The 72089-nt window shown below is 33.9% G+C and overlaps 3 protein-coding genes and 1 pseudogene across 3 annotated transcripts; 2 read left to right on the top strand and 2 right to left on the bottom strand.

Moving 5' to 3' along the window:
* The first annotated feature begins 34178 nt into the window (after positions 1-34178).
* LOC107617376 (protein FAR1-RELATED SEQUENCE 5-like) lies at positions 34179-36967 on the top strand. The gene is made up of 2 exons (XM_021111501.2): positions 34179-34449; positions 35853-36967. Exons 1-2 carry the CDS (start codon positions 34179-34181, stop codon positions 36965-36967), a joined length of 1386 nt encoding a protein of 461 aa, XP_020967160.2.
* A 2279-nt stretch (positions 36968-39246) lies between these two features.
* LOC148544252 (uncharacterized) lies at positions 39247-41748 on the bottom strand. Its single transcript, XM_088498904.1, has 8 exons — positions 41669-41748; positions 41337-41580; positions 40937-41034; positions 40754-40838; positions 40564-40638; positions 39894-39983; positions 39678-39812; positions 39247-39291 (listed from the first exon to the last, which is right to left on the bottom strand). Exons 1-8 carry the CDS (start codon positions 41746-41748, stop codon positions 39247-39249), a joined length of 852 nt encoding a protein of 283 aa, XP_088355030.1.
* Positions 41749-43799: 2051 nt separating this feature from the next.
* LOC148544253 (asparagine--tRNA ligase, cytoplasmic 2-like) lies at positions 43800-51978 on the bottom strand (annotated as a pseudogene).
* Positions 51979-53238: 1260 nt separating this feature from the next.
* LOC107619009 (tlg2p-like protein a) lies at positions 53239-58054 on the top strand. Its single transcript, XM_016321214.3, has 8 exons — positions 53239-53706; positions 54315-54597; positions 55472-55561; positions 56637-56714; positions 56906-56983; positions 57067-57132; positions 57216-57296; positions 57422-58054. Exons 1-8 carry the CDS (start codon positions 53495-53497, stop codon positions 57527-57529), a joined length of 996 nt encoding a protein of 331 aa, XP_016176700.1. The 5' UTR covers positions 53239-53494; the 3' UTR covers positions 57530-58054.
* Positions 58055-72089: the final 14035 nt, after the last annotated feature.

A 72089-nucleotide genomic window follows, 5' to 3' on the forward strand; every position in this document is an offset into this window, starting at 1 on the left:
TAGATAAATAATGGCAAGGTATAAAATGACTAGTAATAGACATAATATACTTAAGAAACATATATACCTCGACGTCAACAGCCAATGAAATGTGTCAAACTCAGCGGGCCTGAAAGTAGGGAAACGTCAAAAGATATAGGACTAGGGTAGTAGCAATAGACCGGCCAACTTAACGAAGTTTCAATTGGATACACGATATATGCATCGATACAACCATACAAGAACGACAAACCCCAACTGTATTTGCCCAAGTCGTCTAGCCTAGCTACGTAAGGCAGCCACCGGATTTGAGGACGTGTCCCAAACTTGTTACCAAACAACTAGGTCGATGATAAATCACTATTTTATGGTTTATCTTGTGCTAATTTGAGTGGTTTTTATCAACTCTCTGCTCACTTATTCATATTAATTGCATGATTTTACGTTTTCCTTCCTGATTTTGTGCTATGATTGAAAACATGCTTCTTTGGCCTTAAATTTTACTAATTTTAATCCTCTCTTATTACCATTCAATGTCGTGATATGTGTGTTAAGTGATTTCAGGGATTACAGGGCAGGAATGGCTTAGAGGATGGAAAGGAAGCATGCAAAAGTGGAAGGAATACAAGAAACTGAAGGAACTGCTAAAGCTATCCAGCCTGACCTTCTGGTACTAAATCGACCATAACTTGAGCTACAGAGATCCAAATGATGCGGTTCCAGTTGTGTTGGAAAGCTAACGTCTGCGGCTTCAAAATGATATATAATTTACCATAGTGGCCATACAGCTAGGTGACGCACACGCGTGATTCACGCGGATGCGTCGCAGTGACGAAAAACCAGCGTGGCAGATTTCACAACCAGCGATTTCTGGGCTGTTTCTGACCCAGTTTTCGGCTCAGAACACAGAGATTAGAGGCTATAAAGTGGGAAAATCCATCCATTCAAAAAAAAATCATCATACAACATTCATATTCATAATTTTAGGTTTTAGATGTAGTTTCTAGAGAGAGACTCTCTCTCCTCTCTCTTAGGATTTATGATTAGGATTTCTCTTAGAATTTTAGGATTAGGATTCCTTCGTTTTCTTCAATTCCAGGTTCAATGTTCCTTTAATTTATATTTTCTTCTACTTTTATTCATTCTATTACTTTAGTTTGTTTATTTTCCCAAATTGGTTTATGGATTCCTATGTTTAATTTGATTCAATACAATTTGAGGTATTTCAGATTTATAATTGTTTTATTTTATTTATAATATTTTCAATTTAATTTAAGATTTAATTTCTCCTTTTGAATTTGGTTAAGTAATTGGTAATGCTTAAGATATCAAACTCAGCAGTTGATTGGAAATTAGGATTATTGATTGATTTGGATCCCTCTAAAGCTAGTCTTTCCATAGGAGTTGACTAGGACTGAGGAATCAAGTTAATTAATCCACTTGACTTACCTTTATTTAGTAAGGGTTAACTAAGTTGGAGCAAAATCCAATTCTCATCACACCTGATAAGGATAACTAGGATAGGATTTTCAGTTCTTATACCTTGCCAAGAGTTTTCTTTATAATTATTAATTTATTCTTCTTGCCATTTAAATTACTTGTTCCCTATTTCAAAAATCCAAAAAAAAAAAAATACCTAATTTCGTAATCAATAATAAATCATACTTCCCTGCAATTCCTTCAAAAGATGACCCGAGGTTTAAATACTTCGGTTATAAATTTTATTGGGTTTGCTTAAGTGACAAACAAAACTTTATACGAAAGGATTACTGTTAGTTTAGAAACTATACTTGCAACGCGATTATTTTAATAAAATTCTAAATTAGCAGAAATCAGTTCGTCAAAATGGCGCCGTTGCCAGGGAATTGCAAACGTTTGCCTTATTTTTTGTTATTGTAAATATTTTATTTTGCTTGCTTATTTGTTTTTATTTTTATTAGCTACTATGAGTTCTCACCCCCGTCGCTTTGAGTTTGGTTCTAATGTTGTTGAAAGGAATGGAAGCTATAACATGAACATGTATCAAGGTCAAAACAATCACAGATGGAAGGAGCCACGAAGATCTGATCAACCCTTTCGGCAACAACACCTTCCAAGATACCATGGACAACGACCATCTTACAATGCATGCCAAGACAGTAGTTATGGTGGACCCCTTCGTGACAAACCACTTCCACCAGGTTACTATAGTCAAGAGCCATTCCGAGGTGCATACCAAGATGATAGATATGGTGGACCCCCTTGTAGTTACCAACAAGCCCCATCATATGCTTATGAACCCCCTCCTCAGCATAACTCTGAACCACCATACTCACAAGCCCCTTTTCACCATTCACCTCCATATGACCCTAATCCTTATCCACCCCAATTCCAACTTAATTACTCCCAAGAACCACCACCTCCATATACACCACATCCATATCCATCAATCCAAGAGCCTTATGGTCTTACTTATGATATCCAAGCAGAACAAGAGTCAAGGGATCGTCTTAAGAAAACAGTGGATCAATTTCAAGCAACCCTGCGTCAATTGGATCGAGCGGTAAACCAAATAGCACCTGAAGCTTTCATGGCTAAAGAATCTCAATTTGAGAACAAGGAATTGAAGTGTGCTGTGCAACAAGTGGAAAAAATGGAGAGTGATGAACCACCACATTCTTATTATGATGAACCACCCTCTTATCATGAACCTTTCCTCCCAAGTAATGAGCCCTCATATCCACCTCAACCTTCAATGCATGACACTCTTGGTGTTCTTCTTCAAGGGCAAAGAGAGATGGAACGGAAAGTACTAGAATTCATGACTGCCTTAACCGAGGTAGTAAATAAATTAGCTTCCCAACATCTGAACACTCAAAGTACTCCCATGGCTACATGTGGAGACTCAAAAGAAGAGCGTAGTATGAAAGAGACACTAGAAACTCCGGTGGACAATGAGGAACATGGCTTTTTATTGGAACAAGTGGAGGAAACCATAATAATTATAGAGGAAGAAGTGGTTGAAGATTTAGGAGATGCTGAACTCCCATGGGAATCTAGAGTTGTAGAGTACTCCTCCAATAAGATTGAAATTAATGTCAAGAAGGCCAGTGCACAACCTTCATGGCATATTCTGTATGAAGACTTGGATGGGATAGATCAAGAAGCAAGTTCCCTTGGTGATGAGGATCATGAATCAAGCCCTTCTAGTGAAGAATCTGCATCCACAAATGAGCTCCTTGAATATGAAGACTCTTCTCTGATTGAGTCTATGAATGATGTGGAAGTAGCTAGAAGCCCTTCGAAAAGAGTGGACGGGAGTTGAGTACGCTTTGTCAAGTATGTCAGAGACTTCTCTACCTAGGATGCCATCTACTCATTCACTTGAGTGGGTAAAGCTTATCTCTACTCGCTTTACTGTCCCACTTGAGTATGGTATTCTTAAAACGGATGGTCAACTTAGGAATCTTTGCGGCATTAAGCGTAAGAGAAGAATGTTTAGTGGTTGGAGTTGTAAATCAAGGCTCATCAAGGTTGATATTTCAAGAGCTAGATGTAAGGGCTCAACTGGTGATAATTTGGTTAGATCTAAAAGAAAAGTTTGGTACTCCGTAGTGAATTTAGATTGCTTACCACCCGAATGGAATCATCATGTTCCACTTGAAGACGGGTGTAGAAACAAGATTTGGGATCCAGGCATACATGAGGATCAAATTTGGGAGCTCAAAGCTTGTGAAGAACTCCATCAAAGCTTGAAGAATTTACTTGGTATTGATAGAGCTTATTGGAAGTCCAAGCATTGGTGAAAGTTTCAAGACGAGTTCAAGCACAAGCCACCGTGACAAGGAGCTCACCAAATGTACAACTTAAGGACTATAACTAAAAGTGCTAGGTGGGAGACAACCCACCATGGTATGATCATTCTTTTTCAGTCTTAGTTTTATTTTACTTTATTCTATTTTTATTTTTTTGTTAATGACTCTTCTCATAATCTCTGCATATAGCTGCGTATAGCCTGCATTTGCATTTGCATACTGCATAAAAAAATGCACGTGACGCGTCCGCATCATAGTGCATTAGAACTAAGAAAAAGAGAAGCAGAGAGTCACGCGAAAGCGTGGCTGGAGGCGTGCCTTAGGCACAAATATGCCCACGCGACCGCATCGCTGACGCGCTGGCGTCGTTTGCGAAATAGCCTCCCCACGCGTCCGCGTCACCCACGCGACCGCGTGGCCTGCAAAATCGACGTAAATGGGTGTATGGCAGCAAATTATGGTGTAGTAGGGCTGGAATGATGCTGGAAGCACAAGCCCTACCACGCGACCACGTGCCCCACGCGGCCGCGTCGTTTTCAAAATAGGCCATTCACGCGATCGCGTCACCCACGCGAACGCGTCACCCAAATTTTTGGCACAATGCGTATAAAACAGAGAGTTGCATGAACGCACGGCTGCACTCATGCCAATAGCACAAATCAGGCCACGCGATCCCCTGACCCACACGTCCGCGTCACCTGAAAAATATCACACACCACGTGATCGCGTGATCCACGCATCCGCGTCACATGCGGCGCACAGCTTATCCAGATCAGCCAAATATCTTATCTTTTCTTCCCCAAATCCTAATTTTTTCCCTTCTTATTTATTTCTTCTCCCTTCTTTCTTCTTTATTCTTCCTTACTTTCTTCTTCTTCATTCCTTTAACCTCTCATCCTTCTTCACTTTCATTCTATTTTACTTAATTTATTTGCATACTTTCATTCATTGCATTTTAATTTCGTGCATATTTTTATTTTTTTCTAAATTTATTATTTTTCCATTGGGGTTAAATTTTCTTATTCAACTGTTGTATCTTTTTTGGTATTATTTTTGGCTCTTAGTGACTTGTTTTACAATGTTGGGTGATATTATTTTTTTGTCAATGTCAATCTTTTATGATCCCTGTATTCCTTTTGCATTGACATGAACTTACACTATCTTGCATTACCCACTCTCTCTCCCCCATTGTTGCAACTTTTGCACCAATGGTATGCCATGTGCTTCTACTATTTTTTCACTTGCATATTGTAGCTACCATGTAATTAAGACCCTCATTATTTGGCATTAACCCACCCAGACTTTATTTATTTTCTTATCTTTATTTCTGGGTTACTTTTTCTTCTTTTTCCTCTTCTTTCAGGCTGGCCACTGAGAAAGGGAAAGAGAAACTTCTATATGGGGCAACAGACAAGTCCATCTGCACAATCTCTAGAGAAAAGCATCAGTTGTAGCAGTCCATGCACCTACACATCTCAGCATGCACCGAGGACGGTGCAATCTTTAAGTGTGGGGAGGTCGATACTGATCTCCATGGGTTAGTTATTTCCTTCTCAACACCAATGTTTAAATTTTCTTTTTTAAATGAGTTGTTGTATTTGCATGTTTGTTTGATTTTTGTGCATATCTTACCACTTGGTTGAAATAATATTTTCTTTTTCAAGAAACTTTTTATAACATTTCACTAATTTGATTTAAAATTTTTGATAAACTTGTTTGAAGAAATATTATACTGGAACATGGTTTAGAGCTCGAACATACAAAACCAATGAGATTTTTGAGCCTATTTGATTGGTTACATTTTATCAACCAATATTTTATTTTTGGTGTGTGTTGTTCTCTCTAAAATTGTGATCTTTGTCTTGCTTAATTCTATATTTCCATGGTTTGATGTATGCATGCACTTATATGATTGAGGCCTTTGTTTCACTAAGCTTACATACCCATATGGCCTTAACCTTTCATTATCCTTTGTAAACCAATTTGAGCCTATTTTACCCCTTTTATTCTTTACTTTAGCACATCATTAACTCTAAGTGGAAAATAATAATGTCCTTAATTTGAATCCTTGGTTAGCTTAGACTAGTGAGAGTGCTTATGATTTAAGTGTAGGAAAATTGGGTTTGGAAATATTTGGTTTGAGAATTGAGTATGTTAGAATTTTCTGAAAATGTGAAAGAAATGTTTAGGACATGTTCATGCATTCAATAATTTAATCATACGCATTGAAAAAAAAAAGAAAAAAATATATAGGCATATATATATATAAAGAAAAAAAAGAAAATAAAAAGAGCAATTAAGTAAAAGGGGACCAAATGCCCCAAAGTAAATAGTGAAAGCAATGCATATGTACTGTACTCAAAATTAGGATGCATGAATATGTGGAAAACATGGTTAATGGATAGTTAGGTTTTGTACTTTGATTACATGGATTGTCTTAAGTTAGGTGAGAAAAGTTTAAGTTAATTAAGGATTTAGATTTTAGTCCACTTAACCAAATACAATCCTACCTTGACCCTAACCCCATTACAACCCTTAAAAGACCTCTTGATATGTGTATCTGTGCATTAAATTTTTGTTGATTGTTAGAAGAAAAGCAAGCCTTAGAAAGCAAGGTTAGTAGAGAATTGAGAGAGTCGAACCTTAAACACTTGAGTGATTAGAGTGTATACACTTCCGGTAAGGGTTCGATGCTCGATTCTTTGTTCCGGCCTTTCATGAGCTATCTTCTTCTTGCAAGTCTATTTGTACTTCATTTTGTGATTTGAATTAGTGAAATCCAGTTCATATTTGTTCTTAAAAGATTTGTTTACTTTTAACCAAGTAGGTAGAAGCATTTTGCATGTAGTTGCATTCATATAGATAGGTTGCATTTCATACTTTCTACCATTCCTCTTCACTCTTATAGTTTCTCTTGAGTTTAGCATGGGGACATGCTAATGTTTAAGTGTGGGGAGGTTGATAAACCACTATTTTATGGTTTATCTTGTACTAATTTTAGTAGTTTTTATCAACTCTCTTCTCACTTATTCATATTAATTGCATGGTTTTACGTTTTCCTTCCTGATTTTGTGCTATGATTGAAAACATGCTTCTTTGGCCTTAAATTTTACTAATTTTAATCCTCTCTTATTACAATTCGATGCCGTGATATGTGTGTTAAGTGATTTTAGGGATTACAGGGCAGGAATGACTTAGAGGATGGAAAAGAAGCATGCAAAAGTGGAAGGAATATAAGAAACTGAAGGAATTGCTAAAGCTATCCAGCCTGATCTTCTGGTACTAAATCGACCATAACTTGAGCTACAGAGGTCCAAATGATGCAGTTTCAGTTGCATTGGAAAGCTAATGTCCGCGGCTTCGAAATGATATATAATTTGTCATAGTGGACGTGCAGCTAAGAGATGCACATGCGTGATTCACGCGGATGCATCGCAGTGACGAAAAACCAGCGTGGCAGATTTCGCAACCAGCGATTTCTGGGCTGTTTCTGACCCAGTTTTCGGCCCAGAACACACAGATTAGAGGCTATAAAGTGGGGAAATCTATCCATTCAAAAAACAATCATCATACAACATTCATATTCATAATTTTAGGTTTTAGATGTAGTTTCTAGAGAGAAAGGCTCTCTCCTCTCTCTTAGGATTTAGGATTAGGATTTCTCTTAGATTTTTAGGATTAGGATTCCTTCGTTTTCTTCAATTCCAGGTTCAATGTTCCTTTAATTTATATTTTCTTCTACTTTTATTCATTCTATTACTTTAGTTTGTTTATTTTCCCAAATTGGTTTATGGATTCCTATGTTTAATTTGATTCAATATAATTTGAGGTATTTCAGATTTATGATTGTTTTATTTTATTTATAATGTTTTCAATTTAATTTAAGATTTATTTTCTCCTTTTGACTTTGGTTAAGTAATTGGTAATGCTTGAGATATCAAACTCAGTAGTTGATTGGAAATTAGGATTATTGATTGATTTGGATCCCTCTAAAGCTAGTCTTTCCATAGGAGTTGACTAGGACTGAGGAATCAAGTTAATTAATCCACTTGACTTACCTTTATTTAGTAAGGGTTAACTAAGTGGGAGCAAAATCTAATTCTCATCACACCTGATGAGGATAACTAGGATAGGATTCTCAGTTCTTATACATTGCCAAGAGTTTTCTTTATAATTATTAATTTATTCTTCTTGCCATTTAAATTACTTGTTTCCTATTTCAAAAACCCAAAAAAATACCCAATTTCATAACTAATAATAAATCATACTTCCCTGTAATTCCTTGAGAAGACGACCCGATGTTTAAATACAAATTTTATTGGGTTTGCTTAAGTGACAAACAAAACTTTTGTACGAAAAGATTACTGTTAGTTTAGAAACTATACTTGCAACGCGATTATTTTAATAAAATTCTAAATTAGCAGAAATCAGTTCGTCAGTCGACAATAACATCATAATGTAAGTCCTTGCATATCTCCTCATGGTTTCCTCGTCTACACCTGGAGGAAGCTCACTAAATGTCATTTTTTTCCATCTTCCTTTTCTTCTTCTCCGAAATTCTCCTACAGTTGCCATGTTATTATCACTGTCACCAATATCACTATCTATTTCCACCCTTTTTATATTTTTCTTTCTCCACCAAGAATACTCAAACTCCATTATCTCTCCTTTCTTCTCCTTTTTCTCTGCCACTCTTCCTCCTTTTTTTTCTAAGATATCCAAGTGATTTTTATATAATAAAAATGATATGTTTCTAAATTGCTTTTATCTAATTTACTAAAAAGAATAGGTAGTACTTAAACTAACTTTTATTTGGGTAAACCACTAATTTTGTACCCGAATTTTCAAAATGCTAACAAAAATGACCATTGCTTTTGTTCATGACAAAAATGTTCTCAATATATTTAAAAACGGTAAAAGCTAAAAAATACCAAACCGTAAACAATGTCTTCCTAATTAACGGAAATAACTGAGGTGGCAAATAGAAATGCTGAGTTGGCATCCATAATTGATGATGTAGTACCGTTTTCATTTAATCTCTTATTTAAAAATCCTACTTCTAATTACAAATCCTAATCCCTCTCCCTCCCAATGATCCCTCACCACAACCACCACCACTACAATATCCTTCTCCCTGTCATCAGCGCCACATGCTTCCTCCCTCCTCCTTCTCCTCTTCGTCATTCTTCTTCCTGTTCCCCTATTGTTAAAAGCACTCCCCAGTCCAAAAATATGATAGAAGCAGAATAACACAAAAGGCACATAAGCAAAACCTGGACAGTATGTGGGTGAGGTGGAACTGGTAGTGATTCCAAGTAGCTCTGCTGGTGTTTCTTAGTGGCGCAGAATTTAGAATGTCCACAACTGAACCAGCAAGTGCACCGGGTCGTACCAAGTAATACCTCAGGTGGGTGAGGATCGATCCCATGAGAATTGATGCACTAAGCAATAATGGTCAAATGATTGGTTTAGTTAGGCAGGCAGAAAAGTTGGTTTGGTGATTTGAAATCGCATTAAACAGTAATTCAAGAGTAAAGAAAGCAAATAAGAGAATTGGTGAGAAATCAATAAGAGAAAGTAGTTAAGGTATCGGAGATATTTACTTTTCCGAATTAAGTTTTCTTACCAACTATTTTAATCATGCAGGATTCATTCCATGGCAAACTGTAATTGACTAAACCCTAATGTCTTAGTGATTTAGCCTCCTCTAACCCAAATCAACTACCAATATCTTGGTCACTTAATGTAGATTAGAGGGTTAAGTTCAAATCTAGTTTATGGCCACAAAAAATCCTAATTACCCAAAGCTAAGAGGATTATATGTCACGTATCCTGATTAGTTCAAACAATTAGCAATTTAGGAGGAATTTACTTTCAAGCTGTTGTTCAAGTGAGAGATATCTTCCAAGGATCACAAGAACGCATATAGAATAAGGGTCACACATTCGTTCCACCCAAATTCATAAAATGAAGAGAAAGTAATCCTTGAAACTGAATCAATACATGAATTAAAATAGAAAAGTAATAGTCTTAATCCATAGAAATAAATAGAGCTCCTAACCTTAACCGATGAGGTTTAGTGGTTCATGACTTACAGAGAAAACAAGGGTTTTGAAAAGTATCAAAGTGCGGAAGAGAGAAGCCCCCTTCAAGGGTGAATCTTTTCCCTTTTATATCTAACCTAATTTGATTTGAAACCAAAAATAAAATATTAAATCTTAAAACTAAAAGATATTGTTTGTAAATAAAAATTACAAAGATAAAAGATAAAAGATAAAATACTAATTAAAAGCTAAATCCACTTAAAGATGCTTCATTAATGATGTGGGAATCCGGATTGCCTGGCGCTAAATGCAAGTTGGGTGTTTAGCACCCATAGAGGCAGAAACACTCCTATTTGTTGAGGCTTGCTGGCGCTAAACGCCAGCTTGGCATTTAGTGCCCAAAGAGGCAGCTCCAATTCTTCTCCTTTTTACACAAAACTCTTGCCGAATTACTCTGAAGTTCACCTGAAATAAATAAAAATACTAAAACACTCAAAGTAGCTTCCAAAGAAGATTTTTGCACTAAAATATTATAAAACTTAATAAATTCTAATTGAAAATGACTAGAAAATAAAGTAAAGATGCTCACACATCACTTTGTCCACTTTTCTCTTCCCTTGTCTCGATCCCTACTTTCTCCTTAACATGTGATAATGACGACGATGATGGTGGCATCCATAAAGTCTCCTTTCCATCCTTTTCTCTCTCTCTCTCTCTCTCTCTCTCTCTCCCTCTCTCTCGCTTTGTCGATGCCTCCACAAACACAAACACTCTCCGAAGAAGCGTTGCTACTCCATGGTATGCTTCGAAGATCCACTACTAATCCACAAAGATGAAGTCATGATCGTCGAGGAAAAAGCGCATCTAGGAGGTGTTGAAGGAGACGAGGTTGCACTACAAGAAATTTACTGAAAACCGTTGAAATTACCGTCAGACTTTAGTTGGGACGTTTTCATTGGCTTTATCGTCAAAATTTCTGAGGGATTGTCATAATAATTTATCTGGCCAAAAAATTACCATCGAATTCGGTATCCCTTACCGAATTCGATGGTAATTTTTTGGCTCAAATCTGGATTTTATTGGCGCCAAGTTTACTATTGGATTTTGTGATGAAAAAATTCGATGGTAATGTCAATAAATGAAATGCATCTTTTTTATAATCGTCAGCTGGTTAATGTCGAATTTTTTGGTCACTAAAATCTGACAATAAATTCGGCGTAAATTTGAAATGATTGCTTCTTCCCCCTTACATCTCTCTCTCTCTCTCTCTCTCTCTCTCTCTCTCTCTCTCTCTCTCTCCATTGAAGGTAGCTGCTACAATCCATATTTTATCACCGATGCAACCGCTCCTTCATCGTCACTATTGTGTAGAATATCGCCGACGTTGCTGTGGGAGTCTTGGAGCACAGCTCTCTCGCGTCTCCACTCATTGCCGCCACTATCTCGTCATCATAGGAGTCACCATTGTGCTACTATCATCGCCGAGAGATAAGCAGTTTCTCCATTGATGTTATTTTTTGCAAAAAGAGAAAACCCTAAACCTTAGTATTCACCACCACAAAGAACAATGTTACCGTCATTCATCACCATACCGCCACCATTTCACCGCCATTGTTGTGCCACTAGTCTGCCACTACCAGAAGTTATTTTTCAATGAACATTTTTATTTGCATAATTTTTTGATAAATTTTGGGTTTTATTATGACTTTTATTAAATTTTTTATTATTTTTAATAAAATATGTGATTAGATTTTTAATATGTTGTTTGTTAGATTAATTTAATCTAATTAAAATTAAATAAAATTAGGTTAGTTAAGTTGTTTTTATTTTTTTTTATTAATATAGGTTATGTTTGTTTAAACTTTTATTAAAATTTGTATTAAATTTTGTTATGAAATGTATGATTAGGGTTATATTGTATTGTTTGTTAAATTTATTTTGTCTAACGAGGAATTGAATAAGGATATGTTAGGTAAGTTTTAAATTAAGGTAGTTATTTAGATAAATTGAATTTTTTATAAATTTTTTATTAATTTAGGATTTTGTTAAAACTTTTACTAGACTTTTATTGAATAAGATTGGCTTTACTTTAGGGTTGGAGTTAGAGTAATTTATAGTTGAATTTAGATGAAGTTAGTTAATTTAAGATTATTAGGGTTTTTGGTTTAGCTTAGGTAGTTAATTATATAAATTTACGATTTAGAGTATATTGGATTAATTTAGGGTAATTAGCTTCATTTAATTTTATAATTTTTTTAACAAATTTTATTAATTTTGTTTATTAGTTGTTAGTTTTTATTAATTATATTTCTGTTTTATGATTTTCTTTTCTGTTTGAACGCTATATAGTATTATCATGGGTTGTTCGTGCTGCTTATATACGTGAGTTGTTCATGCAGAATCGATGTTGATTTTTTATTTCTAGACATGTTAAATTATTTTGTTTTTATGACAGACTTACTTTCCTAGGATAGAGTTTTAGGATGGAAGTGAGAGAAAGTTGCCTAGTGACACCTTCTCAAAACCCTTGTTTGTTAAAAATTATGGAGTAATAAGGGGATACACAGTAGAATGGCTAGGATTTTATGTTTGTTTGAATGTTTCTTTGTTTTATTATATGGTTGCAATTGTTTAACCATGAAAATTGAGAAATTTTTTTGGGGAGGTCTCTGAATAAAGAAAAAACTCTGTCAAATTTTTGTTAAATTTGTTTAAAGACATATTTGGTTTGTAAAAGTTGAAAATTACATTTGGTAGAGGTCACTAATAATAGTTGAAACTCTACCAAAATTACTAAAAAAATTAACAAGGATGTGTTGGTTATTTGTTTTAATACATGGTTGCAACTATTTAAACTGTGATAACTGAAAAATTTTTTGGTGGGGGAATCTAAATTAGGAAAAAGCTCTGGGAAAATTTCTAAAAACTTATTTTAATTATTTGTTTCAGGTAGACTTGACCAGCAAAGGTAGTGCCGGGAGTTGCCCTCGTGGTCGAGGTAGATGGCCGGTGACTCATCCCTCATGACTACTCAATCTCCCTCTACATTCGCTATGCCTTCAACTTCGCAGGCACAGACTCTGGGGGACCATCCTTTCCCAAACTCGAATTATTGGGGTCCTGCTACTGTTGCTCAACCTCGATCTGAGCTAGAGTGGACTCCTCCACCGCCTCCACCTCCTCAGTAGACCCTGACATCCACACCACCTCCAGTGGTCGACCCTGCAACAGTGCCAGCTGCCTTGCATGGATCCAAGCCAGATCCCACAACACCGAAGGTCACTAAGATATTGATTTGGTGTGATAGCATGATTGGTTAAACATTAAATTTCTTTATTTCATATATTCTATTTATGTTTGGTTCCTCTTTAATGTATGTTTTTTTAATGCATGTAAATTATCCCATCGTAGGTTTGCACGAGTTACAACAAGGTTATCAAATTGTTTTAATACCGAAGTGTACAAACATTATTACATTGCTGTACGACCACCCTTGGCCTAGTTACAAGAAGATGGTTTGACAAATGGGTAGTATGTTAGTTATGCAACGTTGATTACTTTTCAATTATGGTTTTAATTACTTTTTTCCTAGTTTTTAACCATCTATTATTTTATTGTGCAGAAAAGATTCACATAGGATGAGTCCCAAGACTAGATGATCGAGAAGATCTTCCACCATTAGATGGCGAAGCGTCTTCAACAGAAGTAAGAGGAAATCCAGATAAGGAGGGACCACGTGACTGCAACTTCGACCCGATATTAAGAAGGCTCTGTATATATATTGGGAGATGGATGAGGGCTTTAGACATCATCAGGCCACGAATAAGGTCAACAAGGCATTGGCCAGGGTGTTGAGATACATAAGGGGTTCAGCCACAATTATGAAGATAAAGGCAAGGATGGTATAACTTCTTTGCATATGCTTAGCTTGTTTTATCTTTTCTTCTTCAATTAATTGTCAGCTATTGTAATATATGCTTATCTAATATGTGTAAACATACTCTGTGCAGCATTCTGTTTCGATGCCAGAGCTCTTCAAGCAATCTCACACGCTCATGGAGAATAAGGAGTGGTTTGCTGATCAGTGGTCCACGGACTTTTAGGTAAGATATCGACTTCTATATTGATATTCGCATTGAATGTATTAGAACTTATATACCCAAAACATGGAGGCCACGACACAACAATCTCAACAGACGGCAGATAATGACAACTCCTTGAGCACATCCGTTGTGGATCCTGATGTCATGTGGTGCCAGACCGCATCCGAGCTACAGAAGAACCACATCTTCAGAGTCGGGTCATTCTTCGCTAGAAACTTGTGCATGTCCACCTTTATGGCTTCCTCAACCTTGACCACTAACCCTACAGATTCATAGGATGTGGTTTTTTGTGAGGAGGTCCATAGCAAACCTAGAGCCTACAAGATCAGTCCATTTGGTTGAAGAAAGGTATGAGGAGCTCCTTGCACGGATGGAGGCGAGAGATTCTTGGGATGAAGAGATAGAGTCCCTGAAGAATAAATTCAGACAGGAGCTGGAGCACATACAACAGCAGCAGATGGACATCCACTATGAGTAGATGCGCATATGGGGCTGCGGTACTAGAGATGGCACCTCCTCATCTGCACTTGCACCAGAACAGACTGATGATAGAGGATCACGATGGTTCAAAAATTTAGCAAAACAATTTCTTCATTGGTAGCATAGTCCAAACCAACAAATAATCCTTAATATCAAAGTTAATTTTCAAACAATAATTGAGAGTAATAAAACCTCGGGTCGTTCTCCCTAGGATGCAATCGAAGTGTTACACTTTCGGTTGTAAGGGCAAAAAGGGGTTTTGTAATTAAAAAACAAAAGATTAAAGGAACTAAGAAATCAAAGAACTAAGGGATGAGCAAAATTGGGAATTAATGCAAGTAAAGAGAAAACAAGATCAAAACTAGTGAAAATGCTATGTACGCATAAAAAGCCTTGACTTGGGAATGAGAGTCCAAGGAATCCTATCATCGCCATAACCACAACTATGATAATTATGATGAGTAAATCTCGCCTAGTTAACCCCTAACATCGAGGAGTAAGTAAAGCAAGCATAATTGACCTTAATCCATAAGTCCTAGCTAACTTACCAAACTAGTTGATAAAAAGCTAGCGTCAATGGAAACAAGAGTCAACTAACTACCCAAGAATTACCACTAAATATCAGACATTATGACTCTAGTATCCTAGAAACTCAAATCCCAAGCCAAGGTGTGAAAATCTACTCAAAATCCATAATTCGCATTTTCACAAACACCTTGTGGGCATAAAAGTAAAACATAGAGAATTGTAAAGATAAGTAAAAGCTATAACCAAAATACTCACAATATCAACAATTAACATTCAATCAAACATAAAGGAAGCATAAAACATTAAATTCATCTATCAAAATTCCAAGAAACCAAAATTACGTATATAAACAAAGTAACTTGAACCATAAGAACATAAAAGCAAAAGTAGTGAAATTAAAGAGCAAATTGAGAGTACTTACAAAAGATGAGCAAAATCCAAAATCAAAGCTTGTTATAAAATGCTACGATGAACCCTAATTAAAAACCCTAAGAGAGCTCTCCCTAATCTACACTACTCCTACTCCTACTATATGAAGAAAAATGTGAAAAATAAAGTCTAAGTCCTAATGCCTTCATATGGCTTCATTTCCCCTTCATATAGCACTTCAAAAACCAGCTTCAGCCGTTCAAAACTGGGCCAAAGGTCCCCAAAATCATGGATCACGTGTTTCATTAATGAATCTATGTGCAGGGACCTGTGCATACGCACGGGTGTGTGCATATGCACACATGCTATTTTTCCTCCTGTGCGTACGTACAGAAGTTGTGCATGTGCACACTTGCTAATTTTCATTCTGTGCGTGGGCACAGGTGCTGATTCTGACCCTTGTGCGTGGGCACAGAAGGTGTCCGTGGGCACACTCTGAAATGCTTTTCTCCTTTGTTTTCTTCACGTTTTCTCCCTTTTTGCATGTTTTCTTCCACTTCTATCAAAGGAATAAAAGTGGGATTAAATTGCTCAATTTAAGCACAAAAATGCATGTTTTTTCACATTTAGGTTCAATTTAGGGATAAAACACAAAAGTATGCTATTTTGGTGATTAAGTGTGAGCTTATCTGATGAAATCCATTCAAATCAAGCCAAAATATATCATCAAATATGGACTCATCAATTCCCCCACACTTAAACAATTGCATGTCCTCATGCTAAACCAAACAAAGAAGAATGATCAAGGGGTAACAACTTATTGGATGCAACTATCTATATGCATGCAAGTATACTATATATATATATATATCATATTAATTTGGTGAAAAAATAATCAAATTTCAAGCATGTATATAGACATATAGGGGTAAGCAAAGAAGCAATTCAATGCAATCAAAATCTAAAGAATTGATTCAACTCATCAAAATGAAGCAACTTGCAAGAATACATGATAAGAGGTATGTAATCATAGAATTGAGTGATCGAACCCTCACTAGGTGTGTATACACTCTAATCTCTCGGTGTTTAGGGTTTTAATCACTCAAGTCTCCTCTAATCATGATTTCAAGGATTTGCTTTTCATCTAACAATCAACAACCATCTGATGCATGAATGCAATTATCATGAGGACTTAATAGGATTATAATGGGATAGGGTTAAGGTGGGATAGATATGGCTAAGTGGAATACATTGAATCATTGAGTAGTTTAAGTATCCAACTCAACCTTTATCAATCCAATAACAAACATATGCAATCCTAACCTTCCCATTCTCACTTTTTACACACATTTATGTATGCTCTTTCGTCCACATCACATATGCATTCCTTATTCATTCTTTTCTCCTTGGGGCAACTATTGTCCCCTCTTATTATTTTTTTCATTTCATTCATTTTTTTCTTTTCTATTTCTTTTTATTTTTCTATGACAAATACATATGGTTAAAACAAATTGATACATGAATGTACACCCATTTTCCAAATTTTCAATGAATACCCAAAAATAAACATTTTCTCTACCAATGCTTCCCAAAATTTTCCCACACTTAAATGAAACAAACTTCTCAACCTAAGCTAATCAAGGATACAATTGAAGGTAAATCATGGTTTTTTGCTTAAGGTTGTAATGTGCTAATATAAAAAATAATGGGGTAAATAAAGCTCAAAGGGGTTAACAATGGTAGATGCAAAGGGTAGGCCATATGGGTTAAGTAAGCTTTAATCAAGGAAGGCCTCAATCATGCTCAATGTATTCAAAACATCAATCATTGGAAATAAAAAATCAAGCAAATCTAATATCGTAATCATAGAAGGATAGCACACAATGAACAAAAATAGTGGTTAAAAATTGTAACCACTCAATATAAGCCCAAAAACTCACAAGGTATTTTGTTCTTTCCTCTTCTATGTTCCATAAAAATTATTCAAGCAAGTTTAAAAGTAATTTTTCAAATTAATTCAATAGAAATTTTTGTTGTTTTTCACCGAAATTATTTCCTATATGTATGTATGATGTGATAGATGCAATTTCAAAAAATTTCCTAATTCTCTTCTTAATTTTCAACATCGCAACAATTAACATCAATAATTAGGACCAAAATTGAACTAGGTACTATACTATTCACAACATCCAATCACAACTTCTATCTATAAAATATATACCATGCAAAAGATGCATAATGCAATAACTATGGATGAACTAAGATGATGTATATATATATATATATATATATATATATATATATATATCAACAATAAAAAATACTCCTAATATCTATAAGAAACATAATAGAAAGAAACAAAAATAAAGTGCAAAGTGTTCGAAAAAGAGAGTTTACACCCCAAAATGACAAATTCTCCCTCATACTTAAGCGTTGCACGGTCCTCTATGCACGAACATGATCCGGGGAGAATGTCTCTAAGTTTCTCCACCTTTAGCTAGTGGATACGGGGGCTTGGGTTGTGTAGAATTTCCAAGTCTAAAGCATTTCTGGCATCTCCTTGCCTTCATGTCTCACCCTCAAAAACAATGAATAAAGTAGAATTAGGACTCATAGGGTAAGTAGCACAAAAAGGTAAAGTAAGAAGCAAATAAGTATCTAATTAAGGAAGTTTTCATAGTGGTATGGTATGATAAAAATGATGAGCCATGTGTGTATTCCAAATATTCGCACGGTTAGAATACATACAAAGGCCGGTTAAAATGGCATCCACACAATCAAAAAGTAAGCATGTGTTTCTCAACTAAATGGCCTAAGATGTAAGCAATGAATGAGCATCAATTAAATACAAGCAAACTTAGGCAACTATAACAAGAGTGAATTGAGTGTAGGAATGATTGGATATTGAAGTTGTGCAAGTGAAAGGGCAAAATTGATATAAAATACGCAACAAAAAAACAATAACAATTGCAATGATGAAAGAAAAAATACTTATTCATCCTTAGGAATAATCAAATAATCACATGGTTAAGGTGTTTGTTACAAAAAGTGACAAGTCTTAATAGAGTCAAGTTAAGTCAACTCAAACAAATGCAAGGCATTAACAAAAAACAAGGACCTTGTGATGTGATTATATTGACTTAAAAACTATGATGAACAAGCAATTCAATTCAATTCACTAAATTCAATATGCACTTGTTAAAAATTTCACCAAACAAGAAATTAAATGTCAATGTCCATATCCACTTGGTGTTAGCAACTCAAAGCAACAAACAACAAGTACATTATTGAAAATAAAATCATTCAAAGGTGCACAATTCTTGATTAGAATGCCAAATAAGGATATAGTCCAACACATATAGTAGCTATAACACATGCATTAAATAGAAAGTTCATTCAGGCATTATGTCAAACACATGGAGTGTAGTGTACATTTGCATCAAATTCAAGCAAAAACTCAAACATCAACAACCCATAAATAAAAAATTTGAACACTTGAAATGCAACAAACAAACAATTAAGCAAAACTTAATCTAGATTAACAAAGTTAAATAAGGAAAACAAAAATTAAGCAAGCAACTAAACAAATCAAAGAAGATTAAAATAAGAAAATTGAGAAGTTGAAGGATGGAAAAGAAAAAGATAGGTAACAGTGGCACTTGTGTTAGCCACTGCGAGGCTCACGGCGGCGGAGCTTCGCTGGAGAAGAGAAGAAAGAGAGAAGAAAAAGAAAGAAGGAAGAAGAAATAAAAGAAAGAAGAATGAGAAAAAGAAGAAGAAAAGAGAAGAAATAGAGAAAGAGAGAAACGTGGTGGTGGTGGTGGTTCCGGCGGCTCCGGCGGTGGTCGGACGGCGACGGTGGTGGTCGCTGGAAGAAGGGAGTGATTGGGTTGGGGTTGGGGGAAGAAGGAAGAAAGAAAGGGGTGGGGTGTAAGGTGTAACAGGGCACCCTTCTTGATTAGCGTCCAGAACGCGTCCTGTGCGTACGCACAAGGAGATGTGCGCACGCACAAAAGGGAAAAACCAAGAGGATGCGAGTGCATAGGGTGTGCGAGCGCTCTTGCAGGAAGGGTGTTACGATGTATATGTACGCACAGAGGACTTTTTTCTGTTTTTTTTTTTTAAGAACAGGGTAAAAGGACATGTGTGCGTACGCACAAACATGTGTGCGCATGCACAAGAGCAAAAAAATTTGGGGTCCACGCGCACAGCATGTGCGAATGCTCCCAACAGAAGGGGTTTTGAGACCTGTGCGTACGCACAAGTCTGTGCGTGGGCACAAGTGTCAAAATCTAGGGAAAGTGTGTATGGCCACAGGTGTGTGCATACGCACACTGCCCTATTTCTGCAAAATTTTTAATGCCTCTAAAGCACCAAAATAACTTCCAAAACATTTTTTTCAAGCCCCAAATCATTTTAAAACCCCAAAAACATATTATTCCACTAAGATTACCTAATAAACATAAAAAAATGCAACTAAATTAAGCCTAGAATTCAATCAAACTAAGTTAATTAAAAGGACGAAATTAGAAAAGTTTAAAGAAGAAAAAAGTTAGAAGGATGTTACCATGGTGGGGTGTCTCCCACCTAGCACTTTAGTTTAAAGTCCTCAAGTTGGACTTTTGGGTTGGAGCTCACATCAAGAAGGCTTGTGCTTCCATCCATCCTTGAGTTGCCACCCAAGTTTGCTCTTCCAAAATCCTCCCGGATCCCAAACAAAGTATATTAAGCTCCTAACCAACCTCAAGCTAGTAATTGGGACCGAAAATTGTTGGTTGTAGAGTTGTATGCCTGGATCCCATACTTTAGTTTCTCTATCATCCTCTTGTTGATTTTCACTTGTGCCCATGGATGAACGACCTTCCCAAGCACCTGTGAAGCCCCAAATTGAATGTTGGACTCCTTCTAATTGAACCTTGCACCATTTATGCCTTGAATCCCTTTGACAACCAACACCCATTTCTTCATTGTTGAACACCCTAAGTTGGTGATACATCTCCAAGATAGCAAATTGATGTGGGCCTATGAAGCTCATTGATGATACTGATACCCACTCAATTTGCTCTTGGATTGGAGTCACCCTCTCGGACTCTTGCAGGAAAGCCTCCACTTCTTGGGTGATCGCCTCTTCCTCACCATCCTTTTTAAGCTCTTCCATATCTCTCTCATACTCAAGAGTGGAAGGCTCCTCAAGATCATTGAGGGGGTTGACCAAGGTGGACAAAAAATTATTGATGATGCAATCTACTTCTTGATCAAACTCCTCCAATTCTCCATTCACCTCTTCCGGCTCACTAGCATTACCTTCCTCCTCTTGTGACTCTTGTCCTAGCTCCTCTTCTTTCCCTTGAGACTTCATGTTCTCCTCCTCTCTACACTCCTTACTTGATCTTTCACCTTCTTCAAGGGGAATGTCTTGAGTGGTTGAGCATAGTGAGGCCAAGTGGTTCACCGCTTTGGCTATGGTAGCAATGAACTCCCCTTGCTTCTTTTGGAACCCTTCTTGCTCTTGGAAGGATGCTTGAAGGTCATGTTGTTCTTGGGGCAAGGGTTGGAGAACTTCACAATTAGATAAAGGAGAAGGTTCAAAGGTAGGGAGAAATGTTGTATAATTGGAAGGTGTGTTATGCGGGTGAGGGTATTGAGGTGGTGTATAAGTGGGTGATGGTTCATACGGTTGGTAGCAAGATGCATAGACATTAGGATTCCATGGAGGTGGAGGGTGTGGTACTTGAAGGTTTGGCGGTTGAGGGTTGTGTATGGAGTATCTCTAATATCTTTGGGTTTGGTATTCACATAGGGGAGGGTTTGGCTAGTTGTAATATGAGAGAGGTGTTTGCCATGAGTGTTGCTCATACGCAATTGGTTCCTCCCTAAATTGGTTCTCCCACTCCATGAAGCAATCCCAACTGGAATTCATCATACCTTACAAAATACTCACAATCAAGCTCCAAGAAACAAGGGTAATAGCTCATAGAGAAAGTAGAAAATAAAAGCAAAAGACATCAAGAACAAGAAAAACAAACACCTAAATATTAGCAAAAACAACTAAATAACCAAAAAGTAAGATATTTATATTATTGACATATTTACAACAACCTAAGATATAACACCAATTGCATCCCCGGCAACGACGCTAAAAACCTGACGATAGAGGATCACGATGGTTCGGAAATTTAGCAAAACAATTTTTTCGTTGGTAGCATAGTCCAAACCAACAAATAATCCTCAACATGAAAGTTTAATTTTCAACCAATAATTAACCGAGAGTAATGAAACCTCGGGTTGTTCTCCCTAGGATACAATCGAAGTATTACACTTTCGGTTGTGAGGGCAAAAAGGGATTTTGTAATCAAAGAACAAAAGATTAAAGGAACTAAGAAATCAAAGAACTAAGGGATGAGCAAAATTGGGAATTAATGCAAGTAAAGAGAAAACAAGATCAAAACTAGTGAAAATGCTATGTACGCATAAAAAGCCTTGACTTGGGAATGAGAGTCCAAGGAATCCTATCATCGCCATAACCACAACTATGATAATTATGATGAGTAAATCTCGCCTAGTTAACCCCTAACATCGAGGAGTAAGTAAAGCAAGCATAATTGACCTTAATCCATAAGTCCTAGCTAACTTACCAAACTAGTTGATAAAAAGCTAGCGTCAATAGAAACAATAGTCAACTAACTACCCAAGAATTACCACTAAATATCGGACATTATGACTCTAGTATCCTAGAAACTCAAATCCCAAGCCAAGGTGTGAAAATCTACTCAAAATCCATAATTCGCATTTTCACAAACACCTTGTGGGCATAAAAGTAAAACATAGAGAATTGTAAAGATAAGTAAAAGCTATAACCAAAATATTCACAATATCAACAATTAACATTAAATCAAACATAAAGGAAGCATAAAACATTAAATTCATCTATCAAAATTCTAGGAAACCAAAATTGTATATATAAACAAAGTAACTTGAACCATAAGAACATAAAAGCAAAAGTAGTGAAATTAAAGAGGAAATTGAGAGTACTTACAAAAGATAAGCAAAATCCAAAATCAAAGCTTGCTATAAAACGCTATGATGAATCCTAATTAAAGACCCTAAGAGAGCTCTCCCTAATCTACACTACTCCTACTCCTACTATATGAAGAAAAATATGAAAAATAAAGTCTAAGTCCTAATGCCTTCATATGGCTTCATTTCCCCTTCATATAGCACTTCAAAAACCAGCTTCAGCCTTCCAAAACTGGGCCAAAGGCCCCCCAAAATCGCGAATCACGTGTTTCATTAATGAATCCACGTACAGGGACTTGTGCGTACGCACAGAAGTTATGCATGGGCACACTTGCTGATTTTCATTCTGTGCATGGGCACAGACCTGTGCTTGGGCACAGGTGCTGATTTTGACCCTTGTGCATGGGCACAGAAGATGTGCGTGGGCACACTCTGAAATGCTTTTCTCCTTTGTTTTCTTCACATTTTCTCCCTTTTTGCATGCTTTCTTCCACTTCTACCAAACCATTCTTGCCTCTAGGACCTGAAATCACTCAACAAACATATCACGACATTAAATGGAATAAAAGTGGGATTAAATTGCTAAATTTAAGTACAAAAACGTATGTTTTCACATTTAGGTTCAATTTAGGGATAAAACACAAAAGTATGCTATTTTGGTGATTAAGTGTGAATTTATGTTATGAAATCCATTCAAATCAAGCCAAAATGTATCGTCAAATATGGACTCATCACAAACACCAGGATTCACAGAGCTGCCGCATCAGGACCAACAAGGAGACCATCAAGAGAAGGAGGATAACGATGATTACGAGGGCCTATTGGGTCTAGTGTTTTATTTTGTATAGTTAGACATCACTATCTGTTATTTTATTGGTGAGATTACTTTATTATATTGTAGTTTTTATTTTAATTAAATATTTAGTTTTCATTATTTTTATGTTGTTTTAATCAGGTTATAATTATGATAATTACGGTTAAAAAATTAAATATAAATTATTTTTTATTAAAAAATATTACCGTCAGATTTTACGTGGGATAAATCCAATGGCATATTATATTTTTTTTTAAAAAGTTATTTTATTAAATAATGTTACCATTGAAATTTTTTATGGTAATTAGGGTGGAAAAAAAATTAAAGAGATTGCTAACATCAACGTCAGAAATAATTCGACGGTAACATCACCCTAAATTGGTCGTTCTGCAAACACTTACTCTCAAAACTTTTCAATGGTAATTAGCATCGAAAATTCAAAATTTGTTGGTAAATCATTACCGACAATGTTTATACTGTCAGATTTTATCTAGTAGTAAATTTGACGATAATAAAATAACCGCCAAATTTTTTTGACAATTCTGCTGGTAATTTTGACGGTTTTTGACGTTTTTTGTAGTGTTGAAGGAGGAGAGCTCTGGTAGAGAGTATTTAAGGTAATTATATGGCAGTCATTATGAGAAAGTTGGTGTTATGGCCCAAAATGAGCTATGAGTCGCATGATTGGCACTTAGGATAATCTTTTCCTAGCAAGCCTAAAATATCTGATTCCAAATAAAATAAAAAAATTTTAAATACTTTTAAAAAATTTACAAAGTACTAACATGAATAAATTACACATTATTTTTAACAGAGATATAAAATAAACTAATATTACTAAGTCCTGCATGTCAGTATGGAGCATGACAAGTCTAAAAAGTTTGTACTGACGATTAACCATGGATAATAAGGTTCACATAGTTTATGTGTTCGTAAATTTTTTTTTTTGAAAAATAACATAATGAGTTTTGTAACTCACAATCTACATGAGACCATATAAATATTATTATGAAAAATATATTTTATTTAGAAAATAATAATTCATACTGTTAGAGTATAATTAGATCAATTAGAATCAATTATTATATCTTTGTATTTGTTATAGGATATTATGCTTTTGTTAGTTTGATTCTTCTAGCACATGTATATACCCTTGAAAATTGTATCATTTGGATTCATGACTCAATAAAACATCATCCTTTATTCTATTCAGTCTCTTGTTTCTGACATGGTATCAAGAGCATAGGTTTTTCTTTCCATTGAAAAGTTCATAGTTCTTTGTTTTTCTCCTCCTGTCATTTTTTTGTCCTTGTTTACGATCACCTTCCTGACATTTTTCTTTATCACTAACCTTACTGTCATCTTTGTCTCATTTTTACAAGTCCATAGATCCCATCCCCATCGCTGGAAACAGCTGGATGCGCCGCCATGCACTGCCGCAAGATCACTATCTGCTTCCATCGTTTTCCTTCTCCCAAACGCATCCAGCACTGTTCAATTTTCAGCAACAATCAACGTCCAACATGTCACACGTGTCGAGCATCAACCCCTCCCACCAACTTGTGTCCAACCCGCGTTTCTTCCCGCTCGACCTGCTCATTGACCCGTGCACCAAGTCATCTTCAACGTGGCTTCACCCTCGGCTCAGATGTCACCATGTGTCATCCATCTGCTGACGTGGCTCTAACGTGGCAGACAATAGGACCCGCTCTAAGATTTTTTTGAACTCTTTTCGATTTCGTCCTTTGTTTCTTAGATTTTTGCTCTGATCTTACAGTTTCTTTCCTCTTTTGTCTTTGTAATTACTATTATGAAAAAATTAGATATTTTTCAGCCTATTCCTGTTATTCTTAATGGCTCCAACTATGCTCATTGGGTTGAAGCTATGGGTAGATTTCTTAAAGGTGAAAATTATAGTGCTATGTGATTGGTGATGTTGTTTGTCCTGTTAAGCCAATTGTGACTGAAAAATCAAAAGATAGGACCTCCAAATCCAAGGAGGATGTTGAGAAAGACTTTGCAGAGAAATTAGAAGATTGGGATAGTAAAAATCACCAGATTATCACTTGGTTTCACAACACTTTTACTCCAGGCATTCATCTATAGTTTGGGCATTTTGAAATTGCTAAAGAGTTATGGAATCATTTGGCAAAACATTACACCATTTTTTATCTCTCTTATTAGTACCAACTACTAAAGGAGCTTCATGGTCTTAAGCAAGATGTAGTTAAACAGTTTGTGATTTTCTTGCTCAAATGAAAATTATTTGGGATCAATTCACCTCCTGTGAGATATTGTTAAAGATGCAACTTATGCTAAGGCATATGAGGATTATCGCAACCGAATGCGTTTCATATAGTTTCTTATGGCATTTACTGATGACTATGATCTGGTTAGAGCTTTTTTTTTTTTCATCAGAATCTCTTACCTAGTCTTGAAGATGCCCTTCCTTGCCTTAAGTATGAAGAAATGCACCTAGGGTTGACTCACTCTAAGAGTGAAACTGTCTTTGTAGCCACAGATAGAAAGGGTAAATTTTGTGAAAAATGTAACCATTCTGGACACTTCTTCTAAAGCTGTCCTTCTATTAAATGTCAAAAATGCAAGAAGAAATGTCACATTGGCTCCAATTGTCTAAAATGATTTTGTCATTATTGCAAGCTCTTGGGACACTTGATACTACCTGTCCTACTCGTTGACAATATCTAGATCAGAACAAGTATCATTCTCATGCCTACTCCAAGAATGTGCCTGCTTTTATTGCTACTGCTGCTAATGAATCTACCAACTCTGCTTCTCTCAACCCACCTTCTGTCTCTCCATCCGACATTGAGTCTCTTCTTAAGCAACTTCTCTCCTTTTTTGGTAATACCCTTGCTGCTCTTTTCACTCCTCTAGGTAATTATAAATGATATTTTGATTTGGGTTTCTTTAATTATATGTCTCATTTGTGTCATCTTTTCTCGTCTTTGTCTAGTACTATAATTGCACCTTCTATCAACATTGCTGATGGTTCCCTTTTTCATACAACACATAAGGATTTTATTTCATAGTCAAATCTTAATCTCCTCGATACTTATTTTATTCTCAAATTAAACTTTAATCTTATCTCTATTGGTCAACTTGTTGATCTAGATTTTGATGTCAATTTTTCTATTTCTGGTTGTCGTGTGCAGGATCATCGGACGGGACAGATCATTAGGAGTAGATGTAAGGTTGGAAGATTGTTTAAGCTCGAGAATCTTCATGTTCCTTCTATATCAAATCTCTGTACTATTCTTCTCCATTTACACTTCACATGTGGTATCACCATCTTGCCCACAGCTCCTTAAGAAAATTACGTCCTCTTATGTCTAAGGGCATCTTAGATCAAGTTAATAATGAGTCTTTTGATTGCATTTCTTGTCAAAAACTGCAAAATAACCAACTTTATCTTTTCATAATAATTGATCTCTTGCTTGCTCTCCTTTTGATCTTGTCCACTCTGATGTTTGAAGCCCTGCTTCCGCCGCTTCTATGGGAGGAGCTCGATACTTTGTAGTATTTATTGATGATTATTCACATTTTACTTAGATTTATTTGATGATTAATTGCCATGAGCTACCTCAGATTTATATTAATTTTGCCACTATGATTAAAACTCAATTCTCCATGGTCATTAAAGTTTTTCGATGGGATAATATTATGGAATACCGTGACTCCAAATTTTTAAACTTTTTTGCTGGACAGGATACTTTGTTTGAGTTTTCTTACTCTAGTACGTCTTAACAAAATGGAAAAGTTGAATGCAAACACCGTCATATTCTTGACTTTGTTCATGTAATGCTCATTTTTTCTTTGTGTCTTGAGCGTATTTGGGGTGAAGCTGTTCTTACTGATGTCCATGTTATCAATAAACTTCCTTCTTTTGTCTTTGGTAACATTATTCCCTTTAAGCATCTTTATCATACTTCTCTAGATTACAGCTCTTTTCAAATGAAAAAAAAAAACACTAAAAGGTCATCAAGTTAGAGATTAGGGGTTAAAATTCAAATGGTTAAGAAGGGTTGAAGTGCAACAGAATAGAAGAAAGCAGAACTTTGGCTGGGATAGTGGCATGGTGAAGCTAGCAGTAGTTTTAGGTATCTCCGGTGGCATTTTCTGACAAGCAAAGGCATGAGGACAGTCATAACACCCACACTGGTGGTGGCTTTAACGACCTCAACGGTGGCATGAAAACCTATAGCAGCAATGGCAGTATCCTCCTCTATGACGTCGTTCCTCTATTTAATCTTCTCCCATCGAACTCTCTCTACCTTATCTTCTCTATCTGCCTAGGCTCTCTCCCTCCCTCCCTCCCTCCCCCTCTCTCTCTCTCTCTCTCTCTCTCTCTCTCTCTCTCTCTCTCTCTCTCTCTCTCTCTCTCTCTTCAAATTTATAGTGGAAAAGGTAGCGACCTTATCCACCGCCAACGCCGCCTCCTTCCATTTTCCCTTCTTTCTTTCTTTCTTTATTTTTATGTGTGTGTGCATTTGTCTCTACTAAATGAGGGAGTGTGTGTGATTAGAAATTAAAGAAAGAAGAAAAATATCAAAAAATAGTTCCATCATCTTATTTATTTATTTTGGTTATTATATTCTTCCCTCGTTTAGAAATTCTGCCCCCAAATATCAAACCAATTTGCTATTTGTAATTAGACTTCACCTCATATTTAATACAATTATACCTTAGGACAATAAACTACAATTAGAAGTAAAAAAAAAGAAAACAACATCGAGACAACTTTAATAAAAATAGATACAATCACATTATAACACCTAATACTAAATAATAGGCACCAATATTCAATAAGAATAGAGCCATAGACAAAGTCCCATTACACGGGTCAAGGGCAACAATTATATACATTAAGATAATAAAAAAATTTCTTTCTAAGATAACCATTATACAAAAGAGAGTTGTGACAATCATGAAGTTAAAGGGGTCATCGATGGATACATTAATGACAAAAACAAAGTCATTTCCTTAACAATTATTCTTAGTCCTAACAACTTGTTATTATATCTTTGCTCAATAGTTATGACAATAATTAAGCTAAATATAATATAACCACATAACACGAGATATTTCTTTTAGTAAAAAAATTTATCTAACTATTATAAGACCAAAATCATATCTTTACACTCTTTGAAAATTATATGATAAAGATAAATTTAAAAATATTTATATTTATTTTTCGTTAAAGATCGAAACACTTGTTATTTGTCATGAAAGCTTTCTCATTAAAATATTTTTTATAATTCTTTAAAAATAATTCTCTAATATTAAAGCATAGTAATTAGTTAAAAGATCTAGGTCTAGATAAACAAATACATAGTAACGTGCCAAAGATAGTTTTTATCTATTAATAATTTGGAAAGACACAATCCTTCAAAGTAAAAGAAAAAGAGAGAAATTACAAGGACTAAAGTCTATAATATTTATAAACCAAAATATAAAGTTAAAAGAAAACAATAAGAAGCAGCATAATGATAGACAAAGAAAACTAAATAGCAACAATCATTCAATATAAATAAAATACTCAAAGCAATTGTGAATTAAAACCACAAACAAAAAGATAGAACAACAGTTGCAAAAGCAAACAAATCAAATTGAAGATATAACATCACATTTTAAAATAGATAACTGAATAGTCATAACAATTAAAAATAATAACCGTCATAGAAATTAAATCAACATACTTCATTTTTCTTTATAACCTTTGACTAAGTGCCTTTGAGATTGAGATTATTATTATTATTTATCTTTTTATTGTCTCTTATGCTAAAATTTGTATGTACATTTAACTCATTTTTATTATTATGATAAAATACAACCAAATAATTTTTTATAATTATGCAACTATGACTTAATATAAAGTTACAAATAAATTTACATGTAAAATAATGATAATAACAAAATTACAATTTGAAATACTTGTAATTAACACAAACTAAAATTAGTTATAATAACTACTTTATTTTTTCTCTATAGTCTTAGTCTCCAATCGAAAATTAATTTTTAACATAATCTAATCACGTAGCTAAAATAAAATTTTATGAAATTAGTGTGTGATCATGTTTCTCATAACAACAAAATACTTACAAATAACTAATCTTTAATAAATAATTAATTAAATTTACTGCATATCAACAAAGACTAAAATCAATTCTTTCTTTTTTTTTTATTCCTTTTAACTTATTTATGACTAATACATATAGAAATAAATAGACTTGGACATATAGCTTATTAGGAGTATGATCGGTTCGGTTTGGTTCGGTTCTATAGTGATGTCAACTATTCAATTTGCTATTTTCTGAATAACCGAATCGAATTGAACCAACAGCGATTTGATTCGGTCGATTTTTTTGATTTTTTTAAAACCTAATAATCAGAATTTAAATCACCATAAAATGAAGTTTAAAAACGTCAATAAACTAAAATAACAAGAATATATCACATCCAAATTCAATACAATTTCAACTTGTCCCAACAATTAAACATAAAAACAAATACAATTAAAAATGTCTAGCAAAAAACAAAAACAAGCACACTTTAAAACATACTAAATACCGAAATAGCCACTTTAAAACTAAATAAAAACCAAAACATCCACCATGCTTAATATGAATCCACACCATATTCATCATCATTTTCTTTGATTGGTGCAACTTCTACAAAAATAAAATAAATAAATCAATATAAATTATAAACATAAACAAAATATAGATTATAAATTATAAACATAAACTATAAATTATTCTTTGGACCATGTCTCCCTTATAAATTAAAGCTTATATATGTGTAGCTTTGAGAGTAAAAGAAAGAAAGGGCACAGAAGATATAGAATATTTTTCTTTTCATTTCGTTTCTTTTCTTTTTATTTTTCCCTGAAAACATAAAAACATCTTGGATAATTAGATATTTTAAAGAACACTTTTTGCACTAATAAATCATAGTGAGGCTAAGAATTGAAGCTATATGACTATCCATCTCTTCTCTTCAAAACACAGTAATGACACTAATAATTGATATATTTAAATTGTAGATACTTAGAAACAAAACAAAATCAAAATAGAAAAAAAATATTAATAATAAAGAGTACAATATTGGACCAAAAAACTAGCTAGTCATCATCAATGCCAAACAAGAACTTAAAATCATAATAATTCACCTAATAATAATATATAACTAAAGCTTTCTAGATGGACAAAATCAAAGAAGCAAAAATAGATATATATCTAGATGGTGATGAAGGAAAAAAAGTTGTGAATATACTTTGTTTCCAACAAATTAATCCAGCAACAGCAGCAAAGTTTATTAAACATACTAAGTTATTAAAGCAATAGCAACATATTTTATGAAACAAAATAAATAAGTTGTGAATATACTTTGTTTCCAACAGACCAGCAACAATAACATCTAATAACTTGCAACAGATTGTGAATATACCAAGTTACTAACCACAGAAGAAGATATTGTGAGTTGCAGGAGAGGGCTCGAACTAAGTCTGTTGCTCGGCGACAAAGAGGAACTGTTCGGCGATGGAGATTGCTGCTCGGCGACGGATAAGAACAGCTCAGTTTAGGGTTTGCTGTGACGGTGCAGACTGGATGATGGCACGAACTGGAGAATGACGTAAAGACTGCGGCTAGACAATGGCACTCTCCAGCTCTCTGCAACACTTGTGATGGTGATCGACGACGTCCTTCACGGCGACGATGGACGACTTGTGACTGAAGGACAGCAGCAGCTCTCAGACTCTGGCTCTCTCAGGCATAGAGGAGGAAGTTGGAAGTGAGTTTACTGACTTGTGGCCTTGTGGGGTTGTTGCTACTGAGTGCTGAGTTAGAGTTAGGGATTTGGAGGTTTTATTATTAGGTTAAAGGGCAAACTTGTAAAAAACAAGCATTACTGAACCAATTCTTCGGTTCGGTTTGGTTTGGTTTCTGTCAAGCCAATCGAAAATCAAACCGAACTGATCGGTTTAATTAAAAAATTGATTTTTTCGGTTTTACATTCAGTTGTAAATTTTGGTTCAATTTTGCGGTAAATTTCGGTCCGGTTCAGTAACTTACACCCTATAGCTTATAATATAAATCATAATATTCATGCATGATATGTAAGTTTAATTATGTACAAAATGCTATAGGCATCCTTGTTATGTGTATAATTAAATAAAATAATCAATGCATGAAAAAAATTAATTTGTCAAATCATATCAATCCGTAAAAATATTCATAACAAAATGAATATTTCTGGCCACTATGACTATGATAACAGATTTGATAGGCTTTAGTTTCAATTAAAAAAAAAAAAAGCATCGTATCCTATTCTTTACAAAATTATCAAACGATGCATAACAATTCCGCACTAACATATTTTTGGTGAGAATACTCTAGACAAACTAAGCTTTATACCAATTTTGGTCTGACATAATTTTAAGCGTTGAAGATTTTAATATAAATTTTCAAAGTATTGTCCTATTTTTATCAGAGACCGTCTTTATTCAATAATTCGTACTAAATTCCACAGTTCTTGAAACTACCTAAAATTTTATACCATGACACTAGACACATCCACCCTTCACTATTTTTTAGTCACAATAAATTTTAAGTTGAATTGGATTTTATACACAATTCTCATTGTAGTTGTCATGCACGTTGAATTTAAAAAAAATAGTAGCTACCTCTCAAATTCAAAATTTTATATAAAATCCAATTGAGACCGTATAACTCTCAATTTTAGTGTGGTTCAACTATATGCATCTATGTTTTATTTATAATTACTTGCAGATTGACATCAATCCTGAAGAGAGAATTAGAGTTATACACATTAAAAGTTGATTTTTCTATAGAATTCTATTTTAATAACTAGTAAGTACAACTTCTTCCAAGTTGCATATTTCACTCCTTAAAGTTTTAACTAAATTGAAATTTGTACTAGATATACTAGACACAGAAGGATTGCATTTTCAATTGGTTACATCTCAATATAATTTCAGACTTAGGAGGTCTGCATGTCCAAAAATAATGATATGGAAAATAGGTTTTGGTTTTTCTGCATAAAAGTTCTATTTTTGAAAAATCATAACTCACAAACCACAATTCCAATAAATCTAGAATTTTGAGATAATAAACTAGGTTGTACAATCTTTCATGCAGGTTCCTGTTGAAAATACAATTTGAGATGAGGGTAAAAGCTCAAACAACTTGTTGGTTTAACAAGCAAAATTCTGCAAAAGCTATTTTAGTACAAAACAAAAATCTCACACCAAAGTTAATTTTAACCACCTTCAAAGGTTCAAATCTAGTTTATAGTCCTTTTCTACCAATTAAAATTGCCTCAAAGGCTAAATTATCTGAATTGGCGAAATACCTATTTTTCCTTTTTTGGGATTCTAATTTATCAGTTGTTTGTATCTTAAGCCAAATGACAAAATTAGCTATTCGATGGTTTTGATCCTTTAAACAAGTTTTAAATCATTCCTAAGGGTTTTCTAATACCCTAGGAGAGGCTAATTATTTACCTAACTCAATTTGACCTTTCAATTTCATAATGTTTTTAATTTTACCTTATTGTTTCAATATATTTCAATTATACTACTGGGATGGATAAAATATGAGAATTCTACGCTCATTAACATGTTAGCCGAGGGTTGTCAGATGCCAGTGACGCGCTAGCACAAAATTGTCATGTCAGAATCTCCGTTAACTGTGCTAACCCTCAAAGGTATAATTGAAATATTTCTAAAACATTAAGGACAAAATTAAAACAAATTAAAAGTTACGATTATATTTTTGAAATTTTTCGAAAACTGCAAGAATAAAAAGTTTACTTTTTAATAATAGAATTAAAAAATATACACAAAAATAATACATATTATATTTTTTATTTTAGAGAAGTTTAATTTTAATGTATTGACAGTATAAAGAGTTTTACGTAATTATCTAACCAAATCCATTCATTTGGATAATTTTTTATGCGATGAACTTAAAAATTATTATTTTTATTAATTTGACAATAAATAATTAACATAAAATTATTTACATTCATGGTATGATTTTAAAAACCGATACAAACCAATCGATCAAATCGTGAACCAACAACAAATATGATTCAATTTGATAAAAAGACATCCACCCAAAAACTAGATATAAATTGAAAAAATTAGATGACAAATGATCGTCAAACCAAACCAAAGCTGTCAGCTTTTTAAATTAAACAAGAGCTTTGTCATTTTGGTCCTCGTTGGAAAGGAAAAAAAAGCATCCAAGTAAGAGAAAGTGATTAACGCAGTGAATAAGATAAGTGAAAAAATGTAGAACAAAATGAGAAAGAAATGATGATAACAAATCGAAATGATATGAATAAGTATTTTTTGTTACTTTTTTTTATATGGTTATTCTTTAATTTTTATTCTATAACATATAATATATAATATCATAAATGTTGAATATATATAAAATTTGATATTTGTCTATTATCTTTTTATTTAATTTTTATGTTGTATTTATACAAGATTATAAAATTTTAGTTGGTGTTGTATTTTTAATATATATCTTTTTAAAATTTATATTAAAATATATTTATATTTTTGTGTATTTATTTATAATTTTTATATGTATTATTTTATTATAATTTAGTTATTACTATTAAAATAAGGTGAATGCTATGGTGATGAAGGGTTTTTGCTTTTTTAGGTGATGAAAATAACGTGGATAGTATTGTTTCGCGACGCATGTCTTTGACATCGTTTTTCAGGAGACATTGTCTAACTTGAGTCAGTAGTGCCTCTGGAGCTGTTCCCTTCATGACATTATTAGCTCAATGCAAATTAACTCTAATGAAAGTGATCTATTTGTTGGGCTTTTTTGTGGGCTTAGGTTTTATTTTTATCCTTCTATAAATATAGAGTTCAATTTTTGTTATCACATTAGTATAATTCCCAAAATTTTTACGGTCTCATGGAGAGAAAATAATTGCATAACCAAAAAGAAAAAAAAAGATAATAATAATAATAATAATAATAATGTTCAATAATAATAATAATAATAATAGTAACGATAAAAATACTCAAATTTCTGAATCTAACCCTAAATTACGCCCACCAATAATCAGCAATTCAGAATTTACTCAAATACCCCTACCTTCCATAGCAACCACTTTCCTCCAACTTCCCTCCATCAACCAGAGGTTGCCATCACTGGCCGCTCACGTAACTGTTGAACACGTCGCTTACCTCGCCAGGTCGCCCCTCCAGTCTCTAGCCTTTGCTCATCTCGCTGTCACTCACCTCTATGGTAAGCACTTCTTGACTTCTCTCTCAATGGCCACTGCTTGCTGCTTGATTTGTTTTAGTACTTCGTGACTTTTATTTTTTATTTCTTCTTTCGCACTTCAATGGTTAGTGAGTTTTAATTGGTTTAGTTTAGTGCTTCTTGCTTAGTTGTTGATTTTAGTCTTCCTTTTTTTTTTTGTTGTGAAAAATTAAAGAAAGAAGCAAAAAAGCAAATACCTAAAAAGAAAAAGAGAAGGGATTTCTCTAATGAAGATTCACAAATGGTCTTGGAGGTTGAATCCAATTCACCATTTCCGCTTTACTAAAAACTCCAATCATAGTAAGAAAATCAACCTCATTGTTTGCATCTTTATGAATAAAATGAAATCCCACTTTTTATCCGTGATTTTAGTCATTCTAAACTAAATTAAATTGGTTTTGTTGTTGTTAAATGAGTAAATTCTAAACTAAATTAATTTTTTTTATTTTCATTCTCGGAAGGCTTCATTTTTTTGGAACGTTTATGTTGTTTTGTTGTTGACTTTGAATGAATTTGTATACACTGTAGCATGATCCATTTCAAGCATATGATTTCGTAATGTATCTCTTTCACTTTACAGGGGAAATGAGAAAACTAACGGCAACCTTTTGATTTATTTCTCCAGAGTGATTAGCCGCTTTACTATAACTTTTCTCAAAATTTTACCATTGGTTTCTTATTTATTTTATTTTTTTTTTAAGAGTTATTCTTGCAATTCCAAACTATGAGGTGGTTCAGTGAAGCCTCTTACTCAAAGTACCAATTCCAATGTTCGAATTGTGTTTGGAACAAATATTTTTGGATTGGTTTTGATTTAAAAAGAAGTGAATTGGAAATGAATTAGTGTGTTTGGAATTAATGGTAGTAATTGATTTGATTTAAAAATTGATATAATTAAATAGAAATTTCTTTTATTTTGAAGATGGATAGAAAGCATGATCAACAACCGCATTATATTGCTAGATTTGTATGTGGATTTAGCATTTGTGTGTATTTTAGGTTTCTTTGGTTATAAATTTTGATTTTTGAATTTGAATGTGAAATTTTATTGATAAAATATAGAAAATTATGTTAAATTCTAAAAGTTTGAAATTTATTATTATATAAATTAGTGAATTTAAATATTTAAAAGTTTCTATTATATTTTTAATATTTTTTAGTTTGTGTTCTGTTTTGAAGAATAAGCTAATTAGGTTGTGTTAGTGGATATAAGTTAGTTGATTTTTGTGAGTGTAGTATTATGGCAGCAACAATGAGGTTTTAATAGGTTCTTTAAGTGAATTTATCTTATATTATGGCCAATATGCTGGTTGCTTGATTTATTTGTTCATGAACTGTGGTGTTAGTAAGTTTATCTTGTTTACCTTGATATGCTGAATTCATAGGGTGCATTCTTTACATGGAGGCTCTATCAATAGATTGCACAACTGATGTGAATAATGAGTTTGAGTGGTCTTCAGAGGATGAAATAGACGATGTTGAAGGGTTAGAGTACGAAGACATTTTGGGATTGACTGCTGGAGACATAATGAGGATGGTTTTCTGCAGTGATGATGGAGCTTATGAGTTTTACAGGGTGTTTGGTAAATTTCACGGATTTGGCATTCGAAAGGGTGATTGTGGTAAGGATGATGACGGAAGGTTGATTAGGAGGAGGTTTTTCTGTAATAAGGCAAGATTGAGGGAGCATAAACACTACAACCGAGTTGATAGGTGGCAGGAGCACAAGCCTGAGACCCGCACAAATTGTGATGCAAAGTTATCAATTTACCTTGATAGCAACATCAGTGTTTGGAGGGTTAGGAAGGTGATATTGGAGCATAATCATGATCTGAAACCGACAAGAATGGTGCATATGATACCAAATTTTAGGGAAATGACTGAATCAGCAAAGGCACAAATTCATGGGATGCAGGCTCATGGAGTCCCGACATCTAAAATATTAGGGTATATGGCTGGCCAGGCGGGTGGTTATTCCTTCATGGGGTTCAGTAAGAAGAATGCATATAACTATGTTAACCAGAGTAAGCATGCCAAGATAGTGGATGGGGATTCTAATGCCGCAATCGTATACCTAGAGGGAAAGGCAGTTGTAGGCCCAATGAGCATGTCAAGATACAATTTAACTAAGGATAACATGTTGGCAAACATGTTTTGGGCCGACGGAGGTAGCAGGACTGATTATCAGTTTTTTGGGGACGTTCTTGCATTTGACTCAACGTATAAGAAGAATAAGTACAAAAGACCATTGGTGATATTTTCAGGTTCTAACAATCATAAACAGACCACAATTTTTGGATTTGGGCTAGTGCTAGATGAGAGCATTGGGTCGTACAAATGGCTTTTAGAAAATCTTCTAGAAGTGATGTGTAATAAGATGCCTTCGGTTGTTGTCACCGATGGTTGTGACTCAATGAAAGCTGCCATAAAGTCATTTTTTTCGGAGGCAACCCATAGGTTATGCGCGTGGCATATGGAAAAATGTCACTGTGAATGTTAAAGATGCTGGGTTGCGTCAACTTTTCAAAAAGTGGTTGTATGCTGATATGGAGATCGAGGATTTTGAAGAAGAGTGGGCAGCAGCTATGGAGGAGCATGCTTTGCATGACACCTTTTGGTTTAGGGAAACTTATAAGAAGAGAAGCATGTGGGCCAATGCATAGCTTCGCGACAAGTTCTGTGCTGGGTTTCGGACAACTTCTCGGAGTGAAGGGATCAACTCGAATGTTAAAAAATTTTTAAAGTCAAGACATAGCATCCTTGAGATGGTACAAAACCTTGAACTGCTTGTGTGAGAGTATCGGAATAACGAACTACTTGCACAATTTAGATCAATAAATGGCGTTCTAGTGATGACTACTTGCCTAGACCCCCTTGAGAAGTTTGCTACGAGTGTTTATACGCAAGAGTTGTTTGCTGATGTGAAGAAAGAGATAGAAGGTGTTGGTGCCGTGAACTTCGTGGCAAAAGTGAGACGATCTACCACGATGGTGTACATGTTGGAGGAGTATGGGGAGCCCAGAAGACACCTAATTGTGTTGTATGATAGGGTTTTAAGCAATCTTGTGTGTCCCTGCTATTTTTGGAACAAAAAAGAGTAACCATGCCGACACATGTTCTTCGTGATGAAATATGAGCACCTAACAGAAATACCTGACCAGTTGGTGTTGAAAAGATGGAGGCAAGATGCGAAGTCATTGGAGCACTATGTTGAGGTTACAGACGATGGTAGTGAGAGGAGTATTTTACTTCGACATGGGGCACTCTATACTGCGTCACAATGGATGTTGTTTTTTGGGTCAAGAAAGTCGTCATTCTTCATAAAGGCGATGAATGGGATACATGCAATATGTGAGGATCTTGAAGCAAATTGCAAAGATTTTAGCGGTGCAAAGAAACAAATGAACGTGTCTCATATCAACGACCCGGTTGTCGTGAAAACGAAGGGAGCTCCTCGGGTGAAAAGGCAAAATGGTAAAAAACGACGGTGCGGCAAGTGTAGGAAACTCGGTCACAACAAAATACAGTGCCGGGGTCGGGGTGAGGACATGGCATCGAATCGTGAAGAGTAGTTACAAGAGGAGGGAGGGTCATCCCCAACAGAATTTGTGAGTCTTCTTTGCCTTCAACTTAATTTTATTATAGTAGTTGATTATAAACTTGGTTAGTTTTGTATGAAGTACATATATTAGGTGCGATGAATTATATTTGAATTGTGATTATTCATGGTGGACCATGCTTATGCAAGGGTTTTAGGGTTTATTCATATATTGTAATTGAAATTATCAAGCTTGCAGGTTCGATGTTCAGTATTAACTGCCTGTAAGAATGAGAGGGGTTGGGAATATTCACGTGGTCTGAATGCTGATGGCCACAGTGAGTTTGTCGACCAAGCTGCTGAGGAGAACAATGGAGATCAATTGATGCAGGTACGCACAATCTATTCATAAATTGATTGTATTAACGTAGGTCGACTTAGTTTCTCACCTAACTCCATCTACAGATGATGAGCAAGATTAGTGCAATGAGTGCAAGGCTGGTAGACATGCTTGGACATCGTAGTTGAAAAAGATGGTAACGAAAGCATCGTTCTGATGAATCTAAGTGGAGGGCTGTTTGTTGTTGTGTTTCCAGAAACAATAGAATAGGTTGGACTAGTGAAACTTATTGCCTTGTATGAGCTATATTTCTTATTAGACAACCAGATTCCACAAGTTATGAATTATGAATGTTTCCAGCCATATTTACTCTTTTTTTTTGTTGGTATTGACACTTGGCCTTTATTTCATGGTTATACATAGAAATGAGAAAAAAAAAAGGTTGGCCTTTATTCGGTTTACTCCAATATTTCATTGCATAAAATAATGTAATATTTTCCAATAATACAGACAGTGATTTATAAAATAGAGATTTGACATTCACCATTGTGCCCGAAATGGTATAAAGTTTCCATTTGCATAACCAATAACTACACCAAAAAAATAGAAAGATGTCTTGGTAAAGTGAATAGCTTACGGCCCATGTATAACCAGATTTTAGGTCCATCACCACCTTCTTTACATGCTTATGTTGTGGGGCTGAAACAACAGCTTGGCCTTTTAGTTCCTTCGGATGGCCTTTCTACGTCTCTTGTTGGACATTAGCATTTTGCTATCCCAGTATTTGATTGCTTTGTTGGCAACAGAATCCCTAAGTGGATTGTGTTCTCCCATCACAAGGTCAATTGCTATAGTCATTCTAGTTATGTCATTGACTACTACGTTATAAAAATCCCATAGATCATACATTATCATCCATTGTGAGATCCAGACACCACAATCCAATCTATGAAAGAAGAAGATAATCAATAATGATTTAACAAAAACAAACCAAACAAGTTAGCCAAATTTTGAAAAACATACCAAACAAGTTAGCCAAATTTTGAATAGGAGTACCCAGATTGTTGTGAAATGCATGGTTCATATACCCTGAATGTCGAGATTGATTTTTGTGACTTGCTCTTGTCAAAATAAAATTTGTCCTTACTCAACGTGATGTCTAAAAATTTGGCCTGTTCAGAAAAATAGTAAATATGAGTTGTGGTTTGATGAGTCTAAATTGGCTGTGTGAACTTGTAACCTGTGTGGGATAAAATACGGCTGGTTCCATTTACGATCTAATTAAAATATAGAAAAAAGGGAAAAAATCAAGAGTGTTACATCTACACATACAACGGTAATCATTTGCTTCACCATGCGTTGGCGTTCGTCTTTGTCCTTCAAGGAATCCAAATAAACAAGATTACCCTCCAACATGTCAACTATCATAAGGTACCAATGACGCTCAATGTAAATTGGGACACAAATCTGAAAGACAATTCCAAATGAAATTAGAGATGCCATTAGAGAATAATTTGACAAAATTCTTAGAAGTTGGGATACACATACCTTGATAAGATTTTCTACCATACCCATGTACTTGGCCGCAATGTAGTCAAGGGTGGCTTTGCAGTGCAAATTTGGATCCAAAGCAATTTGCTTACAAGATAAATAATGTTACTAATTAATATCCGGTACATAGTGTGTGTTTGGATTACCATTTATAAAAGGGTGTTTGTATTAAATTGATTTAACAAATTTATTGGTTTTGATAAAGAGTGAGCTGGTGTTAATATGATTTGTTTGATAATTTTATATCAAAATAGATTATAATAAAATAAATATTATTTAGATTACATTATCCAAAATCACTTATGTATAAAAAGTAAAAAAAATGAATTTTTATTATTTATGACCACATTATTTAAACACTTTTTTACTGTATATTTTTGGGTTGAAAAGAACTCGATTTGTGTAGAGAAATTTAGTACTTTTTTATTGTCATAATTTTTACGGTACACTTTATTTAGTATTCTTTTTGTATTTGCTTTGGCATTTATAATCGCCTTGGTAATTTATATTATAGAAAAAAACAACGATAAATAAAGTGCAAACTAATTCAACATCACATATTGAAAACCATATAAAGACCGTAAAAAAATAAGAGTATTAAAAATATTTTTTTATAAAGTATGACAATAAAAAAAATAAATAAATACAAGGTAAGGGGTGAATTTACCGCAAAAGTTGTTGGTAGCCACCACATGCTGTCATTTCTACCAAATGAGACCATTCCAACCACCAAGTTCAGAACCTACAATGACAATTTAATTTCACGCAAGGATGGTTCTACTAAGGCATAAAACAATACATATGGTTCGTGGTCGAAAACCCTTGGTAATACAATAGTAGTGGAAAAAAATACATACATCATCCACAAGCTCCAACCCTGGACGCAATGTCCACAAGACCTCGCTGCTCCTAGAACAGTGATCATTATCCACCAATATTTCACTGCCATATGTAAGCCATAGCACTTTCTTTAGTTTACAATGCAACTTTCTAAGGTCCAACTATAAACTTATACACAAGTTACAAATTTCGGAATAAACCTCATGTCCAAATCATTCCCAAAAATATAGCAAGCAACTGCTAGCTCAACACCAACAAATTGCATGCCCTTAGCGAGCCAGAATGCAAGATCCAAGTACTACCAACAATCATGGGAGAAAAAATAAAATAATCGAGCAATCCACACTTAAAGAGAAGTTTAAAAAAGAAATCTTATCATCTAACATTTACAACATACCTCGGGAATGGAGTCCATACATATGGGTGCTTCCGGCCGAAAGCGGGATGTGTCCTTTTCAAATTTCTTCAGGATGGTCTCAACGACTGGTTTGGTCGTAACCCTTCCTCGTGAGGTTGGATACTTGGTCACGTCCTTTTGTTGTGGTCCACATCCTTTTTTTTTGTCCATGGTTTCCCTTGGAATGAATTTGCATCTTGAACCTCTTCAGTCAGGTTTTTGTCTTTCTTTCCAGACCTATCTCCAACAAGATGGCTTGCAGTCAACACTTCAAGAACTTTACTATGTTGCACTATCAACTCAGTTAATGCTTGAATATGTTTAGTTTGGGTACTCAATATAGACATCACCATTTCCTCCTTGCTCACCTTCTTGATATCATTCAGTACTTCGTTTATCTGGTCGTCCACTCCACTAACGTCGTCCTTGACCATTGTATGTATGTCCCTAAAACCTCGAGTAAATGACTTCGATCATTAGACTCAACAAGGTGAGATTCTAAACATGAATTAGTGTAAATAATGAATCAACCTACCTTAAAGTTTCAGCTTCTTTTGCTTCCTTCATTAGTCGTTGGCTTCCATTTCCATTGTCGTCGATTTTTGGGACTTCCATTTACCTTTTTCCAAGCTCTGAGAAGGTATGAAAGCATGTTGTGTAAGATTAGATACCAGGCACACGAAATTTTCATAAGCCATCGCCTTCTCTGTGATGGATCTCTTTTGTTTCACTTGGCATAAGGCCCACATGATAAGGCCCAAAAATTTGAGATCCATATTGTTACAAATATAAAAAAGAGACGTTTTATTTTCATCAAAAATAATTAAATAACATTAACAATTTTAGCTACGCAGACTTATCCGACTTTTGACAAGACGTGTCACTGGCTCACTATCTACCTCTATTTTGTCTTTTTATCAGTCAAATCCATTCCTAATCCTTTCATATTTAGGGTCCGTTTGGGAAATTCCAAAAGCTATTTTTTTTAGCTTTTAATTTATAAAAAGTTACATTAATAATGTTTGGTATAATTTTTTAGATAAACTTTTAACTTTTCAAAAAGTTATTTAAGAGCTTTTGAAAAAGTTAAAAAATGTGACTTCTCCTATTTTCAAAAGCTATTTTATCATTCCTATTTAATGCACAACTTTAAAACAAGGACTTCTATAATAACTTTCTAAACACAAAATAATTTATTTAAAAGTTGTTATTAATAAAAGTCCTTATATTTTAAACTCCTTTCTCAAAAGAACTTATTTAAAAAGTTTAGCCAAACTGGCCCTAAATGATGTTATTAAATAGATTGTAGAGGAAGAAGTAAAGTACTCTTCTCTCATGGTGAAAATAAAGTACTCTGCCTTAAATAAGAGATATATATAGTTGAATTAAGATTAGAGAAAAAAATAGAACTAAAAACGTGACTGGTGATTGAGATTGATAGGAGTTTTGGCAGTAAAAAGCTAGTTTTAGGGTGTGTTAGAGGTGGTTAGGAATAAAAAGTGGATGTCAAACATTTATTTGTTCTAATAAGTTGGAGAATAGACTTAACCAGTCCAAATTCGTTTCCCGCTATCTAAACAAAAAACGCAACGATTTTAGTGGGTGGAATAATTTTTTTCTCCCTCCAATTTCAATTTTTGAACATCATTTTATAATTTTGCGCACGAAAATATTATTATTATTATTATTATTATTATTATTATTATTATTATTATTATTATTATTATGTATTAGTAATAAAAATTTAAAATTTAAATTTATTATTAACATAACAAATTTAATTTATTGTTAATATTTTAACTAATTACAAAATATTTAATTTAATATTTTTATATATTTCATGATTAATGATGATATATTAAAAATAAATACAACTTACTACTTTAACAATAAACATATTATTATTAATACTAAAAAATTAAAAAAACATAAAATACATTATAATAAACTTAAAATTCTTCCTTGATATATACGTTACTATTAATGAAATATATTTTAATTATTTTAAATATTTTTTGTTATCTATTAAATATATAAAAAAATATTTGTTCTGATGGTTACCTGAAACGGTGATTTGGGTTTGGATGTGAGATCCAGACTCCTTGTGAGACAACGTCTGCTTGTTCTTGAGCCGAGGTACTACCGTCCGAGTTCCTTGGGAGAAGATAGAGGATGGTACATGCAAGAGATTCCGATACTTAAGTTAGCAATGACTTTAGGCATATTTTTAGTAGATTGTAACCTAAAATACTGAAAATAAATAAAAACTATTACATTCATAATAAGTATATGTTTTACATTATTATTTTTTTGTAATAATAAAATAATTAGAGTAAAGGATAAATAGGTCCCTGACTTTTTTTTTTGCAGACATTTTCGTCCCCAAGGATTGAAAAATACATTCATGTCCCTGACCCTTCCAAAACGCGGACAAATTTACCCTCCATTGAAGTGACTCCGTTGGACTCAACGGAAAACGCTGACGTGGCTCCCGTGGCGCTGACCTAGCCGTTACAGGAGCACACGTGGCATGTAACTTTTTAAAACAGGACATATTAATCCTCTCACACCAAAACGTGTAGCTTTTTAAAATAGGACATATTAGTCCTCCCACCCCAAAACGATGTCGTTTCACCCGAACCCCCAATCTTTCACATTTATGAGCCCTAATCCTTCCAGTGAAGTGGGTCACTGTCCTCAAGTGTTCTTAAGTGTTTTGCAGTGAGTGCAACACCTGATTTGAAATTTGTTTCGAATTTCTTATCTTTAACCTAGGAGCACAATTAAAACAGTAAGAAAGAAAATCTCTTGTTTTCATCTCAGCATTTAGAAGTAACAACTACCTTTCTTAGAATATCTATGACTTCATTGTAGGAAAGCATTTCAGGAAAACCTGACGCAGTCTGCTGAAGACGAGTGAAGCAGGCGTTTCAATTCTTTTGGCAATAAACTTCATATCTTCATGGCATGTTTCCAAAACATACATAATGAGGTGATTGAAATAGTCACTAGCACAATTCATGGCATCCTGCAAGCACCACAAAGTACAATGTGCTATTAAATGACAAAAGAAGCCTCCAAATCAGAATATAAGAAGGAATTAGAAGTTTACAACTATTAATTAAAGGGACTATGACTTGAGAACTTTGTATATTAATTTAAATATGTAAAACTGCACTAATTTGATGCACAAGTATAATAAATTTTTGTCATATTTAATTAAATTAAGGTTTCTTAATGAGCAACTTCCATTTTTTTTATTTTCAATATCATTCTGAGAAATTTGCTATATATATAATTTTTTGTGGCTGTTCAGAAGATAAAATTCAATTCTGTAAAGAAAAAATATAGAAATTCTCTGCTTGTTCATATTTAATCATAATCCAACCATTGTTTTTGCTTGTCTCAATTTTCCCTATTATTAACTTTGGAGATACAGCATATATAAATTATTTCTACTCTAACAAATTTCATTGGGCTGGATCAGCAACTTAGAAGGATGGCTAATAATTCTGTATATATAAGTAATACTGCATTCTATGGATTCAGATATTGAAATGTTAAATAGATAAATGGTATGCAATAAACTGAGTATATTATAAAGCAGTGATATAGAGAGGAAAAAATGTTACTCGCAGCTGCGAAAAAGCCATTTCAACCTCAACCATCCACATTTCTAAAGCATACTTGGCCGAATATGTTTTATCTGCCTGGAATCTTGGTCCAAATAAGTAGACATTTCCAAGAGCACATGCATAACTCTCTAGATGCAAGCGACCGGAGACAGTCAAGAACAAATCTCTAGAAGCATCAACCACCTCATCCTTCGATGATAAGGATTTTAAATTTTTCTTCTCTATGGCTTCCAACTGTGATACCAGTTCATTTGTTTTTCGCAGATCTTGAACTGCAGCAGCCAGAGCTTCCCTATTGCCCTCAGTCCTTTTCAAAGTTTCAACTATATTGCTCTTCTCTTTAGCAGCTGCCTTCACAATATCAAGGCTAACACCATCAGTCTCATGGATAGTACTAAGCTTATGCTTGTCAGGTTTCTGTTCCAGGCCGGCCACCAGGAACAATTTGCCAAATTCTTCGTAGTCTGTGGTGGTTATAATTGGTATTTGCACATCAAGAAATCCTTGACCATTGAAAAATGAGTGGGTTGCAAACGACAGAGTATTGCGAATACGCATGACAGTTGCCACCTACATGTCATTTAGTGAAAAAAAAACAAATTTAGTCTTAACTTCTCATCATTTTTTAAGAAATAAATATATGATTGTCATTCCTATAATTAGGATGCAATGAGCAACCATCAATTTTATTTTATGGTTAAGATGATAAGGTTCTATACAAATTGAGTTAATTCAACCAACTACCCATGTCACCTGTCAAGAAATCTAAGCTAACTATGGATAATCAAAATTAATAGAATGAGTAAATATCAAAGTAATTATGAATTTTACCGTTGTTGTACGCGGTCAAAATTGGAAAAAGTCCCTTAACATCTCCAGTGGAACTCTCTTCTTTGATAATGGATTCTTGTCAACATCTACTATCCCAATGTGAAGAACTTTGTCAGCTTTGAGCTCAATAACATGCTTTCCTTCTGTTGCTGGTCTTTCTATTTGACCTTCGACTAGTATACAGGTTCCAGTAGGTGGTTGAGGTTAGAGGTGGCTGAGGACAGCGACCCACTTCACCGTTTATGTGGAAGGATTAGGGCTCATAAATGTGAAAGATTGGGGGTTTGGGTGAAACGACGTCGTTTTGGGATGGGAGGACTAATATGTCCTGTTTTGAAAAGCTACACTTTTGATGTGAGAGGACTAATATGTGCTGTTTTAAAATGCTACATGCCACGTGTGCTCCCGTAACGGCCAGGTCAGCGTCACGGGAGCCACGTCAGCGTTTTCCATTGAGTCCAACGGAGTCACTTCAATGGAGGGGTAAATTTGTCCGCGTTTTGAAAGGGTCAGGGACATGAATGTATTTTCCAATTCTTAGAGACGAAAATGTCCGCAGAAAAAAAGGTTAGGGACCTATTTGTTCTTTACTCAAATAATTATTAACGAATATTTTAATCAATTGAATTACAACATATGTTATTTTAATCAAATGAATTACAATATATATTCTACACACTTATCAATAAATTCTAAATTCTAAATTCTAAATTTAAGACCATAAATCATAAGGCCTTAACCATAATGTATAAGTTAAGTAGAATTTTTTTTTCTTTACATATATTTAGACTATTATGTATAAGAATTAAAATAAAAAAATCAATAAAATTTTAATTAGGAAGTTTATTTCTTTTAGTCAATGCCAATTAGTTGGTTCGTTAACTATATTTTGGTGATTAACTAGTTGGCTAGTTTTTAAAAAGATAAAAACTCACGTATAGTTATTTTTATGTAAAGTTATAACTTGAGAATCGTTAAAAGATTTGACAAGTTTGACTAATTCATCATTTAACGATTTTTAATTGTTAATTTTACATGAAGACAACTACTTATAAATCTTCACATTTAATAAATATATTATCACTACTTATTTATTTTTATTTAAATTTTGATGTTAAATCAAATTTAACAAGACAAATATATAGTTAAATTTAATAAAATAAATATTTTGACATAAATCTCAAAAAAGTGATTTATAATATATTATGGAGACAAAGAAAATAAAACAAAGAGGGCGTATATTATTAGGAAGTTAATTTCTTTTAGTCAATAAAATAAAAAAATCAATAAAATTTTAATTAGGAAGTTAATTTCTTTTAGTCAATGCCAATTAACTTTTTCAAAATAATTTTGTTTATTTTATATTTTAAATCTTAAACCTTCTAAAAGTAGAATTTTTACAATTAAAAAACAACATTAGGAAATGTCGATAGTTAAAAGTTAGTTCGTTAACTATATTTTGGTGATTAATTAGTTGGCTAATTTTTAAAAAGATAAAAACCCACGTATAATTATTTTTATGTAAACTTACAATTTGAGAATCGTTAGAAGATTTGACAAGTTTGACTAAATCATCATTTAACGGTTTTTAACTGTTAATTTCACATAAAGACAACTACTTATAAGTCTTTACTTTTAATAAATATTTTATCACTACTTATTCATTTTTATTTAAATTTTGATATTAAATCAAATTTAACAAGACAAACATATGTTAAATTTAATAAAATAAATATTTTAACATAAACCTCAAAAAAGTCATTTATAATTTATTATGGAGACAAATAAAATAAATCAAATAGGGCATATATATATATATATATAATCTTTTACAATTTCAGTGGAGATAAGTACTTCGCTTTCGGTAAATGTTGATCTGCCCCTATTCTCAACCCTAAATTCTAAACCCTCAAAATTATTAAATTTTAAATCCTTCAAATCCTACCTTCCAAACTATAACCTTGTAAATCTTAAACATTAAGTTTCACCTGATAGATCCTAAACGATATTCTTAACTTCTAATCATTAAACTCTACACACTCATCAATAAGTAAATTCTAAATTCTAAATCTAAGACCGTAAATCATAAACCCTTAACTATGTATAAGCTAAGTAGAATTTTTTTTTTACATATATTTAAAATATTATGTATAAGAGTTAAAATAAAAAAATCAATAAAATTTTAATTAGGAAGTTTATTCCTTTTAATCAATGTCAATTAACTTTTCTAAAATAGTTTTCTTCATTTTATATTTAAATCTTATACTTTCCAAAAGTAGAATTTTTACAATTAAAAAACAACATTGGTTAATGTAGATAGTTAAAAGTTGGTTCGTTAACTATATTTTTTTGCTAATTAATAGATATATAATATTTTTTTATTTCAACCAATATTTGAAAAATACTAATAATTTTACTTATGTCTGGAAAATTATATTTTAGTTTGATGATTAACTAGTTGGCTAGTTTTTAAAAAGATCAAAATTCATGTGTAGTTATTTTTATATAAATTTACAATTTGAGAATCGTTAGAAGATTTAACAAGTTTGACTAAATCATCATTTAACAATTTTTAACGGTTAATTTCACATGAACACAACTACTTATAAGATTTCACTTTTAATAAATATATTATCACTACTTATTCATTTTTATTTAAATTTTGATATTAAATCAAATTTAACAAGACAAATATATGGTTAAATTTAATAAAATAAATATTTTAACATAAACCTCAAAAAAGTCATTTATAATTTATTATTGAGACAAACAAAATAAAACAGAGGCATATATATAATATTCTTTTACAATTTCAGTGGAGGCAAGTGTCCCTCTTCCGGTAAACGTCGCTCTACCGTTAGGCGGGGCGGAAGAGAAATTTAGGACCGCCTTACTAGGCGAGGCGGGGTAGGCCAGCCCATCAGATAGCGGGCTTTTGGCAAGACAGAGCGGACTTTTCTGTTTGTCACCCTAATGGGGACATGGACATAAGTACCTACCTCATAGAACCTATTAAATATACGCAAATATAAAATTATTAATTCCTAATTTATATATACATAAATCCATTTTTTGAATTTAGTAACCCTAATTTCTGCTTTGAATTCAAATTCTTCCTTTTTCTTCCAGACTCATTCTCAGCCTCGATCCTCTCTCTCTAACTCACTTTCTCTGCCTCTCAAGTCCGTCACTACGTCGCTCAGTATCGTCCCAAAAAATTATGTTATGTTATTATGTTGGAATATGTTTTTATGTTTTCTCCTTTTGAAATGTTATTTTTCATAACGAATATGTTATAACTTGTGTTGAATTATATTGAATCGATTATTTTATGATTATTATATTATGTCTTTTTGTGTTAATTTTTTTCAAAAGTTTTCAAAGAATATTCGTAGATACCCGAGGAGATCTGCATTTCTTAAGGGATAATTAAACGGGAACTTGCAATGACAGAGAAGGAATGGGGCATTTTTTTAAAATAGGAGTGAGGGATGGGAAGAGGGCTTCTCACGCTCCCCTGAGTACTCATTACCATATCTAACTAGCAACGGGATCCAATCTGAGCCGATTTAAGAGGGGACGCGTGGACTTCATTTGCGTTGGGCATTTAAGGTAATGAACCTAAGTCGAATTTGAGACCCTAACAATGGATTTTAGTTGATCTTGCTTGTATTGAGGTCTTACTAGGCCCAAATATATCTTGGATTAATATTTTAAGTCATTGTTATAGCAAATACTATACTATTTAATATTATAACACTTAGTATATATAAAAGTTGGATATATTTATAAGATATTTTTTAATTCAAATTAAAAATATTAATTATCTCTTTTTTAATTTTAAATATTATTTTCTAATGTAACGAAAAAGTAAAAATAACAATAATTACTCATATAATTAAAATAGATAATCTTAATATATACATAAAACTATATATATTAAAGATTATTATATATGATATATAATTTTTTTTCTTTTTTGTAATGACTATTTATATAATTTATTGAACAATTTTTTCATCTTAATATTTAATAAATTTAATATATAAAATATTCTTTAACATACAAAATAAGTAATTTAAGTCATTATCTAGGATAATAAGTATAATAGTGCAAATATTTATTTATTTATTAATAGTAAAAAAATATATAAATAATATAAATTAATATTTTTTTAGTATAAAAGCAATAATAAAGGTTATGAATTAAGTTAATTACATAATTAAAAAATTGGGAAGAATTTCTTAAATAATAATAAAAAATAAGATCACTATTTTCACATATTATAAAGTTTATAAAAAAATTTTAGCTAATAAATCAATCCTTAATAGATTATACATTAATTCTGTCAAAAAAATAAATAACTAATACATTAGATATTATTATTTATGTACTAATATATAATATATATATATATATATATATATATATATATATATATTATCGATTATTAAGTTTATAATTAATTTTTAATCCAATTTTTGGTAATTAAAATTTAAATGATTGAAATTGTTAAATGTTCAATATTTTGTATCTAACCAATTTATTGTTTTATTGAAATTAAAAAATGAGTTGTTAATTAATTCTAAATTTAAATTTAAATTTGAGTAAGAAAATAAAAAATATTTTAAATTTTATCTCACTAACCAGAATTAATTTTAAGATAAGAAATTACTTTGTACATCACAGATATTGTAAAATAGTATGGTCATTTGTTATTTTTTAATGGTAAATATTGTCAAATTAAATAGTGTAAAAACGTAGAAAAAAAAGTATTTACAAATTTATAAAATATTAATTTATTTTTCAATAGAATAAATTATATATTGAATAACAAAAGTTGTTATTGGTTTCTCTTCACGCTAACTAATACTCAACAATAGTGTTTCGGTATAATATGTTACCAAGAAATATTAATCGATCGATCTAATAACTTTTATAATGACATAAGTTTATGAATTTGAAAATTTAGAAATCATTTCATAAAATGTGAAGTTTTAACAAGTAATAATGCTGATTATATTGTTTTGACTTCAAGAATGAATATGATACCAATAAATAAAATTGTCTCAAGTAAATTTCAACAAAACAAAAGTCCATAAATATTACTATTAAGGGAAAATTAATCTATTTTAAAGACAAATATAATTTTTTTCTACGGATTTCCTAACTCGGCAAGTCGATGACTAATCCACCACATATTGATGCTCTATTTATTAAGGATCTGTCGCTAACTAATAGATTGTTATACACACAAGGCGAAATTCGAACTCTAAATATTTGCTTAAATAGATAAATAAGATGATCATTCACCCAATCTAAATTGATTAAAATAAATATTAATTATTTTTAATATTGTTAAATTATAAAATATTTATAATAATAATAATAATTACTATAGATATTTTTTATTTAAATTTTAATAAAAAAAATTTGTATAATTTTACGTATTATTTCGTACAAGACACAGAAATATATACTAGTATTAGTTAAAAACAATTAGAATTTTTTTATTTAGTATTTATTAATTATTGTAATAATTAATAAATACTAAATAAAATAAATTATGACTGTTTTTTTAATATAATATTACCGATTATTATTATTATCATCATTGCCATTATTGTTGTTGTTGCTATTATAATGCTACTATTGTTCTTCCTGTTATGGCCATTTTTTCCAATTTTCCACTCATTTAATTAGTGTTAGTCGTTCCATCAAGTTTTTGTTTACCAGCAACTAATTTTCTCCGGTTTTAGTCATTGCTACTAATATTTCTCTTTCTTGGTTGATTATCAAAAAATAAAGAGGTAACTACTAAATCGGTACTCAAAAGATTCTGACGCTGACAAAATGGTACCTGACTTTTACTATTGATAAAATAGTCCCTAAAAAATTTTAAAATTTGACAAGCGTGTCCACGAGCTTGCCGGAGCAAATCTCTATCAAGCACAATGCTAAAGTGGCCACCGTAACCTGGCAAACCACCTCCAAACCCTAATCCCTCCCTCCCTAGCACATACTCCCCTTCCCTCTCCCTCCCATCGCAACCCCCTCCCTTCTTCCTCCCCAACGCATACTCCCCCCGCCTCCCTCTCCATCGCAACTCTCCCCCTACCCAATGCATACTCCCTCCCCATCGCAGACCCCTTCCCTCTCCTTTTCCATCGCACCCCCTCTCCAATGCACATTTCCCCTTCCCTTCCTCCACTACCACTCGCAACAACAACCACCTCAACATCAACAGCAACAACAACAACAACAACAACAGCAGCAACCCCAACGCACACTTTTCTCTCCTTCCTATCGCAGCAACAACCTCAACATCAATAGCAACTTCAACGGCAAGAGCACTATCAAGGGCTATTGCCACCACCATCGGAGCGACAACAAGGCCTGGAATAGCCGCATCTCCTCAGCCCTTCAGCCTTTCTCTCTTTCTCTCTTTATATTTATATATGTAGGTTATGTGTTTGTGTAAATGTTTGTGTGTGTGAATGGATATTGTTATTGTTATGGTCCTCTGATAAGAGAAGGAAGGAATGAGGGAAAAGAGAGAAGGAGGAACAAGCAATGCTAGGTTTTGAATGTACAGGTTCTTCTATTGGTTCTGTTTTAGGTTCTGATGGTGTTGTTTTTGCTGTTATTGAGGCTTCGCTGCTGCAATTGGGGAGGGAGAGGGAAGGAGGTAGTGTGCGTTGGAGAGGGGTCTATAATGGGAGGGAGAGGGAAGGGGCTGCGATGGAGAGGGAGTGTGCATTGGGTAAGGGGTTGCGATGGAAAGGGAGGGGGGAGTGTGCATTGGGGAGGGAGAGGGAAGGGGGGCTGCGATGGGGAGGTGGGATTAGGGTTTGGGAGTGGTTTGCCAAGTCACGGCAGCCACGTTAGCATTGTGCTTGCCGGAGATTTGCTCCGGCGAGTTCGAGGACACGCTTGTCAAATTTTAAAATTTTTTAGGGACTATTTTGTCAATAGTAAAAGTCAGGTACTATTTTATCAGCATTAGAATCTTTTGGGTATCGATTTGGTAGTTACCTCAAAAATAAATTGACCCTAAACCCATAACATTTTTTTTCTTAGATTATAAAAAACAATGAAACCCATATCCATATTTTACGTAAAAAAAGCAATAGGCCCATGCAAAAATGGTCCACGAATTAATATCTTTAATATTAAGATTAACTTAAGCTAATCACAAAAAAATGGATGGCAACATGACGTATGGCTCTGACTTTGATTCAGTAATTGTTGAGGTTCTTCCCAGCATTGATGCCACGCGTATAGAAGTAGCTTCAGCCACATACTTTCATCACCTAAATAATCAATATGCCTTCATCACCATAGTATTGGCCTTAAATAAAGCTTAAATCGATCAAAATTTTTCACCAACAAATCAGTAGCACCTAGAATTGTTGAATAACTAATTCGCTTTATAGACGGATTTTTTATTTAAATAATTAAATAAATATTTTATTTTTTAAAATAAATAATTATAAAAATTATTATAAAATCTGTCTTCGGTCTTATTTCATTTACCGTGTAATAATTTTTATAATTATTTATTTAAGTAAATAAAATATTTATTTAATTTATTTAAATAAAAAATCCCTTTAGAGAACCTTGATTCAAAGTGAATGACAATTAATGGAAATTAAAGTCATTTTTAAAGACTCAAAAATGAAAGAAAAAGAAAATGTTCAGCAGTGATCCGGAGAGCACGTGACAGTGAGAGTCAGCGTGAAAGCTAGATCACGTGATCGGCGATCCCTCATTCCCTCTCCCCTCACGAGTGACGAGTTACGAAGAAGCATTTCATTCGATTTAATTTTCCGAAATCCCCAAATCTCCATTGATTTTCATCTTTCAGATCCTTCCTTCATTGTTTGTTCCCAAAAATGGCGACGAGGAATCGCACTCTCCTCTTCAGAAAGCACCGTGACGCATTGAAGAGCGTTCGCGCTCCTTCCTCCTCTTCCCTCCCCTCCACCTCCTCCGCCGGTGGCAGAGGGGGTGCCGCCGGACCCGTCATCGAATTGGTCAGCACGTCGCTCCTCAACCCTAATCGTTCTTACGCCCCTCTAAGCACCGACGATCCCGGTAGCTCAAGGTGATTTCCCGCAGATTTTTCTATGTTAATGCTTTTTGGATTTGGATTGAACGAAAGTGGAAACGTTTGAATTATTTCTTTTTCTTTTTATTTTCGATCTCGGATTATGATAAAAAGGTGTGTATCTGTTTACACTCTACATCGGAGTTTTAAGAATTGATCTAAATTGATGAAAACTCAAATATCAGTGAAGTGAAGGAAATATATGTTATCTCAGTGAATATGAGTGTGTCTAGAATTTTAACAGATGAATTGTCTGTAGTACACTTTCTTGAATATTAGTTAATATACTCATTTTCTTCTTCGTTTAGAATTTAAATGCTTGTCTATATCTATATATTGTACCTGGCTTATTATTGGATGTAATGGCATCTATGGATCTATCTAGTTAACCTCACTTAGTGGATAAAAGGCTTTGTTGTAGTTGTTATTGGTAGGGAATTCGGATCATGGTGAAAATAGGGGGTGCTTTTCTTATAGATTTGGCACTTGTTTAGGACATTGTGCATAGTTCAACTCTTTGCTTTTGTGTTTCAAATGCTTGCATTGCTTGAAGCTATTAAAAAGACTTTGAAATGGTGGGTTGTTCATTGTTCTTGTGAATGCAGTAAAGATCTAAATCTGGTTACAGTTGGATTACCGCCAGCATGGGTGGATGTGTCTGAAGAAATATCAGCAAATGTGCAGCGCGCCAGAACAAAAATGGTAGAGTTGGCCAAGGCTCATGCAAAGGCTTTAATGCCATCATTTGGTGACGGTAAGGAAGAACAACGTGCTATCGAGTCCCTAACATACGAGATAACTGACTTGATAAAGAGATCAGAGAAGAGACTGCAGAGACTTTCTGCTGGTGGGCCATCTGAGGATTCCAACGTGAGGAAGAATGTGCAGGTACCACGACTGAATAATTATCATATAATATCCATTTCGAAAGATGGATGTTCTTTCTTGGTATATAAGAATAAATGTGTATTATTCAACTCAAAATCTCTGAGCTTCTCAATAAATGAAACATTAAACGATTTCTTCTCTGGCATGACTGGTATGGTATTTTGGTTCTAAAGTGAGGCTTAGGTAATGACATTTTATTAAACAAATAAATCTTATATGTTAACTATGAGCTAGCTGATAGTCATTTCAGTTTAGCTGACATTATTCTTGCAATCAAGTTAAGAGTGTGCATACTACATTTTAGAATCAGGAGGTCTTATTAAGAGCACTTGCCAATGAGGGTTTCTGGACAAGGCATATGATAACTAACTACTAATTCCCCCCTGCCCTTAATATTTTGTGCATGTCACCAAATTTCACACTGATTTTCTCTGCTTCATAAAATAATTCTGGGCATGTCTTTGAGTTACATTGTTGGGGAAAGCACACACTAATCATCATTTTATTTCTCTTTACAAATTAGAAGATTTTCCCGTTAAACAGAAAACAGTTTTCAATTCTTTAGCATCCATGTTTATTTTACCCTTTTGCTATTGATGGTGAAATATTTTCGAACATTTCTTGATTTTCTGTACTGGTATGAGGAGGAAGAGACAGGTGTTCATCATTCATACTTATTCATTTTCTATTTTTCTTAGCCCAAAAGCTAGCTGGTCATTTCTCCATGAAATTGAGTCTCATATGGGTGCCTTGACATTCTATTGTTTAATCTTTATGTGTCAACACGTTTTACACATGTTTCTGTCTGTTATTCCATAACCTTCTTATTGGTAGTTGTGTATTATTTTTTTTATACTCTGTTCATGGATTGCAGCGTTCTCTTGCTACCGACCTTCAGAACTTGTCTGTAGAGCTCCGCAAGAAACAATCAACATATTTGAAGCGCCTAAGGCAACAAAAGGAGGTTAGAGAATTTATTTATTCAAAATAATTTTTTTTTGGTAACAAAGAAGTGAAAGATAATACAGTAGAGTTTATGTCTGAACAATTTAGCATCAATTTAGTAAATAGAAAGCTAATATAGTAAAAAATTATATTTTATTGTATTTTGTTCATAAACAATATATATATTTTTTGTTATTTTAAACTGCATCTCTCATGGCTTACCATTTCAATTGTTCTTCATTGAATAGGTTTAGTCCCTATCATTTTTGGGCTTTAATCTTTGCTGCTGTGACTAATTTGAATTTTTATCCTTACTATTAAGTACTGGTACCTATATTTTTTTTTTTTATTTTTCATTTGTTAGATTTTAGTTCTTATTCAATATTCATCAAAAGTAAGGATTTGGCTCCTCTAAAGTGCTGGTTGCACACTTGCACTGTAGAACATCTAAACAATTAAGATATAAGCACATGCATAACTATCATATAATTTGAAACCATTTATTATTTCCTTAATGAATCAAATGTTTCACGTTATTCTCTATTTTTCATGAAGGATTAACTCATATAGTTTGATACTTCAATTCTATTAACATTTTGGTTCCTTACCTGAAGAAAGCCAGTTTCAAAGATAGGAAAATATACTTATGTCCTGGAAAAAATATAAAATAAAATAATGTGGATTAAAGTCAAATATTGACAGCTATAGAACCGAAATCTACTTTGATCCCTTCTTATTTTGCTATTAGCAAGTGGTTTCTCAATCATCCTTTATGTCAGCCAGCAATAGGAATGAATAAGGGCTTATATCCTGAAAATCAATAATGATCAAATTCAAACTAGTGACAACTGACAACCAGATCTACCTTGATCCCTTTTTTTTGTTTATTTTATTTTTTGCCTATTGACAAGTGATTTCTTATCTTCCTGTATGCCAATCAACAATTTGATTGTCCTTAGTTTTGGAGGAATATTATATTGAAGCAAGCAGTAAATATCCGGAAGATATCTCAATTACTAATGCCATAAATAGTACTAAATAACTTATGGAAATTCTGTCTTGAAGTTTGGTATTGTCATTGTATGATGTTGCAGGGTCCAGACGGGGTTGATTTAGAGATCAACATGAATGGAAGTAAATCCACATATGAAGATGATGACCTGGATAATATGGTAATTCTTTTTTGCTTTTCATTTTGGATTTCTTCTCTTTCCCTCTCTTTCTTTTTGGGTTCTTTTTTTTGTTGTGGGAGAAAAAAAAGGGGGAGGGGATCCTCAATTGTTATCCATATAGCCAGTACTGGCTGTGCTTTAATAAATTTTAACGATTTTTTTGCTGATACAATCAAGTTATGTGTGTTTAGATATTTAATGAACATCAAATGGCCAAGCTGAAGAAAACTGAAGCATTCACAGTGGAAAGAGAAAAAGAAATTCAGCAGGTAGGCAAAACTTGCTATTAATGGTGTTTACTAATGTTGTGTTGGTTCTTCATGAGCTAAGTAATATATTCTTGTATTGATAGGTTGTAGAATCTGTAAACGAGCTTGCTCAAATTATGAAGGATTTATCAGTCCTAGTCATTGACCAGGTCAGCAGATACCATCCTTTAATTGGGAATTGAAAACTTTCTTATTCATAAACCCTTGAGAAATTGACATTCTGTATGTATAGGGTACGATTGTTGATAGAATAGACTACAACATTCAGAATGTAGCCACTACAGTTGAAGATGGCCTTAAACAGCTTCAGAAGGTCCTACATCTCTTCCTTTCCTACTGTTTTATCTAGACTATGTGTTTCATGCTCTCTCTTTAGTGCTTTCCACAATTTTCATCTCAGTTTCCGTACAATAACTATTTGGTTTATGGTACTTGCAGGCAGAGAGAAACCAGAAAAAGGGGGGCATGGTGATGTGTGCGACGGTGCTGCTCATCATGTGCCTTGTTATGTTGGTTCTCTTAATCCTTAAGGAAATTATCTTGTGATCGATGGCGGTATTTAATATTATTTCAATATTGTGGTCACCTTTCATGGGTGCGACCTTTCTACTGATTCTACCTATTACTGGCTTGGATGTAGTTAGTAATGCAGCTTGTCTTAAGAGAGGACCAAGGAGTTTGAAAGTAGCTAAGGCACGTGTTCTGGATGAAGAGATCTGAAATTGATTCTTTTGCAACTTGTTAAGCCAGATTGGAGACAACGGTGGAGGTGTGTTAAGAGGCTTTTAAGTAATTAGATATTTATGATACAATAGGAAAAGGATACATATGTAGCAGAAAATGTATAGTGTAGCAAAATGAATCTTCTACTGAACATTCTTTTGCCTCCGGGAGTGGGTGCTGAGTTCCTTCTCATGCATTTTTTTTTCATATTCTGCCAATTTTCCTAGGAAACTGTCTTCTTGTTCCTCTCATGCATCTTGCATTAAAAGGGGGTTATAATTTTTTTTTAATATGAATATATTTCTAGAAATAAAATGGATGGGAATTCTGTGAGGTTCTAGTTGGAAATGATGATTTCGGGTATGAATGCAACATGTGCGCTTATATTGATGTGAAAGACATCTAGGGTCCTACATCTGTATGAACACAACATTTTTCATTTATCAGAGCATTTTTGGCATATTGGAACATAAGATGAACAAATATTAAAAATAATTATCACATGATCTGCTGTAGTGCTGTATGCTGTAGTGCTGTATGTAGCCAACAAATGAGTCCCTAGAAAGAAAATGCCAGAGATCTAACCTAGCCGGGTTAACAAATTCTGCATTCAAAATTGCCGCATTTACGATTTGGCAGGCATCATCATTTTCAAGGGACAGGGAGGTTAAGATCTATGAAACTCTCTTCGAAGCTTTGCAGAACTCTTAGCCGCGGCAGCAACCTTTTAGGTGTTGATTTCTTCTGCTTTTGCCATTGCTTTCATCGTGTTGTGTCCTCCATGGGTATGCTGCTTCCCGCGCAAATTGGGAAGCAATTCTTTTGCCCTTCTCGCAGAATGTGGAGATTTTAGGGTTTAGATGCAAAATACCCCCAAAAGACAAACTATGTGATGAGATATGGTGGTGGTGAAAGATTGGAAATTGAGAGTGGAATTGAATTAGTTAAAATCATAAAAAATAATTTGAAATTTCAAAAAAGTTTTTATAGTTTCAAAATTTTCGTAAATCGGAGCCCATTTTAATGGATACAACTTTCCTTTGTTTTTTTTTTATTAGAGATGCATAATCTTGCTGCCTCATGGATTCTGTACTCCCTATTGTTACTCCTCATTTTAGAGATAAGCCTCAAAGTGGTCCTTGAAGTTTCACTCGAGTCTCATAGTAGTTCTTGAATTTAAAAATTACCCATATTCGTCTCTGATGTTGCACTTCGGGGTTCAAATTCATCCTTCCGGCACATTCCGTCCACCTGGCACCACCGGAAAGTTGATCTGGACTCCTCCGTGACACGCTGGACAGATAACGGCTAGCTGACGTGGATTAGTAAACTTTTATGGTATATTTTGGTCCCTAAATCAAAATTAAAAATTTTAATCCCCAAATTTAATTATCATTCTCTTCTCTACAGTAGTAACTCCTCTCCTTTCTTCTCTTTTCTTCTCCATATGGATGTGAAAGAGACTACAACTTCATTGAAAGCACGCATATGTTTTGTTAATTAAAAATCACATACTATGTCTTTGTATTTAACATTTTATGTACTCATTTAACTCTAGTTTAACTAAAATGTTTTACAAAATTTAATTTTATATTTTTGTATGATTTTACAAAAATCTATCTCTTGTATTTACGGAATTAAAGTTACATCGTTATTATTATATACTACATTACATTTTCTTTCGAATCCTTTTCCAAAATAACTATGCATCATGCTACAACATAATAACTTAGGATCATGTATATAATTTTAATTATATATAGTGGCCATTATAGATAAATTATTCAATTTAATTATAGAAGTGATACTTAGTTTTGTAAACTGAAATTTTTAGTAATTGTCAAAATAGTCATTGACTTTCAAAAATAATCAAATTGATCCTTAAATTTATAAATAGTGAATCTTTATTTTTTTTTTAATGTAACTGTCATTCACATGGTATTAATATAAAATGTTATATTATGACATTTCAAATTGTATGACATCTTCATTAAAATAATGTGTCTAAGATTTTATTATAATTAAATAGGTATTTTAAATTAATTAAGGATAATATTAGAGAAACAAAAAAAATAGCAAAAATTTATCTAATTTAATATTTATTATTTTAGTCTCTAATTAATAAAAAATTAATTAAGCAAAATAAATATAATTAACTAATTTAAGACACTAATTTAATCATATGAAAATATTAATCATATCATCTTTTTATTTGCAAATGTCATGCTGACATTTTAACATTTTATATCAGCATTAGAGATGAGTTAAGATTCACAATTTATGAATTTAGGAATCAATTTAGTCATTTTTAAAAGTCAACAAATTTTTATGAGCGTTCACAATTTTAGAAACTAAACTTTGCATTATTTCTTTAATTATATATATCACGTAATTTTTTTTTATATTATAATCTCACCATCTTTCTTACAGAAAAAAGGGATAAAAGTGGTTAAACTTGTTCAAATAATGGTTGTTAAGAAGACCCTAATTGTTGTTGTTATTGTTATAATATACTTCAACTAAAAATAAACAAAAAGAAAAATCTTGTGAATTTGGGATATAAAGATCTATGCTTGTAGAGAAAAGAGGGATTACTGTAGAGAACGATGATTAAATTTGGGGACTAAAATTTTTAATTTTGATTTAGGGACCAAATTGCACCATAAAAGTTTACTAATCTACGTCAGCTAGCCGTTATCTGTCCAGCGTGTCACGGAGGAGTCCAGATTAGCTTTCCGGTGGTGCTAGGTAGACGGAATGTGCTGGAAGGACGAATTTGAGCCCTGAAGTGCAACTTCAAGGACAAATATGGGTAACTTTTAAATTCATGGACTACTATAAGGCTCGAGTGCAACTTCAGGGACCACTTTGAGACTTATCTCCCTCATTTTATGTGGGAGTATCATTAACCCAACTTAAAATATTTACTAATTGAACCCCGTTTTTTAATTTTTGAAAAAACTGATAATTAAAATTTTGCCCCTCTAGTTTTGCTTGTTACAGTTTTTTCCTTTCCTTTTAATCATAATTTCAGAAATGAAAGAGATGTCTCTTTTAGGGCGTTTTCCCTAATCTTCGTGTTTTTGTCACATCTTTGTCGCTGCCTGTGCTCAGCACCGCCACCACTCTTACTGGCGTCATCCCACACTTTCCGGTCACTCTGCATTGTTGTGCTTCGTCTCTGTCCCTGCGAACTACTCAGGTTTCATTTTAATCATAATTTCAGAGATGAAAGAGATGTCTCTGCTAAGGCTTTTCCACTAATGTTCATGTTCTTGTCACATTTCTACAGCTACAGCGTCGCTGTTGCTGCCTGCACTCAGCACCGCCACTACTCCTTTTACTGCCGCCATACCACACTTCTCGGTCTCTCTGTGTTATTGTGTTTCGTCTCTGTCCCTGCGAACTACTCAGGTTTCATTTTACTTTATTTTGTTTTATTGCTTTTTCTAAGGCAATTTTTTGCGTATTTGGAGATTTTCCTGCTGTCTTTGCACCGCAGTGTTTATTTTAAGAGTGGAAAAGAAAATGCATTACCTTAACTGAGCATTGTAATTGGTAACAAGTACAATAAATTTTTCTTTGCAAATTTGTGATTATTAATTGGTGTCTGATTATGCGAAAATTTTAGATTTAACTTGAGTTGAAAAACTTTTTCTGAAAAAAAAAAAATGACTTGTTCCTTTGATTTAACCAAACCAACTCAATTTTAATAGAAAGTGCAATTTTCCCTTCCCTTCCCTTTGTTTTTGATTAAATAAGAACTTTGCATCATATCATATGTATAATTTTCTCTTAACAATTTTTCTTAACAAAGTTTCCAACCTCCTTGACTATTGTCTAATGGAGCTGCATTTATAGTGTTATATGTGTAAGTTCAAATCTAAAGGCATATTTGAATAGAGGAACATATTTAATTAAAAAGCCCCTTCATGAGATCCTACTTAGTCATAGAGGCTCCAAAATTATGTCTCAAAAATTTAAACTATTAGATAGAAATACATTCTTTAACTCTAATGATAGTAGTAGCCTTTAAATGTTTATCATTGATTTTATACAACCTTGTCATGGGTTAGGCTATCGCTTCTGGGTTGTCTTTTATTCTGGATATGTGAAGACATTGGGCAATCTTTGTTTTTCATTCTTGGCTTTTTCCTTCAATGCTTTATAGATAGATAATGTTATATTTATGTTTTAGTTGAAGTTTATTAATATTTATTAAAAATAATTGCTGCATACACATTTGGTTGATTTTATCATTTTTAGGCATATTAGAACTCCTTTTTCAAGACAAATTAATGCTTAGCCAGTCGCTATTAACTTATTATGACTAATGGCACAGTTTAAAAGATAATATTTCACTCTTTTTATGGTTTGGATGCTTGTCTCAAAACGAATTCGATATTATTTATCACTTATTTCTATAAATGTTGATGTTACTGTTCTTTCAGGCTGCCAACCATCCTTAAGTTACTTATCTTTTTGTTTCAATATCGATAACTTCCATTCTCATAACTTGATGTTTTAAATTTTAATTTATGCATAATTATGCAGGTGAAAAGTTTTCAAACAACAAATGAAAGACATGCTTCATCACAGTGATCAAAAGGACATTGAGTTAAAAAAGCCTGGTGCTTCTCTTTATACGTTTTCCATGCCAGATTGCTTTGTGTAAACAAGAAGAAGTAAGAAGTAGAAATTGTAGCTCTAGAAAATGTATGTTTTGAGTGTAAATATATGGCCTTTAAGAACATGTTCAATACCTCTAATTTATTTTTGTATCTTTTAGTTCGATTTTCTTTTATTATCGTCAATATTGTAGAGTTATTTTAACTAAAGTTATAAAAAGGCCACGAATTAAGTGTTAATTGTTATTTTCATTTAAGCTCAACAAATAGTACTTAAGTGTACATTAAATAATAGTAAACCTACATAGACACATTCTTAAATGTTGATTGCATCATGAATCATTCTTGGATCCCTGCTGACTGCTAAGTTTAGCATTGCAATTTAATAGCGTGAAGGCTATATTAAAAACTTATAATTTTGGTTCTTGATTTATCAATTAGAGATAGTTGATATTTGCATGAGCTGTCTAAATGACTACTTCCAATAATGTCATTCTGAGTTTTGATCTTATACATTGCATTGGATTTTGTGGTAAAACTTTGTGGAGTGGCAGCATGATAATATTTTCAGGTTACACTATATAATTTTTTTTTTAGATATTTTTACTTTTTTTTTTGAAAGTTAAATTATTGAGTTATTTTTTATTAGTTTTTACACTAATTTATCCTTCTTCTACATGTTACAATTCTATATTACTAATTTCCTTTACTTTGTCAGTTAATATAAGTTATTAGTGACCTATACATTATACTAACTAATTATTGCTGAGTATGATAGATACAATATAACTTAATCCAAAGAATGAGCAATAGCAAAGTTCAAACATATCCTGAATTTATAAGATATAATTGATCTATCTTAAGTTATATAATACAATATAACTTAATACAAATAATCATATAAAGCTACAAAGTACAACATCAATCATAAAATAAAGTCACACAATTATTACACCAGGATATTACTCTAATTTTTGAAAACCAATTGCATCTTCCCCTGCTACTTCAATGCCTAGAGCATTTCGATTGATGCGTGAGCATCTTTCCTATCTTTTCCTAGTGAATTTGCATTTAATTTGTTGAGTTTAATCAAGAATTAATTATCTTTTAGCCACTATGGATGCTACTTTGAGTCTTGTGCAATTCTGTTTATTTTAGGTAGCATTCGGTTGGATTTGATGGAGCTTCCGCAGAAAAAGAGAAGAAGGCTATATAGGGTAGGAATGGCTTAGAAGATGGAGAGGAAGCTTGCACAAATGGAAGGTGCACAAGAATTAAAGGAGACAACCAGCGAGGAGCGACGCGTGCGCGTACCTGACACATGCGCGTGAATTGGAGATTTGCACAGCGATGCGTACGCGTGACACGCGAAGAAGACCATCGACGCGTACGCGTGACTGACGCGTACGCGTGACATGCGCCAAGTGTAGAAAATGTAGAAAACACTGGTTATTTAATTAATTCTGATTTAAACTTTATTTTTATTTTAAAATAGGAAAAGATATTATTTTAGTTTTAGAAAATATATTTTAAATTTATTAGGATTTGATATAAAAGAGAAAAGAAACTTCTCTTCTGGGAATTCCATTCCACCATTATTCCACTTTTCATTCCACCTCAGCCCAATGGACAGTTTTTCAGAATCCTTTTTTTTTCTCTGAACCATGAGCAACTAAACCTCCATTTTTAAGGTTAGGAGCTCTATCTATTGTATGGATTGATACTATTATTTTTCTATTTTAATTCATGTATTGATTTATAATTCAAGAATTGTTTTCGTTCTTTATCTTATGAATTTGGGTGGAACGGAAGTATGACCCTCTTTCTAATTGAGTTCTTGTATAACTTGGAAAAGCTCTTTACTTGAACAACAGCTTGAAAACATATTCTCCTAAATTTCTAATTATCTGGACTTAACGGGATACGTGACATATAATCCTCTTATATTTGGGTAATTAGGATTTTTGTGGCATATAAACTAGAATTAAGCTTCACCCTCTAATTGGAATTAAGTGACCAAGGAATTGGCGGTTGATGAATTTTAGAGAAGACTAAAAAGGTCTAAGGAATTAGGGTTTAGTCACATATAGTTTGCCATGAATTAAATCTTGCATGATTAAAATAGTTAGTAAGAAAAGTCAATCAGGAAAATAGATATCTCTGAAGCCTTAACTGTTTTCTCCATATTTTATTCCCAACTTATTTACTTGTGTGTCTTCTGATATTCTGAATTTACTGTTTAATGCTTTTGAATATCAAAACACTCTTTTCTGTTTGTCTAACTAAGTAAATTAATCAACAATTGTTGCTTAGTCCCTCAATCCTCGTGGGATCGATCCTCACTCACCTGAGGTATTACTTGGTACGACCCGGTGCACTTGCCGGTTAGTTTGTGGTTGTAAATTTCGCATCAAGTTTTTAGCACCGTTGCCGGGGATTGATAGTGATTAATAACTACTAGTTGTTTGATTGCTTAGATTAGGCGTTTTAGTTTTAATTTTATTTAAATTTTGATTTAGTATTTTCAAAATAAATAAATAAATAAATAAATAAATAGCACTAATATTTTTCTTAATTTCTAAAATTAAGTTTGGTGCTTCCTAGTTAGTCTTATTTTAATTTTTTTTATTTAATTTGCCTAATAATTTCAAAATTTTTTGTTCTATTTTAATAAGCAATTTTCGAATTTTAGAGTTAATTTTTTTAGTATCTTTTATTTTATTTCTTTTACACAGGTTACCTCACTGAAAATTCTCTACACTCTGACGTAGAGATTCCCATCTTTTCTTGTCCTCTGTCTGTTTATGCGCAGGAACAGAGACAAGGAACATCTCTTAGACTTTGATCCTGAACCTGAAAGAACTTTCAGGCGACATTTGTAACAAGCAAGACTTTGCAAGGCTGTAGAATCCACTATGGATCCTAACAATGCTGCTAATGCCAATGTGGCAAATTCGAATGGGGATGAACAACAAAGGAGAGTACTTAGGTCTTACTCTACTCGTACTGCAGATCTTTATGGGAAAAGTATTGTGGTGCCTCTTATAGCTGCGAACAACTTTGAGTTGAAGCCACAATTGGTCACCCTGGTGCAACAAAACTGCCAGTATCATGGTCTTTTCCACGAAGACCCAAATCAATTTATTTCTAATTTTCTGCAGATCTGTGATACTGTGAAGACAAATGGAATGAACCCAGAGGTGTACAAACTCATGCTCTTCCCATTTGCCCTGAGGGATGAAGCAAAGCTATGGCTAGATTCCCAACCCAAGGAGAGTTTGGATACTTGGGACAAGGTTGTAACTGAGTTTCTTACTAAATTTTTCCCACCAAAGAAGCTGACTAAGCTTAGGGTGGAGGTTCAGACCTTCAGGCAGAAGGATTGTAAAAATCTTTATGAATCTTGGGAGAGATATAAGCTACTGACTAGGCAATGTTCTCCGGATATGTTCTCCAAATGGACCCAACTTGATATCTTTTATGAAGGTTTGGGTGAAATGTCCAAAATGTGCTTAGATAATTCTGCAGGTGGTTCATTGCACAAGAAGAAGATACCGGAGGAGACTATTGAGATTATTGAATTGGTTGCTAGCAACCAATATTTATACTCATCTAATAGAAATCCTGTGAACTCTAAGGCTCCTCAGAAGAAGGGTGTTATGGAAGTAGAAGCTCTTAATGCTATTCTTGCTCAGAACAAGCTTATGTCTTAGCAAATAAATCTATTGACTCAGCAGATGGGTGGAATGCAAGTCTCAGCTATCAACACCCAGAATCCACCGCAAGAGGTCTCTTATGACATGACAGGTAATTTTGTACAAAATGAGAATTATGATTATGCTTAATCTTTTTCTGAACAGGTAAATTACATGGGGAGTGGTCCTAGAAACTCCAATAATGATCTATACTCTAAGACATACAATCTTGGGTGGATGGACAAACCTCAGAGATCTCAGAATTTTAACAATAATTCTCAGGGCGATTTCCAACAGAACAACCATAATAACCGCCAATTTCAGTCTCATCAACAACATCCACCTCAGCAGACAAACTTTCAATCCCAACAAGATTCTAATTGGGAAATGATGAGGAGTTTTATGTAGGAAACCAGAGCCTCCATTAGAAACTTGAAGGTGCAAATGGGCCAACTGAGCAAGCAAATACCTGAGAGGTCTGCAAATACAATTCAAAACTTGGAGATTCAGATGGGTCAATTAGCCACAAAAGTTAATGAAATTGATAAGAGGACCATTAATAGCCTTCCTGGTAACATAATTCCAAATCTAAGGGAGGAATGCAAGGCTATCACCTTGATAAGTGGACAAGTGGCAAGTATGAAAGCACAAGTTAATGAGGAGCCAGTTGAAAAAGAAGCTACAGAGGAAAAGAAGGAAGAAGTAGAGCACGCCCCTCCAAAGCGTGCGAACAACCCATTCCCAGACTCTCTTGACACATATCCGACATTGCCAAAGGCTCCTGAGTACAAGCCTAAAATGCCATATCCTCAGAAACTTTAAAAGAAGACCAAGGACAAGCAGTTTTCAAAGTTCTTGGAAGTCTTCAGAAAGTTGCAAATCAATATTCCTTTTGGTGAGGTTTTGGAGCAAATGCCTCTCTATGTCAAATTCATGAAGGAATTGTTGTCAAAGAAGAAGCCTTTAAAGGGAGATGAGACAGTGGTCTTGACTAAGGAATGCAGTGCCATAATTCAGAATAACTTTTCAAGGAAGATGCCAGATCCAGGGAGCTTTCAAATTCCATGCACCATTGGGAACACAACCTTTGATAAAGCGTTATGTGATCTGGGAGCAAGCATAAATCTAATGCCCTTATCTGTGATGAAGAAGCTGCAAATCCAAGAGGCACAACCCACAAGGATAGCATTACAGATGTCAGACAAATCTATGAAGCCTACATACGAATTAGTGGAGAATATCTTAGTCAAAGTGGATAAGTTCTTCCTCCCAGCAGATTTTGTGATTCTTGACACAGGAGAGGATGAGAATGCCTCTATAATTTTAGGAAGACCATTCCTAGCCACTGGAAGAGCTCTGATTGATGTGGAAGAAGGTGAATTAGTGCTCAGAATGCATAATGAGCAACTGGTCTTTCATGTCTTCAAAGATATACATTCAGCAGGTGAAGAAGAGAGGTGCATACAGACTGAGCTTATTGATCCAAACTTTCAAAAACCCCCTGATGATACACCACAGAATCTGCAGCTCAAACCTCCCTTGGTGACAATCAACAAACCTCTCCCTGACATCAAACCTAAGTTTGGTGTTGGGAATACATCATCCACCGAGGGAGAGGGTCCTAAAAAGAAAATACCTAGAGGAAGGAAAAACAAAAAGATCCCCACTGAAGATTTCTCCCCAGGAATGAAAGTGGTGTTGACTCAAAATCCAGTGTGGATTTATACAGTAAGTAAAATCCTTTCTCTGGAGCATATTGAGCTATTTTATGGAGACACAGGAAAGAAGTTCAAAGTAAGGGGTGAAGAGCTGAGCCCTTATGATCCTCCTCCTTAGAGGAGCTGACCGTCAAGCTAGTGATGGTAAAGAAGCGCTTGTCAGGAGGCAACCCGATAAATTCGTATCCTTAGTTATTTTTCGTAGTAGTGATTTTCTTATTTATTTGTTTTTTATTGAGTTTTTACTGTTTTTCTTTCTTTTAAGTATGTTCTGATCATGCAGCTATCTTAGAACAGGAACCGAACACTTCGAAAAAAAATCCATCAGAGAGTTGGGCAGGAGTAGTGCTGGTGGTGTGCCTGGCACACAAGCAAGTCCATGCGTACGCGTCCCTCACGCGTACGCGTCGCTTGCGTCTTCACCAGTCCACGCGTACGTGTCCCCCACGCGTATGCGTGACCTTGTAAATCGGCGTAAATGGGTGTATCGCCAGAGAGTTATGATGGTGTGGGGCTGGAACTGTGCTGGGAGCATAAGCCCTATCACGCGTATGTGTCCCTGACGCGTGTGCGTCGTTTTCCCATCCTGGCCGTCCACGCGTATGCGTCACTGACACGCACGCGTCATATGCAATTTTGGCTCTCGTTCGTATCTGAACAGAGAGTTGTGCGTGCGCGGGGCTGCCCTCGCGCCATTTGCACAACCAACATCACGCGTACGCGTCCTAGACGCGTACACGTCGCTTAAATTTCGCGCAATCCATTAGTACGTGTGCCTTACGTGTACGCGTCGCATGCGACGCCTAATTGAACCACCTCAGCGCCTGATTTCAAATCATCCACCCCTCAATCCTAATTCTCTCTTGTTCTTTTATCCTTTTATTCTTCTTTCATCATACTATTTATTTTTGTTTTCAGTTCTTCTTTGCTTGAGGACAAGCAAACCTTTAAGTTTGGTGTTGTCGCTTCGCTGGTGGTTTTTCTGTTTAATTTTATGGCACCAAAGGGAGGTGAGTCAAACGGAGGAGCACAGCCTGAAGAATATAACTGTCACTAGGATAATTGAGGTGGTTAAATTCCTTTCATTCTATATTCCTTCCTGCTTTTACTATGTTATATTCCGGTTTCCTGCTATTTTGTCTCGTTTATTGCATGATCCTTTATTAGATAAACTCCTAGGTTCTAGTTTAGTTCTACTATTTTTTTTTCTTTTTCTGTTATTTGCTTTAATGTTGAAAGGTGCCTCATGTATTGCCTACTGAGCTTGAAATCAAAAAGAAAGAAGAAAAGAGGATGTAATGCATGAGAAATTGAGTTTATTTTTTTAAAGAGTAGTCTCATTTAATCAAATATGGTGGTGTTCTCTGTGATTCTGAATGCATGACATAAACCGTGCATGTTTGAATTTGAATCAAGAAATGTTGAAGTATAAGGAAAAGGAATTTAGAGAAGTATTATGAATTTTTTGAAAATTAGTGACAGTTAATCCTTGAAGCAAAAGAAACAGCCAAAAAAAAAAAAAAAGAAAAAGAGGATATAAAAGCAAGGTCCATGGCTCTGAGCATCAATGACTAGGGAGGTCAGACATGATTAAAAGTTCAAAGAGTTGTTTCCCTAGTCATATGCTTGTGGTGTTCTTGTGTCGAGTAATCATTGAGACAGAACATTTAGAGTCAGATCAACTGCAATTAGTAGAGTATGCCAAAGGCTTTGAGTACCACTGTCTGGGAGTAACTGAAAGAAAAATCAGAACTTGAAGAGAGTTCCCCAATTAAGTGCTTGTGGTGTTTTTGTGTCAAGTGAAGCTTGAGACAAAACATTTAAAGTCACGGCTAGGCTCAAGGTGCAAAGCACCAGTTAATTGAGAATTAAGGGATATCTGCTGTGTTCAAGGATTTAACTGAAATATAAAGATCAGAGAATTCATAATAAGATCTGGATTTTAATTCCGAATGAATTTGGATTTAATTTGTTGAGTTTAATCAAGAATTAATTATCTTTTAGCCACTATGGATGCTACTTTGAGTCTTGTGCAATTCTGTTTATTTTAGGTAGCATTCGGTTGGATTTGATGGAGCTTCCGCAGAAAAAGAGAAGAAGGCTATATAGGGCAGGAATGACTTAGAGGATGGAGAGGAAGCTTGCACAAACGGAAGGAGCACAAGTATTAAAGGAGACAACCAGCGAGGAGCGACGGGTGCGCGTGTGATAAACTACTATTTTATGATTTATCTTGTGCTCAATTGAGTGGTTTTTATCAAGTCCTTGCCCACTTATTCATACTATTTGCATGGTTTTACATTTTCCTTCCTAATTTTGTGCTATGATTGAAAACATGTTTCCTAGGCCTTTAAATTGCTAATATTAATCCTCTCTCATTACCATTAGATGCCTTGATATGTGTGTTAAGTGATTTCAGAGTTTATAGGCAGGAATGGCTTAGAGGATGGAAAGGAAGCATGCAAAAATGGAAGGAATACAAGAAGTTGGAGAAATTGCTAAGCTGTACAGCCTGACCTCTTCGCACTCAAATGGGTATAATTTTAGCTACAGAGATCCAAATGATGTGGTTTCAGTTGCGTTGGAAAGCTAACGTCCAGGGCTTCGATTTGATATATAATATGCCATAGTTTCCCTGACGCTAGGTGACGCGAACGCATACTCCACACGAACGCGTCGCAGTGGCAAAAATCAGCGTGGCAGATTTCTTCTCCAGCGATTTCTGGGCTGTTTTCGACCTAGTTTGCGGCCCAGAAAATACAGATTAGAGGCTATAAAGTGGAGAAATTCATTCATTCATAATAATAGGCTTTCATATTCACAATTTTAAATTTTTAGATGTAGTTTTTAGAGAGAGAGGCTCTCTCCTCTCTCTTAGGATTTAAGATTAGGATTCCTTTTAATTTTATTGTTTCAATACCAGGTCCAATATTTTCCTTTAATTAATGTCTCTCTTCTATTTTTAATTATTCCAATTCTCTTACTTGTTAATGTTCCAATTTAGCTTATGAACCTTCCCATGTTAAGATTTGAATGTTCTATTTAATATATTTTGAGGTATTTCAATTTTATGATTGCTCTCTTTTATTTATGATATAAATAATTTAGATTTTTTCCTTTTGGTTTTGGTTGAGTCATTGGAGACACTTGAGTTATCAAACTCATTGTTGATTGAAAATTAGAATTCTTCAAGAATTAATTTGAGTTCCACTAACTCTAGCCTTTCCCAAGGAAAGACTAGGCCCTGAGGAATAAAAATTAATTCATCCACTTAACTTACCTTCATAGTTAGAGGTTAACAAAGTGGGAGAAAAATCCAATTCTCATCACAATTGATAAGGATAACTAGGATAGGACTTCCAGTTTTTATACCTTGCCAAGAGTTTTATTTTATAGTTATTTATTTATTTTACTTATCATACTTCTTTCTTACTTTCAAAACCCCCAATTTACAAGACTCATAACCAATAATAAGAATATACTTCCCTGCAATTCCTTGAGAAGACGGCCCGAGGTTTAAATACTCGGTTATTAATTTTAAAGGGATTTGTTACTTGTGCCAACCAAACGTTTGTAAGAAAGGTTGATTGCTTGGTTTAGTAACTATACTTGCAAAGGGAGTTTACTATAACTTCTAAACCATCAATCTTCAGTTCTTCAGCGTGCCTGACGCGTGCGTGTGAATTGGAGATATGCACAGCGACGCGTACGCGTTACTGATGCGTACGCGTGACACGCGAAGAAGACCATCGACGCGTACGCGTGACTGACGCGTACGCGTGACATGCGCCAAGTGCAGAAAACGCAGAAAACGCTAATTATTTAATTAATTCTGATTTAAACATTATTTTTTATTTTAAAATAGGAAAAGATATTATTTTAGTTTTAGAAAATATATTTTAAATTTATTAGGATTTGATATAAAAGAGAAAAGAAACTTCTCTTCTGGGAATTCCATTCCACCATTATTCCACTTTTCATTCCACCTCAGCCTAATGGACAGTTTTTCAGAATTCTTATTTTCTCTCTGAACCATGAGCAACTAAACCTCCATTGTTAAGGTTAGGAGCTCTATCTATTGTATGTGTTGATACTATTATTTTTCTATTTTAATTCATGTATTGATTTATAATTCAAGAATTGTTTTCATTCTTTATCTTATGAATTCGGGTGGAACGGAAGTATGACCCTCTTTGTAATTGAGTTCTTGTATAACTTGGAAAAGCTCTTTACTTAAAAAACAGCTTGAAAACATATTCTCCTAAATTTCTAATTATCTGGACTTAACGGGATACGTGACATATAATTCTCTTATATTTGGGTAATTAAGATTTTTGTGGCA

The sequence above is a fragment of the Arachis ipaensis genome, chromosome B9, assembly GCF_059453495.1.
Source record: "Arachis ipaensis isolate K30076 ecotype BB chromosome B9, ASM5945349v1, whole genome shotgun sequence".
Lineage (NCBI taxonomy): Eukaryota > Viridiplantae > Streptophyta > Magnoliopsida > Fabales > Fabaceae > Arachis > Arachis ipaensis.

Coding starts and splice junctions, on each gene's coding strand:
- LOC107617376 (XM_021111501.2), top strand. CDS start 34,179: ATGTTCAATAATAATAATAATAATAATAGTAACGATAAAAATACTCAA. Junction 34,450..35,852: donor CGCTGTCACTCACCTCTATG/GTAAGCACTTCT, acceptor CTGAATTCATAG/GGTGCATTCTTTACATGGAG.
- LOC148544252 (XM_088498904.1), bottom strand. CDS start 41,748: ATGGAAGTCCCAAAAATCGACGACAATGGAAATGGAAGCCAACGACTA. Junction 41,581..41,668: donor AAAGAAGCTGAAACTTTAAG/GTAGGTTGATTC, acceptor TCGAGGTTTTAG/GGACATACATACAATGGTCA. Junction 41,035..41,336: donor ACAAAAACCTGACTGAAGAG/GTTCAAGATGCA, acceptor GATTGTTGGTAG/TACTTGGATCTTGCATTCTG.
- LOC107619009 (XM_016321214.3), top strand. CDS start 53,495: ATGGCGACGAGGAATCGCACTCTCCTCTTCAGAAAGCACCGTGACGCA. Junction 57,133..57,215: donor CAGTCCTAGTCATTGACCAG/GTCAGCAGATAC, acceptor CTGTATGTATAG/GGTACGATTGTTGATAGAAT. Junction 57,297..57,421: donor GCCTTAAACAGCTTCAGAAG/GTCCTACATCTC, acceptor TGGTACTTGCAG/GCAGAGAGAAACCAGAAAAA.